The sequence below is a fragment of the Chelmon rostratus genome, chromosome 2 (assembly GCF_017976325.1).
Source record: "Chelmon rostratus isolate fCheRos1 chromosome 2, fCheRos1.pri, whole genome shotgun sequence".
Lineage (NCBI taxonomy): Eukaryota > Metazoa > Chordata > Actinopteri > Chaetodontiformes > Chaetodontidae > Chelmon > Chelmon rostratus.
The window spans coordinates 1474400-1546488 of record NC_055659.1 but is presented as its reverse complement, the minus strand read 5'-3'; positions in this window follow the sequence as shown (position 1 = coordinate 1546488).

The window sequence follows — 72089 nt, the reverse complement described above, 5'->3', positions numbered from 1 at the left end:
GGGACGAATCCACAGCCCCTTCAGTACAATGTTCCCTCTTTTCATTTCGCCGCACAGTGTTTCCTTCTGAGCTGTCGTGGTGGGAATTAACCAACCGGTTCTCACCAGAAGAACAGTCATGACATGTATAATATATAAAATATGGAGGAATAAACAAACACAAGACTTTCATTCAGGAGCCGCTGTTCACGTCCCATGTGACACCCAAAGTCAACGTTGACCCATTTTAGGTTAAACAGCGTACTTAAGTATTACCATGCACTAACCCCTGACCCCGTCATGTGATAACCCTGACCCCCTGACCCTGACCCTGTCACGTGATAACCCTGACCCTCTGACCCTGACCCTGTCATGTGATAACCCTGACTCCACCCTGTCATGTGACAACCCTGACAGCAACATACTTATTTTAACTCAAAGCTCTTTCATGAATCCTAACCGAGTAGTTTTGGTGCCTAAATGTAACCAAACAGCAACAGCTAACATCTTGAACCACATGACGACCGTCTGGTGCGTCTGTCGCTGGGACTCAGTGGTGATACATGTTGTTTAGGACACATTTAGGACAATCGATCTGTTCAGGAAAGAAAAACAGAAGCTCGATGAGTGGAACTCAATTCAGAATGACGGCCGTACATTTTGTCACTCTTGATAAACATGAATCTATCCGTCAGTATGAGTTGAAAGGTAAAGTCAGAGCATGTAGCATTTGAAGTCTGAACTGATGGTCAGTCACGTGTTTGACCTCACAAGTCTTTCTGAAGGACGAGCGCGGGTCCGTCTCGACCCCCGATCGAGCTGAAGTGTTAAATTACTCCCATCAGCACCGACATCCTCCTGTCAGGCCTCCACCTCCCCACTCTCCTCTTTGACTATACATCTTCCTCTCCTCTTTCCTACAAGCCTCTCTGTTTGCCTCACTTGTTTCTCTCCTTCTTGTTTCATCTCCACCCGTCCCGTCTCCTCCCTTCTCCCTCTCTGCTTTTTATCCTTGAAGCTCTTCATACCCTTTCACTCTGTTATACGACCCGACTCTCGGTTCACCATGTCCTTCCTCAACCACTGCGTCGCCTCTGGTGAGTCATATGATCCTCATCTCCCCTCTTCCATCCCTCTGTCTCCATACAGTAATGATTCAGAGAACCCGAGACCACCCCAGAGAGAGAGAGAGAGAGAGAGAGAGAGAGAGAGAGAGAGAGAGAGGACAGCAGAGAGAGGCTGAGATGGGACGGAGGGTGGAGAGAAGGATGGTTGGATCAATACCTTTTAACGGGAAGGTGCTCTCAGTTCACATTATAGATCTCTGATACACAAACTGCTACGTACACTAACACACACACACACAAACACACACACACAAAAGGAAAACATGCAAATGTACACATTTATACACACTTTCAAATGCAAAACGTGCACATTTACATACACACACATCACCCTTTTCTCTGACTTTCTTTTGCTGTCACACACACGCACATGCACACACAAACGCACGCACACACACACACGCACACACACACACACACACACACAGAGCCTGGTGCTTCTGGGAATTTGCTCAGCCTTGTTTCTGTCCAGTAGTATGGAAATGTATTCCTCGCTGTGTGAGCCCACTGTTTCTGCTGTTACCTGGTGTGTGGGTGCACACACACACGCACACGCACACACACACAAAAACACACACACACACACACACACACACACGCACGCGCACACACACACGCTGTGATGTCCGCAGCCAATTGAAGTTCCTTCACTTCCAACATCGCTCCCTTGTTTTCTGTTTTTTGTGGGGGCTTCAGAATAACTCGCTCCCGCATCGTTTCCAAAGGTGAGCTGACGTCCAGACACAGTTCAGAGAAGACAACAATATGAGAACATTAGTCGTAATGTCTCATTAGTTTTTGTCTCTCTTATCTTAAAGAGGCCTGACATGACTAAAAGCTCCACACAGCTCTATCAGCAGCATTCTGGAGGATGCTGAACGTTGTGGATTCATTTCCATTCGTTGAGTGCCAAGCCTGACAAATCTATCTTTATCTTTATGTTTAGCCATGCTAACGGCACGGGGGACGCTAATGTTGGCCTATTGGTCAGTCAGTCCCTCACCTTGTTCCAGAGTGAAAGATCTCAATAACTATTGGCTGGATCCCACAACGAGTCATACAGATAATGATCGTCCCCAGGGGACGAATCTTACTGACTTTGACGATCCTCTGACTCTTCTAGCGCCACCATGAGGTTTACATTTGTGTTTTTTAGTGGAATGTCCCCATTGGACGGATTGCTATCAAAGGTGGTTCATTCGCGGCCCCCCTCAGGAGGATCTGTAACAAATACGGTGATCACTGTGTACTATGTTAGCATGCTGACATTAGCATTTAGGTCAGGTAAAGCTTCACACAGCTGCTATAATGAGTGAAGTCTTAGTCGTGCTATTAGCAAAGAGCTAAAACATCCAACCGGACAGAGAAAACATGGAATCAATGTGGCAAAACATTCGGCTGTAATGTTGTAATTATTGTCAATCTTCTAACTTTTAATGCAAACAGATTCAATTAGAGCAGCTTCAATAGTCCAATGGTCCACCACCGTCCCACCAGTGCTCAGTCCAGACAAACACACACACCTGAAGTCTCACTGGAGTCCCTGGACCCTCATTTCATACAGGTTTTAGAAAACACTGAATGTGATACATGCATGTGATCATCACAGCCTCGTGGGCTGAAGGAAGCAGCTCGTTCAGCTCATTCACTGCCTACATATGATCAGAAGGTGATGGTGATGGTGCAGCCACAGATATCACAATGAAGCAGTTTACTGGTCTGTGAAAATTAAGTCGCCTGTATTATTTTTTTGGAAGCTGCTCTTAAAATGAAAGTCAGCGTATGCTCTGAGGCTGCGAGGAAACAGACAGCAGTTAGTGGACGTGATCTGGCAGCTGAGCAGAGACTCTGCTAAATATCTGTTTTTCACAATCTGCAGGTAAACATTCGATCCTTTTCCAGCTCACTTTGTCCGTATTCGCAGTTTTACCTCCAGCTTTGATTTGTCTTCCAGCGAGCTATCACTTCTGTTAGTTACGGCTCATTATTTTGCAGAGTTGAGGAATTTTGTAAGTCGAGAATGAAAATCAACCAAAGGGCCAATTACTCTGAGCGGTATTGACTTCATGACATGCACGTTATATCGGATTCCTGCTAAATCCTCATCGCCGCGCTTCGTCGAGAGCCTTTTGTCCCGTAATAGATTTGAGTGTTTGTGAGTGACTGTGCAGTAAAGGCTGTTTGCACATTTCTGCAGTTTTCTGCTCATGTCACTGAAGCAGAGAGGAATAAAAGAGTGGGAGGTAAGTGGAGGGCAGAATATGTATGAATTACTGAGACAGATCTGCATCAGGCTTGACTGGTCTGCAGAGGAAAAAACAAGAGGAATGCTAGAGGAATAAAAAGAGGCCAAAGAGGAGACGAACACGAGGAGGAAGAGGAGATGAAGGTAAGAGTGAAAGCAGAGAGATAATGTGCTGACTGGAAACGCAAACAGCCTGCAGGAAACGGAAACGCTGCTCCTTCTCTCGTTTTTTCTTCCTGCACAGCACCGTGGATTTTTATCACACAAAGACGTGACCGACAAAGACCACCGAGCAGAAACCACCTTTTCCCTTTCGGGGAAAGCAGACCGGCATCGACCTTCGGGGCCGCTTCCACAGAGGGGATGAGAAATCCATCGCGCAGGAGTCAATAAGTTTGTCCCAACTGAGCAAACAGAGAGCGTCGTCTTCACAGAGCAAACGCTGAGCCCCCTCAGGCCTTTTCTGCTGCACCGGTGCGTTCTCATCTCTGCGTTTCCAGCGCTCAAACATCCGAACGCACGAGCCGATGCACGGAAACAAACACTGCGAGCTGGCAGACTTTAAAATAAACATCAGTCCCTCGCTCGCGCGTGAAGACGCAAGCACGAGCACAGAAACGCCACAGCGGCCTCGCCTGTTCGCGGCAAATCTGCGCGGCCCGCAGATCAAACAAACACAAACCGCATCGGCTATATCGGTTCTTCCGATCTCATTCATGAGCCTTTCATAATCCTCGTCGTTAAAAGCGAGCGGTAATCGAACAGCCCGGGGCCCCCGCCCACCTAACCCCACCTCCCTGACTGGGCTGTGAGCCTAATACCAGCCAGGATCAAGCGTTCGTGTGGAATGCAAATCGTGACGAAGGGAAGGAGGAATGAGAGGAACGCGACCGAGAGACCGAGAGGGTGACGTGACAAAAAAAAGACAGATGGAAGAAGAGGAGAGCGAGGAAGAGCGACGAGGCTGTGCTCTGAATTTTAATTAGAGACACAAAGACGTGAAGCTGCTGTCTGTCAGCGTGACTGACAGCTGGATCAGCTGCCGTACGCTGACACAAAGACGCCGCTCGCGCCGAGACGTTCTGCTATCTGCCGCCTGCGAGCTCATTTCTGGACACGTTTGTCTCTTTTTCCGTCCTGAAAGAGTCATCTCAGACAGATCCAAAGGAAAAAAATAAACCGCAAACAGCAAACAGCCGAACGGGGACGAGGCTCGGCTCGGCAGACCGAGGTTCGCTGCACACATAATTTACGGCCTCCTGAATCACTCTGGTCAACCGCAGCGATCATAGCCGAGAGGTTTCCTGAAACGAGACGCGCTTCTTAAATTCATGCTGCTCGCTGCTGGAGGAGCTTTTAAAAGCATCATACTTTGTGTTCGCTCCTGAACGGCAGCAGGAGACACAGTGTCTGTCTGAATCGTTGACGTTTTTAATGACCAACACGAGTTTGGTTGACTGTGGACCCCCCCACCTGAATTCATCTGCAGCCTGAGGAGTCAAAACCAGCTTCCGGTCATTCATGACCAACTTCTACGTGTTGCTCCAAAAGGCTCGAACCAGGAGAGACTTCCTGTGCAGTTTAATCACGTTTATTAGCTACTTATTTGTAAAACACAGTTAACACACTTCATGTTTTCTCATGAACTGAATTGGACATTTCTCAAAATGTTTTATCTCACTTTCTACCTTTCAAAATCTTTGCGGGGTCGCTGGAGGCAGTCGGTCAACGGACAAACGACTGAATCAAGGAACAAATGGATCAAACGAACGACGGCCTGCAGTCAAAAGTATTTTGATGAACGTCCAGGAGTAATTGAGCAGCACCTCGTTCCTCCTGCACGCTCTGAATGTTGAAGCATTACTCATCAAGCTGCAGCTGACGTGACTGAACGCGTCTCGAGACCGTAATCTTATTTACATCAGTGCATCATATTCATCTTTATGTCACATCATTTATCTCGTGACCACATTTAATCCACTAATGCCGAGGCTGTGGATTTATTAAGCTGTTTACAATGCTTATGCTAATAACTTTCGAAGTGAGTATCCACTCATTTGTTTCATTTTCATGACATAATATGCCGGATGTGGCATTAGCAAAACTGATGAGTCATGCTACTCAGTCAGCGCTGTGACTCATCAGTTGTAATCCTGCTCTATATTTCCTCTCAGCTCACATCAGGACAGCGTTAGATAATATTTGAACATTCAGGTTATGTCAACAGAAAAACATGTAGATTTTTCTTTTAAATAGTTTTTATTCGATCGTGTCTGCGTCGAGCAGCGCTGAGAAACGACATTTGCATCGTGGTGTTGGATTTATTTCCCTGACAGCGAGATTATTCTTCAAAGCTCGAGCGTGAAACAAACAGTTAAACTCCAGCACACATACACAGAGCGACTGACACGTTACGGCGAAACGAGCAGCCGAATCAAGAACGTGATCGACCGCAGAGCATCGCTGCCTGATTTGATTAAACCGAGATATTGATTCAATACAAGACTTTAATATGAGACGATAACCAGGAAGTTCTGATGTGATCCTTCGGATACGAAGCTTTTATTCGCCTAAATGTTGAGGAGGCTCCGCTTGAGTTTTACAAGCTTTGATTATTGATATGTGAATGATGTTGAACTGGAAGAGTTCGACTCCTGAAGCTGACTGACAGAAGACGTCTCACTCTGTTGGAGAAGTTGGGAACTACAGGGACTACAGAGGTGTTGCAGAGTGAGACTTCTTCCCTCACAAATGATCTTTGGCTGCAGAGAGAGCACAAACCCAACAACGGGTTCATTTTACTCCGTCATCAGGTTACTCTCAGAAATTATTAGCATTTATTAGCGACAGCTGATTTGAAAGTGACGCTCAGCTAAAAATAAGAAGCAGCTTAAACACGTTCAAGCGGCCGAAGTTTAAAAAGTGTCCCTTCAGTCTGGTGTGACGTCGAGATGTGAAGCAAAGCTAAGATCTGTCATCATGTTAAAAACATAACAGAGGTTATTAGAATCTGTCTAAGCTGCTTTATTTTGAAGGACTTTTCTACTCACACACACATCTACAAGTTTAGCTGCTGACAGGCTGAACAACACAACACAATATTATAACCATCTCTTTAATTAATAAGATAATGAAGCAACTGAAATAAAAGCTGAGCAACTGTTAATGCTGGAAACAGAACAGGAAGCCAGAATCGCATTGAGACGCATTTTAGGATTTTTATAATGGGAGGAAACTAATCAGCGTGCAAATAAACTAGGATTACTGCCTCGTGGTTGGACGTCTGCACCAACCGGTCAAGTCACCAGTTGAGGCTTCAGTGACCTTTGACCTCTGACCACCAAAGTTTAATCACTTCATCCTTGAGTCCAAGAGAACGTTTGTTCCTGACTTCAGTTCCTACTTTTACTGCAAAGAAGCGCCTGCTGCTCACATCTGTTCAGATTATATTTGCATTTGTTCATGAAGGATCTATAGATTATCAGATGGTTTGACGTAATCTCACCGACCGTGACTTCACCAAAACTAACCAAGAGACGTGAAACTTAAACGTGGACCTGTCTGTCCTTACTGTCCTTCCACAGACGCACTCAGAAAGTGTGATTCATGAGGACTAGAACTAGAACACTTGACCTTTTGGACCTGAAAATTTGGGGATTTCACGAAATGCATGAGCGCAGCGTGCGTGCGCTCAGTCAGTCCTCGGGTCCAGAGCCATTAGGCTGCGATTCTAAGCTACAGAGGGAACGGCAGACGTTCCCAAAATAGCTCGGGCCTTGTTAAATATTTCAGTAGCTCAGATGGTAGCATAAGGAGGAGGAGGAGCAGCAGAGGGAGGGAGAGAGGAAGAGGAATAAAACATCAAAATAAACCCCAAACAAAAACAGAAGTGCAGGATGATCACGAGGTAAAGCAGCACAGAAGCCTGGCTCTTATTGTGTCCCGTCATGACTTTTTCTTCATCTTCACTCCTGGTCAGAACAATGCTGCAACAGTTCCCAGTGATTCTGCTAAAGAAACACTTTTCTCTGAGTCGACACCGCCTTCACAGAGAGGAAGGAGGGGGGGCGTGGAGACCCAGACGGAGGTTCGGGCTCTGAGATGGAGGCCGAACAAGAAAATAACAGAGAGAAAGTCTTAAAACCATACAGCCAAGCTGCCAAAGCCACAGTCGCCATGTTTTAGACACAAACACACACACACACACACACACACACACACACACACACTCTCTCTCTCTCTAAACTGCACGTGCACTGAGCTCATTCAATTCCCAACCACATTCTCCGCCTCATCAAATCTAATGGAGGCCTGGGTTCCTGCTGGTTTTGGGCTGGAAATGGATTTTGTATCTGGAGCTGCAGGAAGCTGTGCGGTCCGAACGTACGGAGGCTTTGCGTTGGCGTCACACATCGAGCGAGACTGTCTGACTCCGTCGTCGGAGCTCAGAGGACATGCAGCACGCATCCTTTGTTTGCAGCCTCTCTGCCACTGAACGCTGTCACGGGATTGGCTCGGCGGAGCTCGACGACAGGAGACGCCTTCAAAACAACTGCCGAGGAAAAAAGTCACTATTTTTAGACTTTTTGGCAGCGCGTGATATTCTGATATGTGTCCGATCTCAGTGAAATCTCTTTGATCCAGATGTTTGACAGAGGAAACCAGAACCAGTGATGTGCACTGGATGTCCATCAGCCTGCATTCAGCAAAGAAACAGATGTTTTCAGGTGGAGGACGGATTCCACTGCAGCTCATTACAGACCATTCACACTGAGGATGTTTCAGTGTTTCAGCCATGTTTGTTCCTGTTCGGCTGCTTCTGTAGCTCATGTAATCGCCCACTTTATATTTGGGTAAATACTGTATATTTAATTTGACATTTGTACTGTTATGGTTATTGAGAACAACACTCACTCCTTCACTCACTTCTAGACGGTCGCTGCAGTCCGTCTCGACTACACTGACCATCGCACGACAAGCCGGGCGAGCCGCCATCCAAAAAGATCATTTAACTTGAATTAAGAACGTTACATACATGTTCGGTACACGACTCCACTTACAACAGAAATCAAACTTCAGTCGTGGTTTCATACAGGACGTCTTGTGCTTCCTCCCTCCACACACCACCTTTACTCTCTTCATGCTGCGTGGTACGAGGAGTCAGCCAGACTCCGGTGCACGTAGAAATAATGACGTTAAAGAGGTTTCTGAGGTATGATCTTTGACATAAATCAGAAAATAATCATAACTACAAACTATGAAAAACAAGAGTAATAAAATAAAATTCCTAAATCAAAGATCTGCTGGGAGACGCTCAGTTTTGACATTTCATGCACCTGCACCCCTGATGGCTGCTACACTAGCAGCAGCTAATGCATCATGTAGCCTGCAGCAGGTCTGCTGCTCGGCTCGCTGCTCGCCGACTCCTCGAGTCTTTAACGCTGACTCGCGTCAAGTCATGTGACATCACTGACATCATCGGTGCTCACACCTGTTCCAGTTTCCACTGGAAAGCAGTTCCACATCTGCAGTGCTGGAACGTCATGCCGCTATGTTCGATTTTACTTCTTTGCTTTTCTTTTTGTTTAAATTTGTGTTTTTTGGTGATTTGGGTGAATCAGGACACTTCGGGAGATTTTAAATAAACTGAGTGATTTTCTTTCTGTCATGGATATAAAGATAAAGACACGAGATTTCTCTTTGTGAGTTTGGGAAACAGTCCATTCTGTTTCTCACTGCTGCTCAACAGTTTCACAGCTTCTCACAGGCCAGTTTGTTGCAATGAATGAACAGAAAACACCTGCTGCTCCTGCTTTGGCTTTTCATTTAAAAAGAAATCAAATAAATACCAGGTCAGTAACTAAAAGATATAAACTACAGCAGAGACAAACGCTGATCAGCGACGGTTTAACGAAGCTCGTTGACCTGATTCTGATGACGCTGCTTAACGCAGGAAAATAAAAAGCACAACGTCTGCAGGATGAAACAGAAACGATGGTTTCATAACAGATCGATGAAGCTGCTTCACGCCGTGAAAAATACGCCTTTCAGTCCATATGTTTGTGCATTCTTGCTGCTTCGCTCGTAAATGAGCCAATCGTATATGTGCTTTATGCAGGAAATGTGTGATTGCATGTGTTAGAGAAGAAGGGTGTGTGTGTGTGTGTGTGTGTGTGTGCGTGTGTGCGCATTCTCACATCTTAAGTTTACAAGGATGTGTTAAAACTAGGTCAGCATAAGCAATTTCCCAACACGAACATTCTCTCAGATCTAATAATAGAACTACAAGAGTTTATCAAGAATAATAGAAGCAGTGAGACGTGGAGAGAAGGGAAGAGGAAGAAAAAGGGAAGGAGGAAAAGGAGGAATAATGGAATGATGGAGGAAGAGGAGGGCACAGGAAGCAGACTGAAGAGGAGAGACAACGAGAGAAACGAAAGACAGAAGGGACGAGTGTGATTTTATCTGAAAAACAGAAGCTCCAGGCCACCATGTACGCCCAGTGTAGCATGACACACACACACACACACACACACACACACACACACACACACACACACACACAGCTGGAGGCAGGTTAGTATTGATCTGTTCTAGGAAGTGCACGCTGCGGTCAGTCTGTCGGCCGCTCAGCTATTTATGACCGGCTCTAATTCTCTCTCCGTCCATCCATCAGCTGTCCATCCGTCCCTCCTCTCATCCCTCCTTCTTGCACATTCAGCTGCATTATTCAGCCTGCCACGGCCCCGTTAATCTGTCAGTTCATCCGTCCTTCCACAGAAATCTTCTCACTACTGTTTGTACAGTAGCAACATAGACTTTAAACTATACACTCGAGTAGCGATGGCAGACACCAGAAATCTGTCACCAAGTGTGTCTCCATTAACACCGTCCTCAGCAGCTTAAACACACCCAGAAACACCAAAGATCGTGTAGGCGTCTGCTAACGTTACAGGTTGCTCACAATTGGTTCTGATTAAATCTTCATGTGCAAAATCTGAATCAAAAATTAAAGCAGCTGTAATCAGTGTTTATTGCATTAACAGTGGATCTAATGGTGATGTGAAAAGTGGCACAGAGAATTAGCCTCGTAGCTCTACAGAGCCTGTTCGTCACTTCCTTTTGTTCTGGTTTTCTAGACTATTCTGCTGTCATCAACATCATCATCATCATCAGCACCATCATCTCCATCATCAGCACCATCATCAGCAGCAGGTAGACGATGAGCTCACTGTACACGACCTGCTGAGCAGCAAACAGCAGACAGAGTCCAGCTGATGAACACGGTGAAGCATTTAGCAGCTAAAGAGAAGCATTGTTTTCTCTGGAGTCGGTGGAGACTCAACTCTCAGAACTCTTCGGCCATCATCTGATGAAGATTTAACCTCTGGGGGAAACAGCCGATGTGTGTCGGCCGTTGCTTACGGTCCAACGAGCGAGTTGTTTTAGGCCCAGACGACCTTTTGGCCGAACTCGATAAACAGAAATGTGCAGATGAATGCAGATTTTTTTTTGAAAAGCTAAATTGCCGTCAGATGACAGCTGATGGGTTCTGAAACTGCTTTTAATGACGTCACAAAACATTTCATGTTGTCCTCAACCGCAACGATGCAGCAGAGCAGCACCACTCAGTATTTCCTGTATTGTTTATATCTGTTTTGATCCATCCATGGAAATAGAAGGAGATAAGAACGTGCACTTTTTGAACAGACCCTCCTCAGAACCGGAAAGCAGATTTTCCTCTCAACCTGCTCTTTGGCTCACAGTGTAAATGCACGTTGCCAGAAATCGCCTGTTTATTCATAGCAATTACGCTAATGTCGCTAAATGTACGCGCTAATGATTTATTGATGTTAAAATGCTGCACGTGCCACCATTAAATCCATCAAGCCTTTCTAAATAATCCTCGCTCCGCCTTGTTTGCAGGCAGGGCTGACCCAGCTCCGTCCAGCCATTAACCCCCCGTGTCATTAGTTCACTCATCCATCCATCCACCCATCGGCCGTCCGTCATCCCTCTGCCTCCTTTATGAGGCCCGATGTCTAGCTCTCATTAGCCGACCATCCTTCTCCTTCTCCTCCTTCTTCTCCCTCGCCCCCACCACCTTTGCAGGATCCAGGGAGTGCATTAGCAGATTAAACAGAGAGGTAGAGATGAAGCACCTCCTGCCTGCGTGCCAACTCCCTCCAGCTACAGCTCCTTCCTCCTTCCATCCTCTCACTGCTTTTCATTTTTATCGCAGCGCCTCGCTCTTAATTTCTCTTTTAAGTGTCGGCTAGATTTCAGTGGGAATGCATTTTCTCTTTTAACGCACCTCCAAAGCTTACAGCGTCTTTTATCATCCTCCATCTCTGCGTTTCTACTGCAGACTCTCTTTCCATTCCTCTGCTTTCCTGCTCCTGTTTATCTGTTTCCATCCTCCTCACTGCTGATTTCTCAGAAGCGTTTGCTGTCCGTACCCCTGCTGTTCTGTTTATCTGTTCTCATCCCTCTTTCACTCGGTCTCTCTTGCCTCCTCTCTTACTTTGGCTCTCTGTGACTGAATCCCATCCTCTTGTTGTCTGTTTTTATTTCTGTATTCTCCTCTTTGTTGGGGGAAAGCTGGTTTGTAGCTGCACTCACAAGCTAGCTAAGTTATGTGGACACACACCGACATGAAGATTGAATATCATGAATACATTTTCACATTTTTGGGTGAACTTTCACCCAAAAAAAATGCCTCTGCAAGCAGCGAGAGAACCCACCGACGTGGATTCGTTTTCCACGTCTCGGCTCCAGTGACCCCCGTTTTCTCAATTTTGAAATCTTGACTCTAGTTGACGTTTCCACGGACTTGACGACTCAGCAAGTTGTAATACCAGCGAGGCTGAAGTGAGCAATCAGCAAGCTCAACTTGTCAAATGCGTAGTGACTCAGCAACGGTTCTTAGTGGTCTTAAACTGGAGTTAGCAGTCACAGGAGGAAAAGCACTCAGCTGTCTATAATACGTCCATGTGGTGTTAGAGGGACACTGAGAGACGGAAATAAAAGACAAATGCTTCAAAAAATACATCAGGTAGGATTAATTCATGTTGCTGTCAGTCACTGAGCCTTTTCCTCTTTTAATCATTGCTGCAGATGCAGAGGAAGATAAACAGGAATAAACCTATTAATCTCAACATGGCCGAAAGTATTCGGACACCAGAACATTTGTGCTTCTATAAACAACATTTCTCGAGAAAGTCGGGCATTAAGAGATTTAGTCTTAACTGGAACTGAGGGGCCATGAATGACAGCCCCTGACCAAAAGTACATACATCCACGTGTCCACATACTTTTGGCCACATTGTTTAAATATAACACAATATAAATCAATGCTCGACTTTACCGTCAGTCAGGAAGAACTGATGGAAGTTAAATGTTTTTTGAGGGAAATGAAACAGATTTTTGTTTGTTTTGTTGTCGTTTGTCACTGAAAGAAGTGAAAGAGACACGAATGGAGTCACATTTCAGGACGCAGAGAGACAGATGGAGACAGAGACCGAGTGAAAGAGAGGACAACCAAAAGAGAGAAGCAGGAGAGAGAGAAGACGACAAGACAGAGAAGCACAGAGAGGAACAGACAAAGCTCGGCCTTGTGACAGCGAAGGCATCAGGACACAGTGGAGCTCTGTGTGTGTGTGTGTGTGTGTGTGTGTGCGTGCGCGCGCATGCTGCAGTGACGCATCAACACACTGCCTTCAAAAAAGTATTAAGTGTGTCTGTGTGTGTGTGTCTGCTTGTGCGTGTAAATGCATGAATTCCACTGACACATTAGTAAGTAACGTGTGTGTGTGTGTGTGTGTGTGTGTGTGGGTGTGTGTGTTGTATGCCTCATCCTTTACATTCACACACACACACACACACAGAGACATTCTTTCCGACATGTGAGCATGTATTGTGCTGCAGTCATTTTATAAACTGTGTGTGTGTGTGTGTGTGTGACTGTGTGTGTGTGTGCGTGCGCGTGTATTTTCCTGTTGATAATTCGTCTAACAGGCCAACAGTTGGCGCTCAGGTCATCGCTGCTCACCAACAGGATTATTTTAATAACTAATATGACCTATTACTCAATGTGAACTCATGATATTTGCACAACATCAGCAACCATCATTACAGAGCTCCTATCTTTGAATAGATCTCTGTGCTGAAATACACACACACACACACACACACACACACACACACACACACACACACACACACACACACACACACACACAGCTCTGTCACTGGTCCAGCTGAATATTCCTGCACTCCAGAGGACGTTTAATTAAAACACTGAATCAATGGCTGTTTCTCATCTCAGCTGTGGAGGCTCGTTGTGTCGGCGCACTGACCTGTTTCCCACACACACACGCGCACACACACACACACACACACACACACACACACACACACACACACACACACACACACACACGTCACCTCAAAGTCCGGAGATTGGTACAAGCATGATAGATGGCATCTGCAGAGGTTGTGTGTCAACCACAGGTCAGGCACATCACTCACACACACACACACACACACACACACGCATCACTCACACACACACACACACACACACACACACACAGACACACACACACACACACACAGACAGACACACACACACAGAGACAGACAGACACACACACACACACACACACACACACACACACACACACACACACACACACAGCTTCCTTTGATTGAAAACAGCCATTCCCAGACACTTGGTAAATAAAAGGCCGGGTGCTTCACACAGTGGAGAGAACAGGTGCAGATTTGATTCAGGCGTTGTGTTGATGCAGCTGATGGCCATAAGGCACACAGTGTCATTTGCTTTACTTTTTAACTCACGGAGATAAGCCTGTATGTGTTTGTTGACACAAGGACAGTTCTTCCCTGAGTTTGTCACTGTTGGGATAAAACAATGAATAGACTGTATATTCCTCAAATCCACTTTAACCAGCCGCTGGTCCACGTTCCAAACATCACATGACCCAAAACTAGGAGTCAGACTATGCCTCGACACACCACAGGTCAGAGTCAAGGTGAGTTCTGAGTGAAAGCAACAGAGTGAAAGTCTCAGCTGATGATATATGATATAAGTTCATTAAAAGAAGTACTTATTATATAGAATGGGACATTTTAGAATAATGTATTATATTATTGGATTATAATAAGGAGGAGATTTGTTAAGTTTTAACTACATCTGTGTCATGTTTCCCCTGAGAGTTACAGTCACAGAGGAGGATTGATCTGTGGGTGTGTTCTCCTGAAGTTTAGGAGTTTAGGCCTGTAGCACAGTGTGTCTCTATGATCCTCGCACTTGTCCACGACTACATGTTGCTACTCGTCGCTTCGATCATGACACTGAGCTACAGAGTATACAGGCTCATACAGAGTAAAACTGAGTATTTATAGGATTTATAGTAAATAGTGTGGAGAATATTATAGATTCAAGATGAAACTGACAGAAGAGAAAAAGTACATAATGACTAAGCAACTCCCCGCTCCTGAACGCTTTCAACCAGGGGATGGAGGGGGGATGGCAGCTGAACAAGGGGGATGCAGTTTGGTCATTCTGCTAACACGGGGGATGGAATCCCTCCTCATCCTCCCTTCATATGACCCTGATATAGCAGGTTAACAGCTTTTTTTTCTAATAAATAATATTTAAAGATGTTTTTATGCTAACTTTCAATTATAAATCAATTATAAATTTAATTATTATCATTGATTACAAAACTGATCATATGAAAAAAATTATTTGTGGCTGTTTAACATCAGCAAAACAGTTCAACCTCACAGGAGGATCAGAGCAAACACCTTACAGTTCACCCTGTATGTTCACATCACTGTAAAACTATATAGACTTTCACTCCTTAATGCAATTAACTGTGTTCAATTCCTATTTGAACTATTCAACATTTCAACACGTGCTACCTCTCACATGTCTCCTATTTCAGAACATGGAAGCCTTAAAAATGTCTTGCTTTAGAGCCAAGATTTGTTGTCTGTTTCCATGGCGACGATGCTCCAGGTGCAACAACGCACATCTATTTCTGAGTCGTGTACATCACCGACTGTGCGTTGTTCTTGGCACACGATGGACGACGATGCTGCAGCGATTCTCGTCCGTCAGCGCATCCAGTGGTGAAAATGTGGTTTTTACTTCTTGATGAATTTTCATTCTCGTTCTGTTTAACAGTTGATTATCGGAACGGCGGACAGGGCTATTTCCTGCTCTGCTCTCTCACCACCTTTCGCTTTTCTATTCTTGTTATATTGATCGGACAAAACAAGGGGGCGAAGGAAGGCTCCTTCAGTTTAACTGTCACAAAGCCAGCCGCCATCTCTGACACAGCTGTTCTGCCGGGGCTGCCGGTCACAGCCAAGATCTTTCTTTACGCTTCTTTTCCTCGGCCCGTTCAGAGAGCCTCCCACTGTCCTGGTGCTTTACATTTCTTGGAGGAAGAGGTGTTTATGGGGAAATTAAACAAATTAAACATTTCAGAATAGCACACTGAGAATGAACTGAACGTTAAGTGATGTGATATATGCTGCAGCATCTTTATTCTAGAATAAACATTGAGAAAAACATATATATATATATATATATATAGCCTCAGCTTATGATTCAGTATCACACAGAGGATCCAGTACGTGTTGTTTCCTCTTCTTTATTTTTATTGTAAGACAATCAGGCGTCGCCCTCCTCTCTGTCGCAGCTTCACAGTCCAAACAGACTGCAGGCGAGAAAAACTCAACATAAAACTGTTGGGAGATGCTGGATTGATCGGCGCAGTGCGGTAACACGCTTCGACGTTATTGATGTTTTCTGTTACTCGCGTTAACTTCAAAAAGGCAACGACGACAGCAGCGCGAGCCGTCCCCTTCCGTCTTATTGCCGGAGCTCTTTGACCCAGATCTCCTGGCTGTGTGAGCGCCTGAGCGGCTGCCTGGTCCTACATTAGATATGAGAAAGCCATGCTAGTGTTCAACTCGATTATGCGGATGACAGGAGAGCACGGCTGGCTTTATAGGCCAAGCAGCGGGGACTCGAGAGCCTCGAATAAACTGGAGTCCTGTTTGATGTTTGCTTACAGAGATAACACAAGTGGGAAGAGCGTGTGATTTCTTTAAATCGAAATGTAAATCCACTTCGGCAAACAGCTGTGATGCTTTACACCGACTCGTAGTGTTTCTGTTTCCCTATGAGCACGTCTGCTGTAAGAAGTGATGATCTTAGAGCTCAGTCGCTTTTCAGGAACCAGAAAGCAGCCACTCAGCTGTTAACATCCTCAGTAAAGTGGAACCTTGTTTGAAGCTCACCGACAGACCCGAACACGAAAGCTTTTCCTGCAACATACAGAACGTCGACATGCCGCAAAGAGCAGCTCGGCCGAACAAACATGACATCCGCTTGCTTATTATGCAGCTCTTTAAGAAAACAAAGCAGATTGCACACAGAAATAGGAGTGAAATCGTATTCTTTCCTGACAAAAAGGCAGCACTAAAGGAGAGGAGAACACAAACGGTCTGTCTTCACCCCTGCTGTGTGACAACCACACAGTGCTTCAAGTGGAAATTTCTCATTTATGCCTCAACATACTACAACACACGAACAAAGATCACTTCAACGCTATTATAACACTGCTGCACTGAGAAGACAGGCACTGTTTGTCTTAAAGGGCAGACAGTGGGGGCTCAGGCTTAATTTGATGCGCTACGCCCTCGTCCTCTGCAGAAAGAAATGCGCTTCTTGCAGCTGAAGCTTCATAACAAGGCTCCATTTCACAAAGCGCCTCAAGAGTCAGCCACAAAACTGCGCTTCAGAATCTGAAAGCTGCTGACGTGAGAAGTAGAGATACGGTAAACTGTGGAGCTCTGATGTAGAATAATGCTGTGAAACAGAACAGAGGAGCTCAAAGTGCTTCACATCCAGCAGATAACACACCAGCTGATTTTCTCTTTTTCCAACACATTGATATCCAACTGCAACCCTGATTCCAGAGAAGAAAACAAAACTGAATGTGATCATTTTCTAATCCTGTCTGACAGAAACTCACCTGAAAACAGCACAAAGTCAATATATTTAATGTTTCACCTCATCAGCTTCATTGATTGTGGTAAATATCTGCTGATCATGAATCTGATGCAGCAACACGTTTCAAACACGTTGGGACAGGAGCAACAAAAGACTGGGAAAGATGTGGAACGCTCCAAAACACCTGTTTGGATCATTCCACAGGTAAACAGGCTGATTGGTAACAGGTGATCAATCAAGATCAAGATCAACATTTCTTTACTGTCATTGAGCATGACATGTCAGTGACATTTGCATTGCAACCCCCCATGTTAGAAACAAGATGATAAGAAAGATTCTAAAATAAAATTAAGATACTAGAATAAAATAAACCAACATGCAATACAAATATTCGTAAATGCAATTAAAAAGATGCCAGAAATGAAAATATACTAAACAATAAACGATAAAATATACCAGTGAAATGTCAAAGTCAAAGTCAAAGTCAGCTTTATTGTCAATTCTGCAGTATGTACAGGACAAACAGAGAATCGAAATTGCGTTACTCTTCAACCTTTTGTGACAGGACATATATTAAAAGAGATAAATAAAAAACTGTACAATTTAAATAAAAACTGTACAATCTACGTAAAAACTATACAATCTAAGTAAAAAAAACTGTGCAATCTAAACAATGAAACATCAAGAAAATGTAATCGTGCAAATGTAAATGGTAGTGCAAAAAGAATTAGCTTCAAAATATACTATACAATATACTAAAATATACTAAAATGTATATAATTTAGTTAAGTGTGTGTGTACTTAAATGTTAAGTACACAGAAGGTGCAGGTGGAGGTGAAGGTGTAAAGTGCGGTGTGCAGTGGCTCATAGCTCCGATAGCATCATGATTGAAAGGCTCAGGGGTTCACAGCGAGGATGGAGCGAGGTTCAACACTTTGTCAGCACGTGATTGGATGAAGGATGTTACTACATGAACACTTCAGGAAACCGCTGTCATGAAACAGTTTGATGGTTTCATTCTGGTTTTGTTCATGTTTTACAGAGTCCAGGAAGTCCAGACTTCTTTGGAATCGAGGTTGTAATTCATGTGGAACTTGCACAGCTTTGACTGTCAACGTCCACGAAATTAAAAGACAAAATATGTTGTCGTCATCCTCCACTTGTGGTCGAGATAATCAGCACTTGGTTAAAGTCAGGGAAGTGAACAGTGGTCCGCTGTGTCAGAGTCTACGCTTTGTTCATGACGTCTGCTGACGGTCAGGAGTCAGCCTCCTCCTCCGCTGCAGGCCTCTGAAACATGGCTGAAACAGCAGAGGAGTCCTGAATACGTCTGTTGTTACTGAGGTGGAATGAAAAATGTCGACGTAATATTTGGTGCCAAAAAGAAACAAAGTGATTCTCACTGTGGAGCGACAATAATTACGATTTCACTTCCATCTTATCAATCGGCTCCTGAGCAGCGTGGAGGAGAAGCAGCAGCCACGGAGGAGCTTTTATCACGGTCGCATCGTCAGAGCGCTCCGACTTTCGCTCCCAGATAGTGATCACGCTGCTTTTAGATACAAAGAGAAGAACATTTTTAGCTCGCTTTGACCGCCGCGATCAATTCTCAGTCTCCGCCTTCGACCACGAGCGGCCGAGGGACGAGTTTCCAAACAGTTTGTCTTATTTTCCTCCAGACTTTTTCCTGTCTGCTAGCCCGTCTGTACATTCATTCGACTCAGAAGAACCACAGATATCCGACTGAAGCATTTTCAGCTGAAGCAGATCTGTGTCTGCCTCAATTTACGGCTCACAGAGCAAATCTGCTTCTGTTCACATCTTTCCTTTCACTCGATTCATGATGTGAAATGTGACTGAAAGCCGAAAGTGGGGTTTGTTGGCAGCGTGGGTAAAAAGGCGTTTTCACACGTATTAGATAACAAAGTGTAGAGACAGACAGGAAACACACGGCGGTTACGTGTTTATGTGACGTCACCACAAATAAGTTCATACATCTTCATGAGGGCAGTCTTCCTCACAGCGTTTCCTCTCTTCAGTTCAGGTTTATGGAGAAACGACTTTAAAACACGACAAGTTATTTATTCTCTTTGAAACGCGTCTACCTGCAGCCGACATCACCTGTGAGGAGCTCCCGCTCACCTGATGTCTTCATTTCCTGTCATGTCAAGTTTGACATTGAGCCGATTCAAAAATAAAGCGGAAGGACGAGCAGCTCGTCAGACGCCCAAAAGACGTCTAAACATGTATTTAAGTGACGGGGGGGGCAGCCAGTTCACAGGAAAGCAGGAGGGTAATTATGCTAATTATTACTGTGGGGGGGTGGCCCACATGTACGGTCCAGAGGGGATTAAAATCACTGACCAGCATGATGCTAAAATAACTCCACCTCCCCCAGAGAAATGCGTCCTGATCAGTCTGTCTTAAAACACGTCTGCAGGGATCTGAAGAGAGAACCAGGATGAGAAACACAAACTCTCACTTTATTTTCTCCGTCTACAGCTGAATGTTTAGTGTGGAGGGTGCACGGCGTCCCCCGTCACAGTGCATCCACCCGGACCCTCCTCCCTTCAAGTGGATTACATCTTCTCTCTCCTCCTCTGAGACTCGAGTTATTAACCTCCAACCTTCACTATCTGATGGCTCACCACCACCTCCACTCATTCCTCCGCCTCACATCTCATCTCTCTCATCCTCCCCAGCTGTTTCCTCATCTCCCCCCCACACACACACTTCAATACAAAAAGAGGTCGCCGCTCTTTCTTTTGTCGTCCGTCTCCCTTCCTCCCCCCGGCGTCTCTCTCCTCTCCGCCCCTCTCAGCCTCTTCTCTCTGGCTTCCTCTGGAGACTTTAAGTGCATTAGGATAAGAGGCTCTCTTCCACTCTCATGGCCTTCCTTCAGGCTCTGCAGCTCACAGGTTCAGCTCCCTCGCTTACACTCGAACACTCGTCAGAGGACGGTCGTTTCAGAGCTGCACATTTCCTAAGTGTGTTTTTATGAAGCTGCTATTGTCCACGGCAGACTGCCATCGAGTCTCCACATCCATTAGTGACCAAACATCCAGTCAATACCGTGAAAAGTTTCTTTGTCGAGACCGAGGCAGGTGGTTTACTCGTAGCACAACTGGACCGAGGACTGCAACCAATGGAGCTCAGAGAGGGCAGGAAAATATCGACAAAAGCTTTTCAGGAAATACGATACTTCAAAAGCTTCTGTCACGCTTTCCTTTCACCGGAAAAAAGGAAGAATGAAGAGATGATGACATGTTTGTCAACTATATCAAGCCAAGATTCACATACTCCATTTAAACAAAAAGCAATAAAGCAGGAAAAGCTGTGGGGAAGCTTGTCCACAGGGCAGCATCACACGCAGCAGCCAATCATGAGATATTTAAGGCTATCTGCAGACAGTCATGCACAGCATGCCGAGGAGCCTGAAGCCAGCTCACAGCTCACATCTTGTTGTTTTTATGTACTCAACAACTTCTTTGAGTTTCCCCACAAACAGCTGACATGCAGCTGTTGTTTTGTAGGATGTTTTCTACAGTTACAAGCTGCTGATGGGAGTTAAATTGTATATTTTTAAGTTTTGCATTGCTGGTCGGACAAAAGAAGACATCTGTTAGAAGGTTTGAGGAAAATTTGCTATCACAGAAAAATGCTGCAGGAAATTAACGGCTGCTTATAAACTTCATCATGTACTTTTTTACAAACTCAAATAAATTAGCAGATGCTAAAATGTGCCTTTTGAACATTGTCTTCACTTTCACAGCCTCCATTTGTACCTAATTATGGTCGTGCTTTACAGGATATTTTCTCTGCAACAAACATACGTTTATTATTTCGGAAACTATTCGGAAATTAAGGGAAAAGTTAAAGAAAAGTAAAACAGGCTGTCAGTGAGTGGACCGTCAGTAGATCAGAGCTGATGGAACACAGTATTTACATCTTGTTCCTCAGAAACTGCATCCAAAAGTAAAGTATGAACACACAAATCCTATCAGCGACCCCACGCAGTGACCAAACTCGTTCTGTCCTCGTGTTTAACAGCCAGCAGAGAGACAGAGGGACGAGCTCCTGATCCGATCAGCTGTTTCATGCTGCTCGGCGTCCCAGCAGCTGCAGGCGTACATTATGCAGCACGTATATATCACCGTCATCTCACAATTAATCTGTAAAAAAAAGTGGCCCACAGCTGAGCTCCATAAACCCTCAACGACAGAGCGTCCACAGATCTGCTGAAACTCACCTGGAAGAGTCCTGCACAGTTCACAGGTAGTGATGTCACCTCCTGTCAACTCTAATTAGACAAGATTAATGACTGTCAATCAAACGGGACGCCCAGCAGGAGCAGTGCTCCCTACGTGGACCCGAACAGGCTCAAAACCAGGAACCAGGAAATATGAATGACACAGTTTTGCTGAAGAAACAACACAGAAGCAGAAGCAGCATTAAACCCTCCTGACTTCTGAATCTTGAGCTTCCTGCAGCTTTAAGACAACAGCAACACAAACAGGAAGTGAACGTGGATACAGGTTACACAGCTCAACCTGCAGAGCCAACAAAACCATCAATACTTCCTGTTACTTGCCTGTAATCATCAGTCCACCCAAGTTCCTTTAATTAACAAATTGCCTGACAGCGAGCTGACTGGCTGTCTAATAAATAATCAGCAGATCGCAGCTTGAGAACGTGGAGCCGTGCACGGCTGGATTCATCTGCAGCCAACTCCATCTCCGAGGAGGACGACATGAGGACGTCCCTGAAGAGAGCCGCCACTCAAAGCTGCATGCGCGTCAAGCAAAGCAGCTCGATCGAGCAGCATCGAGAGGCGCTCCGATGGGAGGGAAAGAAAGGACGGAGGGAAGGTACGAGGCGGTCAAAAGAGAGAGAGAGAGAGAGAGCTATGAAACCATACGAAGAGTCAGAAAAGAAAACAGAAAGAGAGACAGACGACAAGAAAAGAGACAGAGGGAGAACGAGATCCTCTCACTAATTAATAGGTGTCTGAATTTCAATTAACACTGACCTCAATTTCTGTGAGGAGGAGAGAGAACAAGAGGGAGAACATGAGGATGGTAAAAAAAGGACAGCTTATGTAAGCAGACATCTCGTGGAAAATATTTTGTTTTTCCCGTTGCTCTGCTGACGTGAACAATGCTTCCATTCTTCACCAGGAGGCTGGATGTTAGCTTCAGGTCTGAGCTGCGGTGCATCCATGCTACAGTATTCTGCATTATTTCATAGCTCCTCTGTTCCACCACACCGTGTGACAGAATGACCTGAGATCCTGACCTTCTGAGATCCTGCATGTGCTCTTATGAGTGGGCGTGGGTGTAGAAGAAGCCGATGTCACAAACCGCACAGTCCTGATGAAGATGATGATCCTGATGAAGCAGATTAGCTGACGCTTTGACTGTAAACTAGTCTTTCGTAATATCTGTTTTTTTCCTTTGTTGCTTATTCAGTCATGAACATTTACAATAATATAAAGTTTTTATATTCATGTAAAATGCCAGCTGGACTCTGAGAGACCGACATGAAAACATGTTTCTGCTTTAACTCGACTGCAGCTACTGTAAATAGTTTAATGTCAGATTGTCTTCATTCAGCCAGTGATTGAAAAATGCACCCGGACAGGACAATGAGGCCATTAATGCTTAATACCAAGCAGCTGTTCTAAAGCTCCCTGAAGCACAATCTTCATAATAACACTGAGTAAAATGACGCCGTGTATCGTGAAACAAGTGCTAGCACCGCGGAGCTCATTAAGAATCAATACCTCAGTCTGCAGCCATTTGATCTATTTTCAGCTCATTGTTTCGAGTCTGTACGATGAGACGCTTCATAATGACTTTTGGCAAACTTCCAAACACACAGAAGAAGGCTCGGTGCAACCTGTGCAACACGACAGACAGCGAAGGCAAAGGAGAAGCTGCTGTGAGGCATCGTTCACCGGCGCAGCGGCACGGCTCTGCGAGCAGCCGAATTATTGGATAGATCGTTGTGAACATGCGTACAGACAAAATGATGCTGACTGACTTTGGTCAAAAGCAGCAGGTCAAAGCTGTAATTTATCAAGAGAAACAGCTCAACATCTGGACGGGCACAAGATTTTCTACAGGCCGTCATGGTTCCCAGAGGATGAATCTCAATGACTGCTGGGCCTCTGAGCCAGCGTGAGGTTCACAGGTTGGTGGTTTTGAGTGAAATGCCTCAACAACTATCAGACGGATTGCCATGAAATGTGGTTCGGACATTTCTGATCCGCTTAGGATGTTAGCACGCTGACTTTCGCATTTACCTTAAAAAACTGCTGTAGCTAAGCATGACCTCACAGAGCCGTGAGCAAAAAAAAAAACAGCCAAAATGTGACTCAACATACAACTCTGACCCCAAACAGATGAGACGTCGTGTAAATCCAACAGAATGGGGTCATTTTCTAATCCTTCCTGACATACGCTCAACTAAAAACAGCACGAAGACAATATATGTAATGTCTGACCTCATCAGCTTCATTGATTTAGATAAATACATATGTTCACAAGCAAGGATGAACACACACACACACACACACACACACACACACACACACACACACACATATATAGCTGCACATACTGTCCGTCATCAATCTTTCAATCAAAGTTTACAGACATCAAGCTCGGCTGCTACGCTAATTTATCGGCGTAATTATTCACCCTCATAACTGCGGATAAAGTTGATATGAACAACTCAAAGCTGTTCTCCTGTTTCTTGATGGGTTTTTTGTATTTTGAAATGTTCGTATTTGTGGTTAATCTTGCATTAAAATACTGACAGCACAGGCTGCGGCATCAAACTGGAACTAAGCTAGCAGCCTTTACAGAGAGGAACACAACACAGAGGAAGTGACGTCGTCACTGAAGCCCCGCCTTGATGAGAGGACGGACAGATTACATTTGAATTCATTTGCATTCTTCTTCACAGCGTCATGTAAATGTAAATGCAATAGACTGGGGTGTGGTTTCCCTTATTGCATTTGAATATTGTCCACTTTAGAGCAGGTTAAATCTAAAATTACATGCCAAACAGCTTTTCCATTTTCATTTTAATATTAGTCTTTGAAAGCCTGTGTCAGCATGTGAAAATGAACATGTAAATTAGATGACCGCATTTTCATTTTTACCCAAATTACACAGACATTAATGGAAAATTTGAATGCTATGTGGAATTGGATTTTCATTTTCAAGTTTACATGATCATGTTAATATAGACCCCTATGGGCTTCTGTACCATGGCCATGGCTTTGAATACAGCCAGCTGCAAGAAAGGTGCACAAACAATTCTGTGATATTTTCTAGCTTTTCAGAGGAGAAACAGCAGAGAAAGCCATTAAAGTCTGCAGCAACAGAGGATTTCCAAGTCACAACAGAGTTTGCAGGGTTCAGACATGAAGCTAGATGTTAGAGATGAACTGAGAGATGGAATAAAAGACTGAAAATAAAGCTAAATAAAATGTCAAGCACCCAAACATGGAGCTTTGTTGGTCCAAAGGAAGTTGGTGTTGTCAGACAACAAATAGATCTGTGTTTGATTTGAAAGCTGGATTTCAACGTATTTCTTTCAGTGGCGATGAGATAAAAATTAGGAAGCATTTCCTCCTGCGGTGCCACCGGCCTCATTAAAAATGCCAGCAAAAACATCTGAGCTCGTCTGAGTTTGAGAGTTTTTCTGTTGGCCTGGAAACCAGAACCGATGCTGAAAATAAAACCTAATTTAACGACACGTCTCAAAAACTAATCTTTATCAAAACACCTCGTTATTTTGAATTAGCATTCTGTAATGAAGCATTATGAAGAATCGTGAAATATTACGGGGGCTGGCAGAACGCAAGAAAAAAGTAATGAGCAAAGTATAAATGTAGATGAAATATGACACTTTTCCTGTTCTGAAAACATGTTTCACACTGTGACGGTGAAAACCGGCTGAAACGATTCTCTGACAGTGAACCTGGACAGTAAAGTTCAGGCCGGACGAAGAAGACCACGAGGTGAAAGACATGATAACTGCTCTCATGTGATTCTCGCATAGTGAAATTATTGTTGTTAGTTTTGGTTCCTACAGGACGAGGCTGCACACCAGCATCGTCTGAGACTCTGTTACTCTTAAACGCCGTCGTCCTCGGAGCTTTCCTCTCCGTCTCCCTCAAGGCTTAAGTGGACTTAATCAGTGAAATCAATGGTGGGATCGCAGGCTTTCATGTGGATCCTCCTGGGCCATCGTCTTCATGGACCCAGCAGGTGTCCCTGACATTTCACACATGCAGCAGATCTGAGTTCACCCAGTTTCCTTCACATTTAACAGACAAAACAGGCAGAGCTAATTTGTTTAGCATCTCAGAAGTCACACTGTTAGCCTCGGGCCGCTGCTGCATGCACGTAAAGCTACGATCGATATCTGAGCCTTTGATGATCACACTCACACATACATGAGCGTGAACACGCACACTAAACAAGTTTCTAACCAGGAGCCCGCTGTCTACGATTGGTTACACACACTCACACACACACTGAGGCAAACAGGTATACGTGAAATGACGCATCTGCGATTAGCCACACGCTCACACAGCCGGGCAGCTGCAGGGCTGAGAGCGAGCATCATCTTTGAACGAAGGGTTGATGCAAACAGCACGAAGCAGCATCAACCCCAGAGTGTGTGAGTGTTGCCGTACCGTGGACGTGTTTGCACTCAGCCTCTTGTATGCATGTATGTGTGTGTGTGTGTGTGTGTGTGTGTGTGTGTGTGTGTGTGTATTGGCATGTGCATGTTGTGTGTTTCATCCTCATCACAGCGACCGCTGGCACGTTCCTCGATGCGAACGACAACAGGCCGTCGGCACTGGACGCTTTTTTTCTCGCTCTCTCGCTGTTCGTCCGCACTATAAATAGACCATTACTTTGAAATGTAAGTATGCTTCCTAAAATTCCCACCCCTTCAGCCGAGCTCTCTCTCTCTCTCTCTCACACACACACACACACACGTGTGGTCGTCCCCGTGCTGCTATCAGCCCACCAACCCGACAACAGAGCCCAGATTAAACTCTTCTTTTTAAAGCTCGTCTCGGGGAGAGCGGAGGGGGCGGCATCACTGGCCTGTTTGATGTGGCGGGTTGATACGCAGCTTGTGATGTTTCGTCGAGTTACTGGTTGAGTGGATGCGGCACGCCAACGTTTAGGGCTGCAACTAACCAGTAATCGATCAGTCGTTTGGTCTATAAAACGGTGAGAAACGTCGATCGGTGTTTCCCAAAGGTCGTGACGATGCCCTCAAATGTTTTGATTTGTCCACAACCCAAAGATATCCAGTTCACTGTTCAAGAGGAGTGAAGAAACCAGAAAATATTCACATTTAAGCAGCTGGAATCAAAGAATTTTGACTTATTTTCTTCAAAATTAACCAATTATCAAAATAGTTGATGAATTTAATAGCTGAGAACAAACTGATTCATGGTTGCAGCTTCAGTTTATTCCTTGAAAATGTGTCATTGATGCAACTGTCATACGAAACATGCAGCTCAGTGGAAACACAAGCAGCTTTAATAATAATTGATTAATCATTTCGGTCATTTAGCCAAAATTCTCTGCTTCCAGCTGCTGATTATGAGCTGAATATCTTTGGCATTGGACTCTTGGTCAGGTGAAACGAGACGTCAGAAGACACAAAATGTGCTCTGAGAAACTAGGACACGGCTCTCTGACATTATATCAGTCGATCAAGAAAATGCAGCAAGTGGCTGATTAATCTGGAATGAAAAGAATCGTTAGCTGCATTTCTTTTATCGTTAAAGGAAAAGAATCAAACAGTACATCTAATGGCACCGCACTGAAATATTTCTGGAAAAAAACAAACAGTATTTGTCTGTTTTTAGTGAATTTAAAGGAAAGAGTTCAGTTTTCTAGTTTAGTTCAGGAGGGAGTTTAGCTCGATGGCAGATACCCTCGTCCTCTGTCAGCAGGAACAGTTACACAGAGCAGAAAGTGTTTGGATGCTCGTCTGAGTACTGTCTTCAGACAGACTTGACAAAATGTGAAGCAGTCCTTTAGGCTTTAATGAGCCCCGGAGTGACTTGGTTCCGGGGGTTTCTTGTGTCCGTTAACTGGTTTGCACCAGCAGCGTTTTTAATGGACTCTGAGATGTTGAAAAGTTTCTGCTCAGTTTATATAAACTGTGAACGACTTCATTAGCAGACATGAGCTCTGCTCAATCAATACCAGCACTCGTGTGAATGTGAAGCCACGTTTTAAGGCCCCTGCCATCATGAAGAGTTTCAGTCACATCGACTGTGTGACCTGGAAGCTCCTGAATGCAGCAGTGAAATAAGATGATTTCACTGGAGGTCAGAGTTTTCAGGATCAGCCACATCGGTCCTGGTTTTACTTCACTACAACACTGTTTTCAGGTGTGAGCAGCGGTCGTCTGTGTCTGTGGTAACACTGAGGTTAGGGCTGCGGTTCCCAACCTGAGGCTCGGGCCTCATAAAGGCCTCACAAGAACTCAGAAACAGGTTTCTTCGTCTTCCCTCTGGTCTCACTATGCACACTACACATTGTGTCTGTTTTGACTCTGAATGAGTCACAGTTTACCTCAGGAAGGTCTGCAGAGCAGCGCTGCTGAACTACTTCTGCTCATATTTGCACAGCCGCCTACACGAGTCAGATCACGTGGCCCCCGTGTTGTGATGTGTATAATAGCTTTTGAATGGCGTCGACTTCGATAATGTAGAACAGCTGAAGTCATTTTTTTTCTGCTGCTTTTCTTTGACGTCACCTGTGATGGTAACTCTTCACCACTGTGACATTTTACAGACCCAATGATTGATTGGTGGCCTGGCCATGAAAACCAGTGCTGCTTGCAGATGTTATTTGGTCTGATAGTTTCACTTCTACAGGTATCTGAAAGTTACACAACCTGTGAAATCATTGTGGGTTTTTTGATCAAACTGCCTGAGATTCACGGACATGAAACCTGTGACGATGATTCATCTCACCGGCTCACACACAGGAAAGGTGAGGAGCTACCGGAGAACCTCGTTGGCTCTTTAAGACTCCTGCTGAAACGCACCACAGGATTACATTCAGCGTTATAGTGTTATAGCCCTCCAGTGAGAACACGAGTCGATCAGACCTTCCCAATTACTGAGCCACACTTTGCCGTAAAGACACCAACACCCCCACCCTGCGCGCACACACACACACACACACACACACAGCCAGAGGGTAGACTGTGGGTTGAGTGTCTTCTGTCTCCAAACTAGGCTGCTGATGTAAGGAGTGAACATCTGTGAGCGTTGGGGACCACCGAGCCATATGCCACACAGATTCTGGCTGCTGGGGGGAGTTAATGCTGCGGGTGGTGGTGGTGGGGGGGCAGAAGTGCCTTAGGTCCGGGCAGCCTGCGGGGGTCAGGAGGGGCTCGAGTTACTCCACTGAGAGGAATTAGTGGAGAGTGGAGAGTCATTTCTGCGTGACTCAATTTCCAATTAGAATAAAAAATCTCAGTGAGTCTGTTTGATCTTCACACCGCGCGCCTCCTCCTGCCGCTCCGGGACAGAAGTGAGCGTTTACCGCGCGTCTGCCGCCGGTCCAGCCGGCGCTGGGGCGGCAGCGGCAGCGCAGCGCACACGTCGCGGCTTTAATCACGAGCATTCGGTCATTGTGATCGGGAGCACACAGCCAGTGATCCAGCGCTTCACAGCCAGCGATCCAGCGCAGATCCGGCTGCGGCCGCAGAGAGCTCAGTTCACGGGAAGTTCCGCTCGGACTGTCGCCCTTCAGCAGCCTTCAGTCACCGCGTTCACAGTCGCTGCTTCCCGCTGCACACTTTCCAACACAGCTCCCCAACAACCCTGCGCTTCATCTGACGTGCACATGGCTGAGGCGCGCACACACACACACACACACACTCAGCACAAAAACATGTAAGAGCGGACACGATGTGATCGCAGCAGAGATTCTCTTACCGTGAGGAAGAGGAGTAAACGGTGCACAGCGGATGAAGAAATTATAAATCCTTAGTTGGTGCCCGCATTGTCGGACGGAGAGAGGGAGGATGAGAGGGAGCAGGCTGCTACTGTGCGGGAATAATCCGACTGTCAGTGACAATAACCCGGAGAGGAGAGGAGGAGGAGGGGTGCCACCCCATCCAATTAGAAACAGTGGGATTGATTGTCACAGGAAATAAGGCAGTTAGTGTTTAAAGCGGCTTCAGTCCGTCCGGATGGAAACTGTTTGATTAGAGGACGTTTGCTTTTCTTCTCTTTTCTTTTTTTGGATGGAAGAATAATTTTAAACTACAAAAAATAAAGCAGGAAATAAAAAGCAGCGCGTGAATCTGAGTCCTGTGATTAAAGCCGGTCTAGTGATGCTGGCAGCTCTTATTTAGGGTGACTGCACATAAAGCTTCAGCATGCTGTGCAGATTTGCTCCACTATTGCCAAGTCCAGTGTGCGAAAGGCAGAGCTGAGATTAGTCGAGCATATTTCCATATTCAAAGCCGAAGCTGCCAGCCTTCACCGTCCCTCCTCACCTGCTGCCATCTACTGTGGATACGAGGTAATTAAAGGCAGGAGGTGGGAGTTTTTATTTTAAACCATGATGCAGCTGGCACCTATCATACGGAAGAATCTACTGGATCTGTAACATGCAGCAGATTCAGCCTGAATAATCAGACGCTTCATTCAGACACTGTTCTGACTGAAGCTGAAAGTCATGTTTGAGAAATAAAGTCGACTCGGTCCCGAAGCCCCTGCGTGTCTGCAACACCTCTCTCTACCTGTCCACCAGATGACCTCACATTTCTCCACCTGCTCACCTGTCAGTGCCAGATTGTTGGTGTTGTATAAACCTTCACTTCCCAGCCATCTGCAGCTGACCTGACCTGTTCCTGACCTGCTCACCTGTTGTGCCCAGCCACAACCTGTGAGCCTGTTCCTGACCATCACCTTGAGTTTAGTTCCCTTTATCCTACCTGCCTGCCTGGTGCTGATCTGTCTGCATTTGAATCCTCCTTCATTTTGGTGCCTGGAAGTTCATCATCCATTCCCACTCAGAAAAGTTCAGTAAATCTTTGCATCATATATTTATTAAACTTCTATCAGAGGTGCTGAAGTCAACCGTACTCTTCAGTTTGTGTCATTTTAACACATCGACATCAACATTTCATCACCACTGATCTAATATGAGCTTCTTTTAAATCAATAAAACTGTCTTGACATATAGCTGCTACTAAACAGCACCTTATGTTTTCCAGCACTGGTGGAATCATTGCTGCCAAAAATACTCTGGGACCTGTGTTTGTAAGTGGAGAGGGTCTTATTCTAGCTGCTCTCTTCACCATTTTTAGGGCACTGTCACAATACCAGGCTACAAACCGTCACACCGCTCTAATGCACTGTTAAAGGCTGTTTATTATCTGCATCAGAAGTGTGACATCATGTCTGTCTGAGGGCAGAGTGCGAGGACGTCTCGCTGAACAGAAATGGAATGTGACCACACCTTTGGACATCACCATCAGCAGCCAACACCTGACCGCAGCTCAACAAGGTCAAACAAAGTAGGTTCATGATTGTTGGTGGTTAAAAAACATGCAAAACAGGTAAAGTCATGCAGAGAGGGGGTCAGGCAGAGAGTCAGGCCGGGGGTTAGACTGGCAGAGGAAAAGGTGGGAGCGCTGTGCTGTGATAGTCTTAAAGGGAATCAGTGGAAATGGGCCAGTGTTCGACTTGCAGGGCTGATGAACAGGTGAGCAGGTGAGCAGGTGGGCGGGGAGGTGATGGGGAGCGGGTGGATCTGAAATGGTGCTATTGTTACATTTTAGTAAATATAAATGTAAGCCTGTAAACGGATCTCATGACCAGATCCTTCTAATGTTAAATTAATGCTGCCGGGTTCATGCTTTCCTGAAACATGAGCTCACAATGACTGAGTGCTCTAACAGGCGGCGGGTGTGGAGGCTGAAACATGATTTACACAAGCAGAGACATCCAGTCTGAACCCGCTTTAATGAATGTGAAGAAAACAAGACGTCACTGTAACAGTTCACTGGATGCACCTGTCTGTCTGTCAGGAGCTCCATCACTGTAGTCCAGACTGAAATCTCTCAACAACGACTGGATGGACGGTCATGAAATCATGTGAAGACATTCACGGAATGCTAAAGACGTTAGCTCCACCATTAGATCAAAGCTTTCCCTCATTGACTGAAATATGTCATTCGACCACATGGATCATTGTTCAGAAGATGATGGATCCTGCTGGCTTTGGTGATCAACTGGATTATCAGGAACCACCACGAGGTTTGTGGTTCGGAGTGAGACCTCCATGGGGCCAGGTCTACTCGTTAGTTTATGTTTGATGGGCACTGCCGGGCCGCAGGACGGTGTTAAACAACTGCAACTGAATAAACAGGTACAGCTATTGTTTCTGAGTTGTCCCAGAATGCTCTGCTCTGGTCTGGTTAGTAATGATGTCTAGATCTGGGTGTTGTGATACCGTCCCACTCGCTTGTCTGTGGCAGGAAAAAACGTCCACCTCTAATTACCCACTGGTTCACAGTGGAAATGTCAAGTTGTTCTGCCTCCACATTCTATTGTATTTCTTTTAAATACGTGTTACTGAACCACGAGCGGCACACGAACGTCCCTTTGAGCCATGATCAGAGGCGGGAGCAAAGAGAATTATCTGGGTACGCGTGTTTTTACCGACATTTGAACTGTTAATGATGATGTCAGTGTAATTTCAGCTTTCGCGACCTTCTGACTGCACTTCTGTTACGCTTCATTTCACTTAAAGTTTAAATTTGAAATGAACACGCTCACGGTAACATTTCACAAACAGCGTCTGGTCACGTCCATGTTTCTGATTCTGAATGATTTTACAACAAAGGTGCATTTGATAAGAATGTGACAGGTTTACTGTGGATTCACCAGGCCCACACACACAAACTGGTCCTTACCAACAGAATACTGCATTCATGACCCCCCTGCTGCCGACGGTTTGTCAAGGCTTAACCAGCTCCGAGTGCAAGAAGAGCCAACACTCAGTAGCCATCTCTGCTATGTGCTCTGCTATGAGTGTGTTTGTGTGTGTTTGTGTACAGCTATTGTTAACATAGTTATATTAGGAGCAGCCCCCCCTGTGAGTGTGTGTGGGTGGGTGAGTGTGATGAGGAGCAGTGACATATTGAAGAGGCCCTAAAGAGGTAGGAAAGAAATGGCTAAACAGGTGTATGACACACACACACACACACACACACACACACACACACACACACACACACACACACACACAGGAATGTTCCTAATATAACTATGCTGACAATAAGTGCAAGGAGATACGGAGGTGAAATGCGTCTGTCTTTGTGTGTGTTGGTAATTGTGTGTGTGAGCTTGTTCCTGCATGTCTTAGATATTCAGATAGAATGACAGACGAATAAACAGACAGATAGACAGACAGACAGATGGATAGAGGGACAGAAGGACAGATGGACAGATGGACAGATGGACAGATGGATAGGAACAGTAAAAGACACAAAGGAAGAAAGAGAAGCTAAAAACTGTTGGAGGTGTTTTGTTGGGAAAGACTGCCCTCTACAGTCCACTGCTGTCAGAAACAGCTGTTTTGGCCACATGTGTAAAAAGATAAGTGAAAAACAAACCATAAAACTAATATGTACATGCAAGTAGATGAAAAAACAGGTATGTACAGTTTATATATATATTTATATAATGCAGCAATGAAAAAAATGTGTATATAGACATAAAATGTGTGTAAACAAGTGAAGTGTTTGTACATGCATGTATACATGTCACAGTATTTAGGTGACAGGTTGACGTGTGCACTGTCTGACTGATTGACCTGTCCAGCAGAGTGATGTCTGTGGGAGGAAACTCTTCTTGTGTCTGGTTGTTCTGGTGTACAGAGCCCTGTAGCGCCTCCCAGAGGGGAGACGCTGAACAGGTTGTGTGCAGGGTGTGATGGTCTGTAGTCATGTTTCCTGACTCTGAACACGTATAAGTCTGCAGCCCTGACTGTCTGTTGCAGTCTGTTCCTGTCCTGTGACAGGTGAGACCGGATTACTGCACAGTAGAACTGGATCAGCAGCTCCTGAACCTTGAACCTCCAGAGCTGGGACAGGAAGTCCATCCTCTGCTGGGTATTTTCCCTGATGGAGTAGAGCTATGTAATAAAACATGTGTCCGTGCTGTACATTCACTTTACATCACACATTTATCCAACAGTTAATCCCACATCCAAAATTCAGTGATGCAGCTAAAACTCTTTCAGGCTCTCAGGCTCAGCTCTCAGAAAACTCTCTCACCATGTCCCACAAAAACACCAACAGCGGGTAGAATTACACCGTGCATCACGTTTTGTCAGCTCTTCACCTCGACCAGCATCAAAATGCTGCAGTTTATTTTCCTGAAAGAAAGTAATTACTTCTTCTGTCTTATGTCTTCAGTGTTCTTTGACCCTGTTAGTGTGTTAGCTAGTTTGTGTTGCAGACTATAAGAAACTGAAGACTAATTTACAGTCATTTTGTTTAAACCGACTATAAACCCACAGACACATCGACTGCTGTTGTTCTGACTGGGCGACGAGTAAAGACAAAGTGCAACCAGTTACACAGTGACTGAGATTAAAATGCAGACTCTGAACTTTTATTGTGCTAATTGTCCATATTTGGTTAACGGTGCAGGAACAGCAGCTCAGTTTTACACAGTTTCTCAATTTGAGCCATTAGATGATTTTAAACATTCAGCTGTTTCTTCTGAGCCAGCAGTGCTCTGTTGTTGGTCTGACCTAAATTTAAGAGCCGGTGTCGCTGAGTAAAGAGCTTTCTGAATAATGTGTGGGGTTTTAATAGGACCCATTCTGTCCCTCTGATTATTTAACTGCAGTATTACATATATGGCCAGACACGAGGAAAGTATGCTTCCGGGTCTGTTTGCTCACACCACCACACAACAGCACACCTTCTTCACCTGCACAACCTGAGGACACACCAGCACTCAGGCCTGGCAGGGCGTAGAGGTGTGAAGTGCAGGATCAGAAAACCAGAGTTACACTAAAGTTATCATCTCACTAAGACTTCTGTTTGGTACAAACTGTTCTGTTGTAGTGCAGAGCTTCCAGAGGACCAGACGAGCTGTGCCTGAGGACAGCTGCTCGCCTCTGCTGCTGTGTGTCGGAGAGGAACACCTGACAGCTTCCTGAGTCTCTACCTCTAACAGAAGGCCTGTGAGTCACATACAGCACGAACAGGCCTGACCGGACATGGACTTCATACATTTATACATGCTGCATTTGGATTTGTGGCAGAGTATCACTGGTGTCACTTCATCAGGTTAGAGTTAATTTTTTTGTTTTGTGCTTGTTCTTATTGTTGGAGATTTATTTTTTGACAAAACAGTGACTACTGATGGAGGACTGTCTCTGCAGAGAAACACAATATCTGCCTAATTGAACAACTAATGGCAGCAGCCATGAATGAGTAAATGTCTGCACATCCTGATGACTTTGCCATTCTGTACTCTCCTTCACTCATTGTCATGAGTCTAAACAATTAAAGATCAATAATGACTATACACTGAACTCAGACCAGTGAAAGGTCTGTAAAATGTCCTAAAATAAAGATTATATGGATGAGGATGATATGGAAACTCAGCATTGAGTTTAAGACTGTGAGTTCCCTGAGCTGCCAGCAGAGGGCGCTCTCTGACAACAAAACACCTTCCAAATTTCCTCAGGCGTGGAGAGGCGGAGGAAGCCGAGGTGAGGTGAAGGGTAAATGATATGCACCCTCCAGTCAGGACCCAAAATAGAGGTAATCTACACGCGGATCTTAATCAAGACGCAGACAGTCTGTGACGTGAGCCACTGCATCACTGCTATTTAGTCCCGGCTGGAAACTTGCAGCACAAGAGTGAGACGAGATGTGGTTAAATACAAAGTGGATCCACATGTATTTACAGAAAGAGACGAAAAAGGAGGAGCAGGAGGAAGATCATCAAAGCATCGGTCTGGGTGCACTTGTTTCGAGCCTCCGGATGAGGAGGACACATTTAAACTGGGTGGAGTTTTATCTTGTTTTTTAAGTGGGAATCTTAGTGAAGTGCCAACTGTTTATCAGTGGACATGAGGTCAGGTGAGAAACAGGCACGTCAGCTAAAACTCTGATTTCCACAGATGATATGACAGAAGAGCTTGAAGGTGTAAATAACTTCTCTTAGAAATAATGTTCACATACAGTGAAAATGTCTTTGAGGAAATGTAATACTGCCCGGATCACAGACATTTAAATCAGCAGGATGAGGACTTAATTATCTTAATCTGCCACATCTCAAAATGCTGACACTGAACACATCAGTAAAAAGTTCACTGACGACACACAGCGTTTCTTTTGTTTCCTACGTTTCCAACCTTTGGCAGGGCAATATCTACAACAGCTGCAGTATAATGAACCTTTAATGATCATGTTTAGGAAGCTTCACTGGAAGAAATGCTTCCTGTGAACATTATCCAGGCTGACTGCTAACGTCTGTGGATCCATTTCAACACGACTCAAGAGTGTTGTCATTCGACTGATGCAAACCATCTCAAGATACAATCCCAACAGCAGGTACGGTCAACAGCCGCAACAAACAAACAAACGATTATAAAACTGGGAAAACTCACAGATGAAGTCTCATAGTAATCCAACAATCACTCCAACAAAAAACAGTCTTATTACATTAGAAAAGGTCCACGTGATCCAGTAAAATATTTCATCCAAATCACTAAAATAACTCACAGAAAACTGTTTTATCAATCGACAGATGTGTTACTCCATTAAAGTTGCACAAATAGGCGACATGTTGGTCTCTAGATGGCCAATTCGTACAGCCAATGAAACTCTGAAAACAAGGATATGCTGCTTCAGTGGGTCATTTACAGCCAAATCAAGGAACACGCGGCGAACGGGGGTATTACACAGGGTTTGGGATGATAAACTGCTCGAGATAAAATGTGAGTGTCACATTTCAAAAGAGACCAAATCCATGCATGTACTCCAAATGGTTCAACCAGCCTTCAGTTTACTTTGGATGTGACTTGGATAGCTGCTTTAGGCTAACTTTACAGGAAGGGGGGAGGGGGGATAGCACAAAAACAATTTATTTGTTTGTGCAGGTGAAACAAAGACAATATTCAGGCCTTAGAAAAACATATCACCTTCAAACCAAACAGGAAGAAAAACAAATAACAAAAATGTCAAGATGTCAGCGAACGATTGAATGTGAAGAAAGAATCCAGAATCTAAACGACAGAACAAACAGAGTGAAAACACAGAGACCGAAACGAGCCGGAGGACGGCTCAGTGTCACTGGTGACGAGGCCCAAATGCTTCAAAGTGGAGCCCCCTCTCAGGTGCTCACACTGTGTCATTCAGCTCGGCCCCTCCTGTTGAACTGCCGACACGCCGTTCGGATTTCAGACTATTTACCCAACAATTAGTCATCAGACTGGAGCACTAAGCAGAGTACAGTTGGCTGAGTCAAATCCCTCCAGTCCCTCCATGAAAGACCTCGCAGTCAGTGAAGCGAGCAGAGCTCAAAGGAAGACGCGACGGCCGCCTGATCGCCAGATGACTGCAGAGTGAAACAGCTGGAATGAAGTTTGGCTGGATTTATTCATCAGTTTAGACGCTACTCTTCCTCTGTTTCAAGAGTCAGCTGTTGAATTAGCTCGACTGGTGAGGCGGCTGTCGATCATGCTCGAAAGAACAGGACTCGCCAGCTCAAGGGGAAATGAGGCTTAGTGGGAGCAGTGGCCCTTGCTGGAATGAATGACTCTCTTTAAGTATGCACATCCACTCTGAGGTGCTCGACTGAGAGCAACAAATGAATAAAAATAGAGATCCCACACTCAGCAAGGCTTACAGATGTAAGACAGTAGAAATCCCACTTCACACACTTGCTGCTCAGCTTCCTTTTCTGTCGCACAGGACGAAGCGTTCTGCTCTCTTTGCACACACTGAAAGGATATCTGAATTAGCTACTTAATAATTTACGGTATTTGTTAATGCTTCCCTGTGTTTGTTTTAACTGCATGGAGCACCAAGTGGATGAGAATTAACAAAGAGGTCAATGCAGCTGTTCCTATTATCTAGTGCGATAAGAAGGATATAACAGAATTTATAAAACCTATTTTAATTAATATCTCACCTGGCATGATTTGATTTGATTTAAACCTTGAGCCATGTGTTGTCAAGGTGCTACAGGAACAAGCCGTTGGCAGTGTTGGTGGATGACATGTTGCCTGTGCAGAGCTGCAGGGTCGAGACAGGTGTGCCCTCCAGAGCGTATTGGTTTCAGGTTAGTGTTTAAAGTTCTTCAGTACTTTTATATTAAGAATGGAGCCCAAGACTACTTGTATGTGATTGGGGTTGTTTGTAGAGATGAAACCACAGAGAATTATCACCCAAATCTGCACTTCACCTCAGCTCCACAGAGCATTTAAGCATCTTTACTTTGGATTTTCCCGTCTATCTCCTCTCTTATCATGTTTCTTGTTTTACATATTTTCTACTTTTGCACATTAGCTGAAGATGCCTGGATTGTGTCCACAGACAGCGTTTCCTCGGGTGAAGGAAGCTGTATTTTGTACCTGACAGAAGTCATAGAGAGGACCATGATTATTCCTTCATCTTAAATGAACTCTAATCAATATTTTCATAATAACAATGTCTTTTATGAAGCTACCGAGAATTACCAGTTCAATTTGCAGCTCGTTGAGTTTTAGCTTGTTGTTTAGCTGTCCGGCCTTTGTTTTCAGGCCCAGCAGGCAGCTGCCTTCAGAGGAAGACCTGTGAAAAGCCACCGATCACTACCTGCTCAGCAGCAAACAGCAGACAGACACAGTTAGAGACCACCTGTTAAAGATAGAGGATCATTTAGCATCTGAAACGCTAGATATTTCCCTCAGGAGCTGGTGGAGACCAAAAACAGAGCTAAAAGAGAGAGAACACTGGACTGACAGTCATCAGATGACACAGTGATCACAGCTTGTTTCTCCCGAGTGGTAAAAAAAATCCAGGTTGTTGCAGGTTAAAGACCCCACATGCATCAGAAGTTCAACACAGTGTCCTCACTCTGCACGCCAATGACACACATTTACACTTTCAAATTGCGTGATGGTGCATACGGCAAAGTCTGACTTTACAAGAAAAGAAACGAAACGAAAAACCAAAGTGTCTAAGCTGTGTTATTTTTATGCAGATTGAAGAGACTGTAGTCATTTACATTCACACTAACTATGAGATAGATTAATTTAAGCCAATACTAATCAACAACCAAGACCAGAAAAATCTATGGAAATGTTCGTTTCTTAGGTGGTCGCTCATTCTGACGCCTGCTGCCAAACACCTCACTGCTGCAGGAGGATCTCCTGGCTGCAACACCTGAGACGGTTTACTGTCACACTCAAAGCAAACAACATAAAGCAAACATCTGAACGAGGGAATGAAGTAAAACGTTTGCTAAAAGTGACATCATAAAAGATAAGAGCCTTTTTATAGTTGATTTGAGATGGAAGAGAAATGCCTCCTCATCCACAGGCTCTGACTGCTCTGACACTCGTTAACTCCCTTGTAGACTTTAACTCATTATTTCCCCTTCAGAGATGTGAGGTTGATGGAAACGGCCTCTCTCGCTTTCTCTCATCATGTTTACCTTCTGCTAATCCTATCAGATGTCTGAACGACCGAGAACAAGGTGCCACATGAGACAGATTAACTCTTTAAGGGTCTGTATTGAGCTGAAGGCAACACGTGGAAGGATTAAAAGGCTAAATAAGATCTCCTTTTATCTTCGACAAAGTGCAGAAGGTACCACAAATCAATCCTCAAGAGGCTGCAGACGCGTTTTCCAACAACACAACAGCAGCTTATGGACTGAAAGTCCACAAATGAAAAGTCAGCACATTTGTCTTTGTGAAGAACATCTGTTTGTAGTTACCATGGAAACAGTCAGCACATCTTCATAGTTTGGGATCACAGTTTGATTTGAAAGCTGGTGAGCAGGGAGAAGGTTTTTCAACCAGCACAGCGGACCTGGCTCCAGGAGCACTGCTGTGGCCGACGGGGTCAATAAACAAGGATCCTTCAGCGGATCGATTCAGCATCGCAGCAGTCGGAGCGTGCACACGGCAAGAAAAGCTAATTGTTCAACACATCAGTGTCACAGCGTCCAGCGTTCGGCGCTGCAGAGCTGACTTCCGTTGGTATTTATGTTTAGAACGTCACAATCATTTGCACTGTGAAATTGCTGAATTTAATGTGAAAATCCTTCATGTGCTTTTCCTCAAGTTGTTCCCTCGAGTGTGCATTTGTCGTTTCAGCTGCACTGTTCTCTGAACACCGGAGGCCTTCTGTTAACACTCAGGTGGAAAGTATGAGGATTTATAATGGATTTGTTCTAATAAATTGTTATAATGACTTCTGGTGTTATATTTTAATGCTCCTCTGAGCTGCTCTCTACATATTTCCAGGTACTTCACAAAGATATATTATTGAGAGTACTACACTAAGTCTCATTATCATTAAAGTTATTATTTCCAGTGTGCCATGTCCTCTGTGCTCAGCACCCTGAGCCAGCTGTAATTTCTTTTGACTTGAATTTCTTTTAGTTTTCGGTTCAGTTCCAATGTGTCCACCATTTGAAAATTAACTCAAACACGGACGAAGCTGATGAGATCTATTCTGATCGAATCATAATCTGTCTGACTGTAAAGCATCTACACCTCTAGATTTCAAAACATGAAGACAGGATTGAGACATTAAAGGATAACTTTAGTTTTTTACAACCTGGACCTTATTTGTAGCATTAAATACACCCATTTACTCACCCAGACAACTTTGGTGGCATTTGGAGTCGTTTTGAAGAAATTAGCCCCAGAGGAGCGGCGCGTATATCCGTATAATGCGAGTACTCGGGGCATCCATGCAGCCTCTATATAACGCATAATCTGCAGAAACTCGTTCATATTCCAATATTTTGTCATGATATCTGGTGCTATTCCTCTCTGAGCCCGTGGGGGCATGTTATCAACATCAGGCGTCTCTAGACAACTACCTCTGACGGGGATGACGTCATTACTGAACGCCGGGCGCTGCGAGCAGCCGGCCACAACACGGCTGACTCTGCGGCGGTCGGCTACGAATACGCAATAACGAACCACAGCTGTGCCAAACTACAGCTAAACTAGCCGACCGCCGGCTCAGAGGGGAATAGCACCAGCATATCATATGTGATGTGACTGTTGTATCTCTATAGCAAAGTTAGAAATATAATCATACACTGTTAAACAGCTGGGTTGTGTCACTTCACACCTGCAGCACTAACAGAACGACACGAGACCTCGACACGTCCTGAGATAAATCCTGAGGCATTCAGGGGACCTTGTTCAGGCATCTTGAAGACGTGGACTTTGCTGATGACCTCGGATGAGCCGTCCTTGTCACCAACTACCACAACAGGTCTCAACATCAACACCTCCAGAACACAGATGATCTGTATTAACACACCTCCAGCAGCAGGTTTAATAAACGGGGGCACAATCATGAAAAAACAGCACTTTTGGATAAAACTTGTGAAATTTATCACAGTGACGTTAGCTTTGAAGTTGGCATTACGTTCCGGTAACTGCTCTCTAAAACACACCCTTAACAAAGTCAAACAGACCACAGACTACCTGATGAGTTAATGTGATGATCATAACGTCAGAGATTAATGCTACACATGGAACATTAACACAGCTAACGTGAGCTAGCGAACAGTAGGATGTGCTTGTTGTCTTTGTTAGATTTTGCTATAAAAGTGAGGCCAGATGAGGTCAGGGATTGTTGCTGGTAGCTGCACCTTGTTCTGGGTTTTACTCCACAGTCCATTGTGCATTTAGAGCAATAAATGAGACTAGCTTCATGAAGGCATTAATGGCGAATGCAGCCAAGTACAAAGTAGATGACTGGCTCAAAAATATACTCAAGTGAATTGTAGAAATGTAGTTTAAAAAAAAAAGATGAAAAGGACTTGTTACCAAAAAAAAAGTCGTTTTTTACTCATGTGCTTTATGTGTAATGTGTTACTACACATCCCTGCACCACAGCAACATCTGAAGTCTACTACGAAATGAAGGTCCATTCATATAACAACACCATCAAGTCTTAATAAACGCTTGTTGGCGGCAAACCAGAGCCGATAAGAAAAGGATTCAGGCATCTTCCAGCCAAGAACATCATGAGTGAAACAAGCCAGTGACACTGAAATGTTCTGAATGCAGCCACTGAGATGGACTCCTCCAGGCTAAAGAAAACCTGGACGAGGAAAAACGATCTGGAACAGAACGGTTACAGGTGAGCTAGCCAAGATGAAGCTAACAATGAAGCGAGCTCACTGTGGCCTCATGTCCCAGAGGGGATGAAGAGGATTAAAGCTGCCCTGTGGAGGTTTCCGGTAAACAAACAGCTTGTGTTTCCGTTCATTCGCCCACCAGGACACACTGAGTGAATCTAACAGACATGTTGAATGTATTTCAGTCCTTGCAAAACATTTGCAAAGACAATTTTTTCTTTGCTTTGTTTACATCCACGTGTACTAGGTTGCATATTAAACGCATATTAAATCAGTGACCAATGACTGAATGAGCCTCACAGGAGTCGACACAACAACACTGTTACATTACACCCTGATGTTTATAACTGAATGGACATCCTTTGGTGCTTTCTACTTAATTTGATTCTGATCTCACCTGAGGAGAAGAGCGAACATCTGAGTGGATAAAGGAGCATCTGACGTATCCTGTCACCTCACATCTGGAAGAGGAAGGAAAAGAAAAAGAACAGACATCAAACTATGAAGTTCAATAAAAGTTTGTCTCATGCAAAACATCATCCTCTTCTCCTTTGAAGCTGTTAAGTGTTAAGTCTGTTCAACCTAAAGCACTTTGAAGTGTGTGCTCGCGTGGCGTTGTGTGTGTATGAGGTCACTTTTGCTTACAGGTGTGTATGCGGCTTGCATAAGGGTGAGTGCGCGTGCATGGAAGCGTTAAGAGAACGTACAGACACGAGGAAGCGGCGGTGCTTCTGTGTGTGAGATCAGCCAACGATGCATTAAATCAAAGAGTCAAGGTTGGTCACCACATCAAGGCCACAGTGGCTCCACAGCAGTCTTTAATATGAGGATAACAGCTCGTGAGATGTGTGGAAGGGGGTTGGGCGGAGAGTTGCTTCAAAGACATCGCTAATGCCGCACGCCCCCAGAGGGAATCCAAATTACTGCTCAAGGCCGAACCGAAATCCCCAGTTAGACGAGAAGAGGTGGAGGCAGAGGGAGGACGAACGCAGGGAGAGGGGTGATATGAAGAGGAAGAGAAAGTTCACAGACGTTTGGAATTCTAACTGTTGCATAGAAACACAAAAACAAACTGCTGATATTCTGCTAAGTAGATCACCATCTTATTCTAGTGCGCCAGCATGCTAACTTTTGCTAATTAGCACAAAGTGCAGCAAAGGCTGATGGGAATGTCACTGGTTTATGACCAAACACCTGCAAAACTAAAGAAAGTTAAGACCTGATGGTGACACTGAAGGAAATGTCAGGGGATGGATGTCAGTCCAATATTTCAACAAACAGCTGTTCATGTATTTCCACGGGGCTAGCATAGCATAGCTACTCTCCCAACACAATAATGATTTTCTCCTCGAGAGCCACAGATGATGATTATACAACAGTTTTCACAGGCTGAGTCGTTCTTCCTATGACTGCTAAATGGATCTTTCTGTGTATAATCTTGTTTATTGCTCAAATGATATCATCACTGATCCTTAATACGAGTATGCTGTGCTCACTCGAAGCTCGCGGCAGAAAGTGGTTTCCAGTAGTTACACTGGGGCGTCACGCAAGAGCGTTTTTGTATTTTCATGGGATGATTTTGCTCAAACATATCATAAATTGCTTATTTCAACCTGATGAATTGCACCTGTGCAGGTGTAGGTGCTTGCTGATGAGATGTGCAATCATTTCCGATATGACTCAAAAATATTACCAAAGCAGTTTCAGTAGTGATAGCAGGGAAAATATTCATACAACTGCCAACGATGTGTCATCAGGTCTGGGCTGCACCCTGCCAGAAATAAATTAATGATCAGCTGATCATAAAAATTATTAAAAACAGTTGCTGAAGTCGGGCTTGGTTTCATTCGTCTGACGCGCTTCCAAAAAGATTTGCTGAGGTCCAAAAAATACATTAAAAAGCTTTTATTTATGAAAAAGGTCAACTTATTATAACGAGCCAAACTCATAATCAATAGATAACAGTGGTCAAAAGACAGTGGCAGTCAACAAACACCCCCTCCCCCTGCACACAGCTGAACAGGTGCTGATATCACCTGAGTGTCAGCACCCGAACCCATGTGACCCAACTCTCTCCATAATCACCACAGTCACACACTAATGAATACCAGCATCACAAAGACAAAATGTAAACCATCACACACCTCATCAGAAATCATCATGGCTGCCTCTGAAAGCCTCGCTGTGGAAACACGCTGCGCTGCCTTACACTTCAACAGTGTTTCACATTTACAGCACATTGTGTCATGAAGTGGTGCTGGTTGTTAAATATCCCGTGCCGATGAACAAACTCAATGCATCTTGTGCCGGGTGCAGCCCTCCCGCCTTCGTGTCAGATTAGGCCGAACATCAGCAGGAAATTGTGTTTCCTGCTCCAGGTTGAAAAGGTGTTTGCTCCTAAGAACTGCGGCGGAGAAACGAGATGTTTCATTCATTTTTATTCATTCATTTCCTTTCCACAGCCATCAGAAACTCTCCTCTGCAGATTCCCTCTTTCATGCTCTTACTATCCACTGTCATACCATTATTGCCTTCTTCATCATAATCACTGTCATAGTCGACATTATCGTCGTCATGATTACCGTCATCGCCATCGACGCCGCCCCTACAATCACCACCATGAAATGAATAATAAGGAACGATTTGCCACTGATTGAATCTTAAAATAAAAGTGTCATTTTGAACACATCTGTGCGTGTCACTGTAGACGACACACATTTGTCTTGTGTTAGATCGTCACACGGCACGGTGTGATGCGTTCGCTCTCTTCTGGAAACAAAATTCAGCCAGAATTTGTTTTCTCTTGTGGCCTTTCGGTTCATTATTATTATTGTTGCCGCATCATGAGCATAGACGTTCTTCATCACCATAATCACTGTCATGATCATCAGCGCAATTGTCATCACTATCAGCAACAAAAGGCTCGCCAGCGTCATTATGACCATCAACAACAGCAACAAGAACCGCATCACATCACATGACGTGGTCAACTTTCTGCTGCGAGGAGGATCATCTGAGTGCAGCAGGAGTAACAGACACTTGTGTTTATACATATATATATATATATGTATATATATGTATATATATGTATATATATATATATGTATATATATGTATATATATGTATATATATATATATGTATATATATGTATGTATATATGTATATATATACATATATATATATATATAAAATCTCCTTCTGCCCCCGGTGGGGTGGTATCTGTGTCATCCTCAAGCTCAGGTCCTCTACCAGAGGCCTGGGAGTTCTGGGTTCTGCACAGTGTCTTGGCTGTTCCTGGGTCTGTGCTCTTCTGGAGTGAGGCTTCAGATGTTGTTCCTGGTATCTGCTGGAGCCACTCTCCCAGTTTGGAGGTCACTGCCCCGAGTGCCCCCACTACCACAGGGACCACGCTAGCCTTGACCTTCCACATCCGTTCCAGCTGCTCTTTCAATCCTTGGTATTTTCTCGTGTTCGTTCGTCCCGATGTTGGCGTCAGCTGGGATCGCCACATCTGGCATCTTTTAAAACTGTACGATTTTAAAAACGGTTCTCGATCCATCTGCACGCCGAATCCCTGCGTGCAGCAAGCAAGCCTGCTGCCTTCACTGCCGTATGACTTTGATGCATTTTTATGATTACTGAGAATAATTACACTCTCATATATGCACTATAAACGGCACACGCTGTAAATCCATTTCATTAAATCACATTTTGGATGTGAAATAGAAATACACACTGAATTCACTGGCAGCTATCTATCTGTCCTTGACCCTGGAGGTGTGTGAGTGTGTGTTCGTGTGTGTGTGTGTGTGTGTGTGTGTGTGTGTGTGTGTGTGTGTGCATGTGTGTACCTTTATTGGCTAGAAGTGGGCAGCCTGCTTTTGTTTCCTCACTGGGTGGTAAAGCTGCCACCGTTATTATTGTAAAGGAGATCAGGAGATCGGACAGCGCTACACGTCTATCAGCTGCAGCGTTATTGTTACTGCTGCTACGTCACACAACTTCCTGCAGTCACGACGGTGTCTGTTAGCCTCATTTCAACCCAAACAACAAATATACGCCATTTAACTCCAGAAGGGCTGCTAATTGCTCAGCTGTGATTGGAGCGTTGAAGTTCAGGGGCTGGGCTTCAGTTGTGATGTTAGATTAATTAAAGGAATGTGTTTCTCATTTATTTCTCATTGTAAATATTTTTATACAATCTGATGTGAATGTTGTTCTGTTTCCTGTTGAGGCCGAAGATTTTTTTTCTCTCGTGATAGTACTGAACAGGAGAAGAGACCTTCACACAGGGTTCAAAGCACTGAGTGACTCATGCTCACAACACACACACACACACACACGCACACACACTCACACACATCAGTGGGTCATTATTCAAGTTCATAGCACCAAGAATCACACTCCCACATCCACATCAGTAAATGCGCACTCACACACAGATACACAGACACAGACAGACAGACAGACAGACAGACAGACAGACAGACAGACAGACAGACAGACAGACAGACAGACACACACACACGCACGCACGCACGCACGCACGCACGCACGCACACACAGTACTAGGTCAGGTAGTCACGTTCTTCTTGTTTTGTTCTTCCTGGGGATTCACTGTTCTGGAAGACGGCCTGTTTATAATCTTGTGAATAATGTTCAGTAGGTCAGATAAAAGCAGCCCAGAGGGCAAAAAAAGTCTCACATTTATTTAATTATTTAACCTTCATTAAACCAGAAGAGGTCATTTCGGGACAATCTTTATTCAGAGTAAATAATTCATTAAACACACAGTGTAGTATGTAGTGTTCTATCGTACCGAAACTTTGATTATTTTACAGGCAGTATGTCCCACCAGTGTGTTTGCTTCTTTTAATATTCTTTTCATTTTATTTTCGTCTGTTTTTACTCTGGTATTTATTTCTGGAAGATCTCCAGTTTTAATCTCAGACAAGAGAAACTTCGACGTGAGAAGTAAATTAAAAAAAGCTCCTCGTCCCTCGACAGCGACCGTCAGAGTCCCGTTCATCTGCCGTCTCAGTGAAAAGATGCACAGGAAGTGGCTGCACGGAGCAGCTCAGCGGTGTTAATACAGTGGATATGACAACACCACCGTGAAGATGGATAGTGCTGCAAAAGAACACACATGCTCAGCAGAATAAGGTTGTATAAATAAATAAAGAGGTGCCAAAGGGATTGTTGAGCAGTGTGTCTGGACAGTGTGCACGGTTGGATCAGGGTTACATGGACGTTTGTGTGTTCTGGTTCACTCTGAAAGTGCGACACATCTCCTGCCAAACTGCGCTCTGACCAGCTGACTGCTACAGCTAACCCAACAAAGTCAGTCCAGATTATTAGACTGCACACCACCACCCAAATACAGACATTCAAAGGGCTGAAGGTGGGGTCTGCTGCATCTCCGTGGCCTTTAAGAGGCTTAAGTGCTGTCCTCACCTCAGGGGGTCTGAACAGGGACAGGACTGAGTTCAAAGAGGGACACTATCACTCAGCCATAGCACTTAATTCTTATTGGAATAATATTCCATGTTATTATTCATGTAAACTGCTGCCCCAGTTAACAAAGGAATATATACCCCGACATGTTTGAGGGATTTCAAATGGATTGCAGGAGGACATTCTGGGCTCAGGAAAAGCAGGAGGGTTTGTTTAGTTGGACAGGACTGCTGTGTTGGACAGCCTTACCACTGGACATGAGCAGAGGACTGGAAGGGCCTGGGCGCTGGAGGTGGAGACTGGACTGCCTGGGAAGGCTGCCACAGAGCTGGGGGACAGGCCTGGGAGAGATCGGCCAGAAGGCCCCTGAGAGACGGAGAGATGAAGGTTTGGGCTGGCGAATAACAGGAAAGACCAACAAGTCCCCCAAATAAAGCAGCAGGATACACTTTTTGCTCATGTGTTCTAGAAACGACACCTGGAGGCGTTTGAGGATCAGCTTGATCCGCTATCGACAGGTTGATTGTTCATAAATGACTTCCAAGACTGTTACAAATCACAAGATCCGTTTGATGATCTCGCGTCGGTTAAAGGTCAGTAACTGCCTGGTTTAGCTCAGGGAAAGATCTGGTCCTTTGTTAAAGTCAGGGCACCTTCACCATCATGGCTGCAGTAACAATCACTTGGCCGAGGTTCAGGAACAACCGTGGTCATGGTTAGAAGAAACCAAAGCTGACTGTCTGTAGCTAACAGGAGACAAAGCGGGCACGGCCTCTGGCTCAGGAAACTGGGCAGCCTAGAAACAGTAAGGCTACAGCCTACCCATAATGCAACGCTCTCTGTAGAGCCGGTGTTACGCTGGTATTCTCTCCATTCAGAGGAATACCTGCTGCAGTGAATACTTCAGTGTCTTTGAAATGTAATTTCCTGAAAATAAAACATTTTGTGTCACGTTCAGGTTGGACCACTGAGGAACTAAAAGATCAGGAGGCAGAAGGAGAAGGAACAGGTCTGGAGAAAGAAGGGCAGAGGGCGAACTAGCCGACAGGGAGGCAGGAAGTGAGAATTTTAAAAACAGAAACTACTTTAGAGTTGGGTGAACAGCAGTTTGGTGACAAGCTAAGAGCCCACAAATGATGCCTGCTGGTACTCAGGGTGGCTTTCAAACTTATTAGCTGGAGGCTTGGCAGGCTGACACTGTGGGACTGGGGTAAACGTTGGGCTCAGGAGGCTGACACACCTGGGTTTTAGGCACCAGGGACCAGGTCTGCAGAGTCTGCAGGGAAACAGAGGCAGGGGGCTAGCCGATGAGGACGCTGCCGTCATTCAACAGAACAAGTTTTGAAATGTGGGAAGAAAGTTGAATGAGAGCAGAAACATTAACTGTGTAACATGTTCTGCACCAGTTTGTTCTTACTAACTGAAATTATACGATGTTTAATAGAGCAAAATACTCACAGAACGTTTGAAATGGTTGCATCACTCCATAAACCTCAACTCTGAAATCTCCACAGGCACTGACTATGCAGGTAAAGTTTCTGTGAATGTTTACCTGCTTCACTGGAAAGTCCATCCAGTGCTTTTGTACTGGAGGCTTCACACTTCACCTTCAGTCCATGTGACGATATTATATAACAAGTCAGTTTGAGGCTCGTTGAAAGGGTGCAGTGAATACGTGCTGAGCTGTGAACAGGAGAGCGTCATCAGTCATGTTCCCCAGATATACATGCCACATATTAGGAACACAAATGGTGTTCTGCTGCCCAGCTCTGGGGTTGAGTCAGGTGACCCGAACACAGCCTTTCATCACCTGTTCTGATTGGCTGGTTTGCAGATGTGGGTGGCGGCAGCAGTCACATTGAGACATTTTGATCCTAAATTTCTGACAGTGTCAGAATTTCGCCGGAGGCCATCTTTGGTTGCCAAAGCTCCAAACCAGTCGATTTGTGACAACCAAAGGTTTACCACACTTCTGTCATGACTGTCAACTCACATCATCCCAAATCGCACAGACTAAAGGCCCCTTTAGTAAGAGTGACTGGGACTGGCGTCCAATCACAGAGAAGCAGAAGAAAACAGCCGTCTAGTGTCAAACTCCTCGAGCTCATCTGACGTTCTGCACAGAGGAGCTCTGACATCCACGTGGCCCCGTCTGACGGGCGGCTGTTTGTTAAGTCTCGTTAATGGAAAACGATTCTTGATTAGAAATTCACCTGAGCGACGTGGATCGTGACGGATGAGATTTTCCTCGCTGCACGCTTTCACTGAGCCTCGTGAGGAAAGTTGACCTTCGCAGTTAAAATGAGGCCTGGACGATGGCTGCGACACACTGAGAGGATTTGATCTCTGTAAGCCAGTTAGTGGGTCTGTCCTGGTCTCTGTGCCTTCCGGTCTCCACTGGGACTCTCTTGTTGTCTTCCTATTCCCCAATGACTTCCTGCTCCCTCTTGTAGTCTTTCTCTCCCTCCCCCTGTCCCATTTTCACATCTTTTTCTCTGATCTTTGCTCTTCCTGCATTTCTACCTCTTGAGTCATTCCTGTCTGCTATCACCCAGACTCCCCTGCTCTCTTTCCTCTCCTCAGCTAAACCTGTCTTGTCCTCCCTGAGTCCCTCGTGAGCCGCTAGTCCTTCACCTCAATCCCTGCCCTGCTTCTCCCTCCTCTCCTGCTCTAAGCCTGTATCATTTCCTTCCTGTCAACCTTCCTCCTCTCTCCTCTCAGCTCTCCCTCCTGTTGCCCACTGGGCCTGTCCTCTCTCCTCCATTCCCCATCACTCCATTGTTTTACCCCCCCCCAGCTTCTCTCCATCCCCTACTAAAGCATTATCATCCTGTGTCTGTCTACTCTCCCCTTCGCTCTTCTTCACCCTTTCTTTTCTTCATTCTCCCATGAGCATCCCTTTTCTCCACCCCCCCACCCCCATTTCTGTGTGTCCCAGCAGTGAGTGCCACGTTAATAATTCATGCCGTCTCTAATCTTAACTTGTAAATAGTTAATCAGGAGCAGAGCTGGGTGACACCTCCTTTTTGCCCATCGCTGCACTCTGGATCTACTGGCTCTGTAATCTCTCTCCCAGTTCAGCGACACACCTGTTTCTCTCTGCCTCGGTCATTTTCTCCACGGTTTCCTCAATTTCATGATCATTTTGTGTTCTGCATTAGTTAACTGTCTCTCACTCTGCATTTGTCTCGTTAACCTTACTTCCACCACCTGCTTTAAAGTTATGACCTGATGTAATGATGAATTTTGCACTTACTGAGAGATTCATACAGCTGTTTCCTCTGGTGCATCTGTGACTGATCCTGAATCATAGATCACGGTCAAGATAAGAATAATTACTTGTTAATGTTAAGGGACCTTTGTTGTCATGGCTACAATAATAAGCATGTAGTTCAGGTTAAGGGAGCTGTCAGAAATGATAGCAAATAAACCAACAGCAGTCTCAGAAAGGACCCTGAAGGTCTCCTGTTATGTATATACACGTGATTTTACTGCACATATACAACATTTACATTCCTCTGAAACCTCCACTCTCTGACCAGCGGGGTCATTTTTGAGGACAGCAGACTGCAGCTGTGGTTACATCAAGTGTTTGAAGAGAACTTTAAAAATGCCACAAACATGAAAAAAAAAAAGAAATAGTGAATCATCATCAACTGGTTTGACGCAAAGGGTAGTTCCGTCAGAAGGTGGCGGTATCGTCTACGTTGAGCACGGCAGCGCTAAACAGAGCAGAAGAAGAAGAGGTCATGAAACAGAAATAAAACCAGTTGTTTGTCTGCCACCAATAAACCTCGAAGAAGAAGAAACAAAAGCTCCACTTTGACCGTCTGTGAGATAAAAAACAGGAAGTGACGTTCAGGAAAACGTTTTTGTCGTGTGCTTTGGGAATACAGCAGCAACTTCTTCTTCTTCTTCTTCTTCAGCTGATCAGTCATCTGATTTTAATGTTTGCTACATCAGAACTTATTTGGAAAAGGTGTTTTCCGTCTCACATTAAAGGATAACTTTCATTTTTTACAACCTGGACCTTATTTGTTGCATTAAATACGCCCATTTACTCCCCCAGACAACTTTGGTGGCATTTGGAGTCGTTTTGAAGAAATTAGCCCCAGAGGAGCGGCGCGTATATCCGTATAATGCGAGTACTCGGGGCATCCATGCGCAGCCTCTATATAACGCATAATCTGCGGCGAAACGTTCATATTCTAATATTTTGTAATGATATGCTGGTGCTATTCCCCTCTGAGCCCGTGGTGGCATGTTATCAACATCCGGCGTCTCAAGGCAACTACCTCTGACGTGGATGATGTCATTACCGAACGCCGGGACGCAACAACGAACCATAGCTGTGCCAAACTACAGCTAAACTAGCTGACCGCCGGCTCAGAGGGGAATAGCACCAGCATATCAGAACTAAATATTGGAATATGAACGAGTTTCATTGTAAAAAACGAAAGTTATCCTTTAAGTGCATTAAATCCTCTTTGAAAAAGAACAATCACCTCAAGCGAGCATCAAAACATTTTAGCAAAACTGAGTTGTTTTTTTTAAATTCTTGCTTGAAAATGTGTCTCTGGAAACATGGCCGGTGAGGTCAGACGGGCCTGACCAGCTGCTGCCACGTCATCCTTTCATCATTTTGCTCTTTTGATGAATTAGTGCTGCTCTGTAGCTCTGCAGCCAAACTATTCTAAAAGGATCGTTAATAATTTCCCTGCAGGTTTTATGTTTTCTCCAGGATAAAATATTCTTCCAAAATGACACACAATCACACAACCACATCGTGATCACAGACACAAACCTGCTCAGATAATTAGTTGTTACTTCTGTCTGTTTTCCTCACACAGAATTAGTTAGCCAGTCAGCAGACGTTAGTGCAGGAGGCGACCTGCACCTGAATTTAACCTGCACTGCTTACAGCCATGTCAGACTCACAGGAAATCACAGAACCGCTCTTATCGCTTGTTTTTCGCCGTTTGAATGTCAGCGCCGGCTGAATCATCCATTTGTTCAATATCTCGGTTACATCTATAAATCTATTTGTCTCAATCTCGCTCCGTTCTCACCTCTCACTCCTCAAATCCAAATATATTTTACTGCCACCAGAGGATAGAAAACCTGCTGCCAAAGTGATGCACTCTATCGACTGAGGCGATGTTTCCCCCAGACGCTCTGACATTTACATTTTAGAGCACGTCCCCGTCTGCCATGACAGCAGTGAGTTAAAGTGAGCAGCAGTGGAATCTATGACTCAACATACTGACGAAACATTCAATATCAGACATTATGAGATAAATTCCAACACCAGCAAATAGAAATTCAGATTGTTTCCTCATTAATTTCAGCCTCACAGCAGCTCGGCTCGAGGGCAGGCGACGCCGGCCCAGTGCTGGACCGACCAATCAAAATGCCTCAACAACTATTGGACGGATAGCCATAAAAGGTTGTGCAGCCGTTCCTGGTGCCCAGAGGGAAATCCCAGTGACTCATGATCTCATGACTTTCTTTAGCGCCACCAGCAGGTAAGAGTTTCCATTTATTCAGACTGACTTTGCTTTCAGCGCCACCATGTGGCATTTGTGGTTTCTGGTGAAATGTCTCAACAACCGTCAGATGGATTCTGATAAAAATCGGTTCACACATTCATGGTCTGCTCAGGAAGATTTCTAATAACTCTAATGATTGTCTGACCTTTCCTCTAGCGCCACCACCAGGTTACATTTTGAATGCATCCAATACTTTGGCTCATGACCAAATACCTGCAGCACGAATGACATTCCATAATTGTTAACACGATAAACTGAGACCACAGGAAACATCACACCTGTTAAATATCAACACTTTAGCATTGTCCTTGTGTTAGCATGTTAGCATGCTGACATTAGCATCTGTACCACTGCACCTGAGACAGCCTCACAGAGCTGCTCGCATGGCTGCAGACTGAAACAAATGATTAAATGAGGAAGGAAAAAAGCTGGCATGGCAGAGTTTGTGCTTGTGTATCACTGTCAGAAATGTCAGAAACAGCAATTAATTAATTAATTAGTCTACATGTCACTATAATTGTAATGTAATTATACATGTAGTATCTTTATGCTCTCTTTCAGTCATCCCACTGGCTTTATATGTGTCTGCTGCTTTAAATCTATATCAGTTTTACATAAATATCCCTCCTGCTCATTTCTTTATGTCTCATGTTTTCGTGTCTCTCTCTCTTCTTTGTTCCATTGCCTCCAGTTCTTTCTTTCTACCCTGTTTTTCTTCATCTCGTCCTTCATCTTACCCCCCTCTCCACCCTCTGATCTCTTCTTCCTCCCGTCCTCATGCACTTGAGACGTATTGTGATCAACGCAGCAACGTGATAATAAGTTACCTTCCTATATTTGCTGATGTCAGGTGAAAACCTTGTATCTCCAGAGAGTTGGTTTGTATCAGGAAACGGTATTTAGCATTTTGCAAGAGGCAACATTGCTAATCAGTTCCAGATTAGGTGAGAAATGGGGGCTGCTGCAGGAGTACCAGCAGTTACAGATGCACATATCTGACTCGTCTGATCTGATACTAGTGACCTTCTCTCAAACCTGTAAGCAGCCAGTGTGGCTTCTGGACTGGCACTAGAGCTGAGATGGTCCTCTGTGGGAAACACTTCATTCTATAACGACAGTGATAAATGCATTGCATTTAATTTCAGTCACTTCTGGCTGATGCACGATCCTGAGCTGAAATACTGTTTTTCTGCCTTGAAATTATGTTGCACGTCTACAGGGACGAGTCTCTGACAGTAAAAAGATCATTTTTGTGTGATATATCACTTTTCTCAGAGTAGGCGTATGTTTGCAGTCGATGGTCAACCCACTATTTGATCAAACTCTAGAAAAGATGCTTAAAATGTTCTGTCTGTTATTTTTCTCTGTTGTGCTGCTCAGCGGCTGTCGTGCAATGCACCTTTCCAGGAAAGCCCACAGTGGAAGAGAGCGGCTGTCTGTAGCTACCGGGGGCAGCGAAGCCATAAAGGTTTTATGGGTTTTATTTTCTGCCTTTACTGCATCAACATTAGAGTGGAGAAAGATCAGATAATATGGTGGTCTTGACCCGGAGGGGACAGACAGGAGATAAAGAAAGATGAGGAGGAAGATGTGGAAGTGAAAGAGAGATGGAAGGACAGGCCGGAAAGAGAAGAAAAAAGGATCCTGAGCTGCTTGTAGGTGCTGCTGCATTTAATTAAATGAAGCGTCTTTAATGGGAATCACAAGTTTAACGACCTCAATGATGCGCACACGCTCACTCACGGCTTTTATCATCCAGGGCAGCGTCCTCCGTCGAGCGTACAGTAAATTTGTATTTAGAGCATAAAAGGCAGTGATACATAAAAGCAGATTAAGTCTCTATTAAAAGGCAAATTCCACCAATCTCACCTCAGCCAACAAAACAAAGACAATAATAATTAAAAATCTGTGAAATCATGACCCTGTCCTGATGAGCACACATCAACGGGGATCTGATTTCACACTGTTTATACTATAAGTCTATACCTATCAGAATTAATTAGAAATAGACAGTCTGAAAGACTCACTTCAGAACTGTGTAACGAGTTCGAATAGTCCAACCAGCACGTTAGCTCAAAATACTTCCACCAGATTTGCACTGTCCAAACATCCACATGCACTAAAGTACACAACCACACCGGATTAACACTCACAGAAGCTTGTGTACACGACTGATGCACAAACACTCTTGAACTTGCACAAAAATACGCAGACATGCATGAACACACTGCAGAAATCAGAATGAATGAAACTCCAAAATGTCTCTCAGAGTCAAAGGCCTGAGTCAGCGACTGAGTCACAGCAGCATCAGCCATCAGTCGAGCTGTAATGATGCCGGCTTAACCGGGGGGGGGGGGGTAAACTGGGTTAACCAGGGAGGGGTTAAACAAGCGGTTGTTTCCAGACCCTCAGCATTAGTCAGGAAGTGACTGTGTTGTCAGGTAATGTGTAAAAAACAAAAAGTTTGTCACGATGAGTCCATGTTGTCCGTCCCTCGTGCTTCATTTGAGGGCACATTTCAACAAGTCTTTCTAATTAAACAATAAAATAGGCTGTCGGCTCTGTCCTGAACAAAACACAGATAATACTAGAGCTCCGAGCTCCTTTCTGATCTTGTCAGGTTTGGTTTGGTTTAAGCACAAAAGCAGCTTGGTTAGTTCCTTCTGATTGGACAAAAGTCATATCTGCTTCAGATGTCAGAGGGATTTACTGCTCGAGTGCAAACATATGTCTTTTTTTTGCTCTTGTTTTCTAAATGTACATTTGTAGATTTTTAAATATTTGAATAAATAAATTAAATAATCCAAATAAATTGAAGATATTTTTAATGAATGAATGAATATAAGCTTTCATTTGATATTTAGAAACAGAGAGAAGGGCAGTGGTGCTCTTTGTGATAAAAAGACAGCACAAATAAACCAGTTCTCACCACTAGTGTTTTCTAACCTTAAAACTAATCACCTGCCAAAACAAACTGAAGCTGCACTGAGCACACAGAAGCTGAGATCTTCTCCCACCAAAATTAAAGCGGTACACATTTCTACCACAACAGAGCAGAGCACATTAACCATGTGCACCAGCCTGCTGCCTGCCCCTTAAATGTGACTGTGCTAAAATACACACACACACACACACACACACACACACACGCACACGCTGTATAAGCCACAGGGCTGCGACCACTCTCACTGACTGCACAGGTGAGCTGTAATTACATTAATCACCTGTAGGTGGAGATGTGTCATTGACAGATCAGAGTCGTACCTATGTGACACGTGGGTTCACTCCTTCTCTTTTCCCACATCCACAGCTCACTCTCTCAGTCAGACCTCTGCACACAAATGCTTTTCTACCGTTGGGGGGACAGTCGTGTCGTGGTACGATTAATGTTAATGGATTTAATGTGATATTTTTAGACGTGGTACAGCCCAGCAGGTTAAACTAAATCAAATATAATTTTGTTATTTGCAGTACTGTGAGTCCTTGGTTGATATTAATGTGCTGCAATGCAGCTAAATTCACAAACTCTCACTGAAATCATCGTCGACATATCAGAAGGAATCAGCTCTGTCTCTTCAACTCTGTGTTAATTTCACACTTTCCTGCCCTGTTGTTCAGTTGCAGATGTATTGCGCTCACATGCAAGTGTTGCATCATGGTAATTGGACTCATTATGTGCTGTTAGTTATGCTTAATCCAAACCAAATGTTGTCTGAGATGATTGCTTTTACCTAATTACATCTACTTTTTTTTAATTTTAAGTAAACATATCTCTGCACAAATCTCTGTGCACAATTCACAGGAACAAAAAAACGTGCCTCACAGCCTGATAATCACATGTTGAGCCTGCTGAACACTCATCTAACACAGAATACTGTAAAGTTTGATAAAGGAAAGGCTGCCATGGTAACTGTAACACTATTGGAGGATAGATGAACGAACTGGAGCTTCAGAAATGAGCTTGTTTATGTTTTAACAACATATTTTGGTGACAGTAAGGACGTTCTGACTGGAAATTATTACTGGATCTGATTGTTTTTTGATGCAGTCTGCGCTGCTTTGTGTGTAAGTTAGCAGGTTTTCCCTATGCTATGCTAGCTAGCTAAAACAACACCTGTTCTTATTATGCATGAAACAACCAGGTGTGAGCTGGACCACACAGAGCAGCACAGCAACAGTCTGGTGAGTCAGTCAGTTTTGCAGTGAGATACAACAACTCTCAAAAACGAATCACTAAATTCCTGAATTGTTAATTGTTCATATCATGTTTTTCATTCTGCTTCAACACGCTATTAAAATAGATGAAAATATGTCAGCTGCTTATCGGCGTGGCCCCCTTTATCTCTCAAGTGTTTAAGTTTCTCTGAGTACATTCTATGCATGTTGGTCTGGCACAACAAAGAGCCTTCACCTGGCACTTCATCTGATGTGGATCAGTGTACGGCCTGGTGGTTTTAGTCGGTTTATTTTTTGTCCTTCCAGCTGACACAGGGGGTCTCAGTGCTGCTGCTGATCAGGATCCAGAACACTGCTCGTTTTCTTTCTAGCTCCTTGATATGCACCTGGGATGTCAGGTGAATGCAGTGTACTCGGTTCTGAGGAACAAGACCCGAGTCTGAAGGCTTTTCTCAGAGGGTGTAAACCTGACCTGCAGTCACAGGACGGCCTCTTTAACCAGTTGTCCAAACACTGTAAGTCATTTCAGAAATTATTCAGCTGCATTATTAAAGCAATAATTTATTCTGGATCGTTACCCCTGTGCAGCTTTGAGACATGCTCCGAAGGACCTATGACTGATTCTGGGGAATTCATAACACTCCTGTGTCCCACGTGTTACAGCAGAGTAAACCATACAGGAGTAATGGTGATCTAAAATTCACTTTGCATTAATAATGTGTGTGGGAAGTGAAGAGGGTCTTGAGGATGAGCGCTTGGGTCAGCAAGGTGTGTCTGCCCTCAATTACCCCCTCGCTATATCTGCCTCATTCTCAGACTGTGCAGGTAAACGAGGCCGGGGGCTCTGTGAGCTGAGGAGAGATCAGCATCACATATAACCAAATGATGCTGCAGCTCCAGACTCTGTTACTAACTGTCTGCTGGCAACAAATCAAAGGAGTTTCAATTTAAGACAAAAAAGGACAAAACCAGAACAACTCCTACTAAAACAAAAAGAGAAATGCTAATCTGTAGAAATTAACCCCCTGGATTAAATCTGAGGTTACAGTCTTGGTGTTGATTCAGATCTAAGATTCAAATCCCACATCAACAAGGTGACGAAAACTTTATTTTTCCACCTTAAAAACAGCTAAAGCACCATTTATAAATCAAACATGCTGATAAACTGATTCACGCCTTTATTTCAAGACGACTCGATCACTGTGACACATGATTTACTGACCTGCAGAAGAAAAACACTGAGAGACTTCAGATCAGTCAAAACTCTGCAGCCCCCCCATGAACCAGAACCACGAGGAGAGACCACGTTAGTCCAGTTTTAGCTGCTCTGCACTGGCTTCCTGTAACACTCAGGACTAATTTTAAGAAGTGCGAAAAGGTGAAAGCTGTGACTCCTTACATGTTGTGCACAGAGTCACAGTGAAGCAGGAAGGACTCACAGCGTTCTGTACAGGAACATCACCCTCGTTTCCCAGCAACAAGTAGACAGACATGTAACGACACTGCGGGATTTGCAGCTCATTTAAATAAATAAATAAAGAATGAAGGAGATCAAGTTCATCTGAATCTGTGTGAGCTGAACTTGAAGCGTGAACTTGTATAACACAGCAGCACACTAGCAAGCTGGTTCTTCTTTGAAAATATCAGTCATGTTTGATTATTAGCAATGCTTAGCAATCCAGCGTGCTTCCCAGACCAGGTCAATGTGGGGGGGGGGGGGGGGGGGGGGCAGATAAACTTGCTGAAAACACGGGTTATAGACGACATGCAAATCCCTGCAGATGTCTCTTGCGGTTTCCTGAGCAGTGGTTTGAGAATGTGTTGTTATCTTGGCAAAGAACTGGAAATGACAGGAAACTGCCCACCTGTTAGCGTTGTGATATAATACTGAACATTTATGTTGCACGTAAATGATTCTACTCATATTTACTAAACAAACTGTTTTTTTTAGAAATAATAAATAATAATAATAATAATAAAGCATTTCCTTTTGTTAGTTTCTCAGAGTCATAAATGTCCACAGATTTGAGTTCGAGAGCAAAGCAAAAGTGAAGTTTTGAGGATTTTAAACAGAAGAAAATAAGCATCTGAACCATGAAAACGCTTGCTGTTTACCTTCTTTTATGAACTGTTTGTTTGTGATGACCTGTTGTCTGTTGTCTGTGGAAGATTCAGAAAATAGCGCACAGTACCTCACAGTGAAAGAGTGGAAAAGCACAAGGTCAGGGGAGGCAAAGCAGGCAGGATTTACTGTGTTCAGTGGGCAAAATTCACTCAGAAAAACGTCCAAATACAGTTTGCTGTTCACTTTCTTCTCTGCAGACATAGTTTATGAAAGCAAACAACATGTGAGGTCAGAAAAGATTAAAAACAAAAGAGCCAAAGATAGATTTGGCATGATGTGGAGGATTTTTGCAGGAGGTTGGACCTAAAATGTGTTTACGAGTCGTGTTGAGTCGGCAGGCCGTCTGCGCGCTATTTTTCATCTCTGCAGTAATGCAAATAAAGTGAAACAGCTTCCCTCAGCAGAGGGGAGGAAAACAGTGGCAGACAAAGGTTACATCTACGGTGCACATTTTGGTCGTGTCTTCAGAAACACTCACACACACATCATACACCGCCTAGATGCAAAGAAACACGGAAGCAGAGTGAGGAAGATGTATTTAACACGGCGGCAAAACACGGGCACACATTTGCTTCTCTGAGGATAAATCCACACTCACACTCTGCCATGAACACACACAAAAGCTTGCACATACACACGCCGATGCACACACAACATGTGCAAAGCAAAGATGCTTCTGACTGTGTTAAACAAGCTCTTAAATCATCTTTGCCAAATGGAGGGATTGGAGAAAAGAGAGCGAGGGGAGAGGAGGAAGCGATTTCCCTCGCAGGCAAAATGCCATAATAAGTGTATTGTTTTTCAAAGTAAAAACCTTGAATCCAAGTCTCATCTCCCCCGAGACGCAGGAGGCTTACCCTTCTTAGCTATTTGCAATTTCTAATGTATTTCTATGGGTGTGTGTGCGTGCACGCATCTGCGTAAAATATGCATGTGAGAGACAGATTCTTGGAGAAAAAGAAATAGAGAGAGATGGAAGCAAGGGACCATTGAGGAGAAGGATATGGAAAAAAGACGCAATTATATTCTCTGCTTCATTTTAATGAAGTGCAAAAGTAATTCCCTCATGAAAGCTGTGGTAATTGCCCAAACAGTCTTATTATGTGACAATCATACTTAGAACAAAATGCAGTATGAAATTGCAAGGGATTTTAAATCAGGGGGAGTAATTTTATGCAAGAAGCCTGACAAGTTAAGATAATTAAAATATATTTTGTTTTTATTTTTGGAACAGAATGACTTTTTTCTGTGTCTGCATGTCAGGATGTCAAGCTGTCCTGTCTCCTCGCCGTCTGTCTGAACATAACAGGCAATTATACGGCGAGAGATTTGGCTCATGTTCCCAAACGGTCGACATCAGAGGAGAGCAGACTGCACTGCACACAATGTAATCTCCCTGTCCCAACTCTAATCTGGACATTAAGACCACAATCTATTATTTACACAGTTTTATGTAACATTTTTGATCTTAAAAGGCTAAAATTAGGCTGTTGTGGATAATGAGACTCTTCGGATGGGTTTAACTTTAATGATTGGAATACAGTCACAGCATTTGAATGGATGAGACGAACCCCAATTCAAACAGGCCTAATATTCAAAACTAGTCGTGTTCCTGAGACACTTGAAGGAATAAGCCACCCTTGAACACTCATAAACTGTTACGCTTCGCCAATTTCCAACGCAGTCCAGAGCTCTTTCATAAGTGACGTTTTTAGTGTAGTTTGTGATTTCCTCCATTTGTCAGAATGACTCCCAGAAGTCCTCATCGGAGATGACTGGACCTGTTGCGTTTCAACTAGGTTGAGAGAGCAATTAGTGATTAATCGTGACAGACAGATTATTCCAGTGGCCCTCACTTAAAATTCAGCATCTTGTTGCAGCGCTGCTTTCCACTCCACTGAGGAGAAATGATTTCCTACTTCTCTGAGATGGATTTCTCTCCCTGCATTATTGTTGAACGCTGATTGAGAGTGATGGCGCTAAAAGGAAGTTCTCACTCTTTGACTGATGCCAAAAGCATCTATCATTGATATGTGAGTTGGCTGAAGGATTTCATGCAATCAGACCTCATTTGAACAGCTCGGGGAAGAGAGAAAAACACACAACAAAACAACAAAATGGATCCAGATGTGCAAGGTTCACTGCTTATCAGTGATTTATCAAAACAACAAAAGTATGAGGGGCATACTTACCATGAAATGCTAAGTATGCCCTCACCCCACCCTCCTCGGATAGTTATTCCAGAGCTCATGCTAATGCTCAGACATGATCCGATCTTCACCTTGAATTCATAGAAGCATCTTTCTCATCGGCTGAAATTGAAATTGACAGTGAATTCTTTCCCCTCTGAGCGTCCACCGTCACTGGCAGACAGGTGGCGGTCCAGATTACACCAGTTTTTTCATCGGCTCCTTATCCATGTCAGACCAGACACCCTTCTGATGACTTACTACGTTGCAAATGGGCACGCCCCTTCACACCTGATCTCCTTAAACCTTCTATTCAGTCCCGAGCTTTCTGCCCGGCAGGCTGCAGAGTCCTGTAGACAGGTGAACAGAAGTCAGCTGGCTGCAGGGCCTTTTCCTGCCGTGCCCCCTTCCTCTGGAATAACCGCCCTGCTGACATCTCACAGTCTCTGTCGAGGGCTTTAAATGCAATAATTTCAAAATCCTATGATTTTGTCATCCTTATTGTCGTTACTGTAAGTTTACATGTTGGTCTATTCTGTACAAATGACATCTACTTCCTGTCTGTCCTGGGAATGAGCCAAATTTATGATATTGGGCTGTATAAATAAAATTGACTTGACATCACAGAGTGGTTGAAAAAATAGAAAAGAAGAAGCAAGAATCTAAAATGAAGACTGACACGATGTCAAAGGTCAATGCCATCACAGAAAATGCAGCGTTTCCTGTTTGCAATAACCCCTCAGTCAAAAGTCTTAAGTCACTCTGTGATGTCATGCAGTGAAAGAAAAAAAACAATATTCTATATGAAGGAGCTTTATGCAGTCGGCGATCTGGGATTTAAAAGCTACCATTGCAGTGAAGCCAGTGTCAGAGGAATATGATCCCTGCATGGGGTCTTTGTGCTGCATTTTGAAACTGTGACTGGCTGGAGTGGCTGATGCATTATCCAGATAGGAGGAGATGGAAACGCGGTTCTTTTATTTTATTCCAAACACTGATGAAAACCATTTACCACAGATTATAGTAGCACGTCATATGTTTTTAGATGTTGATATATAAAATCAGCAAAGCAGAACATTCTCTCTGATTAAGTCTGCTGTATGAAAACAGATATGGAGAGAACATTTTATCAGAGTTGAGAAATGAAAATTCAGAGTTATGTTTTGATAAACTTTATGCTCCTTAGTGGATTTTATTATCTTTACGATACAATTATTTTTTTCATACAACAATAAGATAAAAAATACAAACAAAATGCAAATAATGTGGCAAAGGGGAAGCAAACACAAAGGGCCAAGATGTGAGCCTTGAGGCACACCACACATCAGCAGGGCACAAGCATAAACAATATTCCTGATGGAGATAATTACAGATTACTGCAATAATAGATAGCAGATCTATTATCTGTCAAACAAAGAGGAAGTCAGTCGAGGCCTCATTGAGCTACCAGCCCGGTACTTCTGTCATTCATAATGGCATATTTAATGGTATCAAGAGTAGCTACTTTAAATTTCACAAACATTGAAATCATAGCTCTTATCATCATAACATGACTTTGCAAAAAATCTGAATGATCTATATATTTACTGTACCTTTATTTTGTGGGGAAGGACACGTTAAGGTCATGTGTCTTTGGGTGAGGTCGAACAATTACAACATTAACAGTTGAGGACATGCGAGACGCGAGATATTTATTTACAAAACTGGAAACTGGGGTGTAGAGCATCAACAACATCCATGGATTATATCCAGATAGCCAGAGGACATGAGCTGCTGTAGGGAGGCTGAGACAAAGTGATTCAGCAATGAAAGGAAAACACAACGAAGAGTCATGGACGAGCTGGGCTGGGCTGTACGTTGTCTCACAGAGCTACTTCACTCTGAAGGGTCACAGCGTTAACATGCCTGATACTGAAGAGGCAACACCATTCATAAGTGATTTACAGGTAAGGCTACAGAAAGCTGCATCATTACAGGGGCAACAGGGCCTCCTCTTCAAAGACAATACTGCAACTGCACTAACGTTTACTAATGTCTACAGAGCATCCAGGTCAGTCAGTGAATTTAGATGAGGCTAAGTCTTGTTCTATATTAGCTGCTTAATTTCAAGAGCTCACGTGGTGCAGCACACAGGAGGAGAAAGAGAAAACACCCACAGCTCAGCTGATAATGAAGGTTTATCAGACAAGCTGCACAGGGCGACTAAATGAGCTGATTAATTAATTAATTGTTTCCCACTCGTTAATCGTTAACTGAACACTGGTTGCAGGTGATTTGTCCGTCAAACCATAAGTGTGAGTTTAACGTTTTGCAGAGGAAGGCCGTTGTTTTCTATGAAGGGAGCCACAGCAGTGAGCTCTACACTGATTTTACACCCATCATCAAAACTCTGAACTCCGGGGATCATTTTACTGCACAGAAGACAGTGTAAAAGTGAATTTTATATATGCATGAAATATCAGAACAACTCTATTCCAGTCAGATCTGCACTTGAATACTGTAAATATATTCAAAGTCTGTTGGAAAATATTAGAGAGGACAAAGAATCAAGGTCAGAAAACGAACATTAACGTTGTGTTTGTTCGTCCTCCTTCAGTCATCAGCCTGAGGAAGATCAGAGGGACAGAAATGTTGCTGTGACTAAATCTGTTTGTTTGCAAAGACCAAGCAGCAGTTTGTCTCTCAGTCTCTCCCCAGTCTGTTACCTGAACCGACAACTGGTCAAAAGATTTTGTCTCATTAAACTCTTAACTGGACGGTTTTGTTGTGTATAATGAGCTTGTGTGATTCAACAGGAAGAACGACTTTAGGTCCTTCATACCAGCAGCAATCAGACTGTTTAACTGCAACATTAACATTTCATTATCAGCATCAATTATATAAATATAATTGATTTTTATTTTGTATCGCTTTTTATTGTCTATTTGTTCTTCTCCTTTTATTATAAAGAAATAAATCATATACTTATTAAAATAATTTCCCCAGCGTGGAATCAATAAAGTTATATCTTCATAATCTAATAAGAGTTGTAGTTGAGGCTACAAAGAGTAGAAAAAATTAGGACACCCCAGTAAATATTCAGTTATTCATGAAGAAATGTTACATATCGATGTCTAATCTTGTTTTTATTAATCTCTGGAAAAGAAGGTGATCTAATTACAGGTAAACAACAAAAAATAATACTGTTTTTCTCATTAAGCATAAGACATCACCATGAATCCAGAATCTAACTGTGGAAAAAGTTAGGACACCCTACCCCCAAATCCTCGTGTTACCCCCCCTTTGGGTGAAATAACTTCAGTGAGACGCTTCTTGTAACCCTCTACCTGTCTCTGACATCAGTCTGAGGAAAGTTTTCCCCACTCCTCAATGCAGAATGCTTCAACCTGTGTGATGTTTGAGGGGTTTCTTGAATGCACAGCCCGTTTCAGGCCCCCCCACAGCATCTCAATGGGATTAAGATCTGGTCTTTGTCTGGGCCATTCCAGGAATCTCCAGTTCTTAGTGTTCAGCTGGTCCTTGGTGGATTTACTGGTATGTTTAGGGTCATTGTCATGTTGCAGGGTCCTGTTTCAGTTTCAGTTTTCTTACTGATGGTCTCACATGTTCTTCGGCCCCCCTCTGACACACTGTAGAGGTCATGGTAGATTCTCTGATGGTGATCTGGCCAGGTCCTGTTGCAGCAAAGCATCCCCAAACCACGACCCTTCCACCTCCATGCTTCACAGTTGGTGTGAGGGTCATTTCCTGTAACGCAGTATTTGGTGTGTGTCAAACATGTCCTCTGTTCTGGTGTCGTTATTCCAGAAGTCCTGGGAATCCTTTACCAGACTCATACACTGCAACACTCTTCTTTCTGAAGCCTCAGACAGGTGTTCTGATCTCACCATGGAGTTCACTCTCACGTCAGCAGTCAGGAGTACACCAAACTGTGACGATGATGTGATACACCTGTGTGTGATTTCACCCAACTGAAGCAAGGAAAAATGTGGGGGTGTCCTAATCTATTCCTCAACAGAAATAGCATTTTTATTTTATTACATTTTACAGGTTTTAAAAATATTTTCTTCAGTTTTACTTGTTTAGTTATATTACTTGAATCTCTCAGTATTGTTAAAATAGATATTAAATATCCATATGTTTAAACTTGTCAAAAAACACACATTTTTTTCATAGGATGTCCTAATTTTGTCACGACTGAATACATAGGAGCAACATTTCAAAATTATCTGTTTTATCCACATAATTGTTCCAGCCAAAGTATTAAAACAACGCGAACATGACTCCCAGTTTTAAGCATTACACAGGATGCTGTCAGGTTAGAGCGCTGCAGTATTTCTGGGATGAGATTTGAACACGTGTCAAAGTCTGCTCAATTAGCTGCACAGAAAATGTTTCAACACTAAACACATCCACAGATCCTCCCCAATTATTCTCTGAATTGACTCAGCCAAGCTCTGATTATATAAGCTTCATTTTCAGCCTGCTTGTAATCCACTGGAGAGAGCATTGGCCTGGCAGCAACTTCTCTGTATTTCTTAGTCAGCAAAGACTTTAGTTGTGTGTGTAAAAGGAACTTTACCTCGGTTTGATCTTCCCCCGTGTCCCACATGCCGAAGTCGTTAAGTGGAAATACTAGTTAACATTCATGTGCTCGGTTTGAGCACTTTGGTTTCTTCTGGGTTGAGTGGCAGTCTCGCAGGATGTTGTAAACGAAAATGAGGAGGGATGAGGAGAGGTATGAAGAAAGCCAGGGAGGAGAGGAATGAGAGAGGCATTAAAGAACAAAAAGAATTTCAAGAAAATGCAAAGGGAAGAGGGAGGCTGGCAGAGAAAGAGCAGGAGTGAATTAAAGAGATTAGGGAAAGTGACAGGGAAGTCGAAGCTAAAGCCTACATGTATGAGAATAAGAGAGGGGAGAGCATGTGGGAGAGAGAGCAGCATGGCAGCAAATAAGCCATAAAAAAGACATAACACAGAGGAGACGGCTGACAGTGAGCAGAATCTGAAAACTCGTGCATGTGAGACAAAGAAACGTTAAAAGGGAAAGGATGAGTGAGAAGGAAGTGAAAGAGGAAACGGGGGATTGAGAGTTTTTGTGGTACGATGACGGAAGGAAGGCAGGACGAGGAGAGAAAAGGAGCATGAGCAGAATTTGGTAAAGACAAGTCAAACAAATACAGAAGACAGACGACGAAAATAAAAGGAGGGGAGGGGAGAAGAGATGAGGAGGGAGGTGGGGAGACAAGTGATGAAAAATGAGCAGATGTGAGAGCAGAGGGAGAACAGAAGATGTAGATGTCAGATGAAGCAATGAAAGAGGAATAACAATGTGGGGAAGGACAACGTGAAGTACGCGAGAGAGATAAAGAAGAAACAAAGTGAGATGAGAATGAAATAACAAAGCAGAAAGGTATTACAAGGAGACAAGGACACGAGGAGACGAGAGGGTCCTCCTCCTCTCTGATATATAGACAAGAAAAGGAGACGGTGGAGGCAGAGCTGTGAGGAGACGCTGCAGGCCAGAGGAGGAGACGAGGGGAGGTGAAATGAGAGAGGAGGAGAGAATAGAGGAGGACAAGGAGTGGTGGAGAATCTATAATAGGACAGTATTGAAGGAGAGGACTGAATTGGAGAACAGTGGAGGTGACAAAATGAAACGCGAGGTGAGCAGACAGCTGCGAGGAGAACAGGGAGGCGTCGACGAGAGAGGAAGCACAAAGACTTTTCTTTACATTCTGCAGAAAGTCCAGTCGGCCTCCTAATCAGCAGATCCACCAGGGATTAGCCTCGGTCCAAAAAGCCCTCCCATGACCAATGTGCTTCACTCAGGCTTTGTTAAAGACTTAAACTCTGACAGAGGGGGAGGCAGAGAGGGGGCGGAGGAGACAACAGGTCCTCCAACCTAAGCCACAAAATACAGCGTGGTGTTTGTCATCGGTTTCCAGAGTAATGCCCACATCAACAGCATGACATCATTTATCAGGGCCTTCCAAAACTCTTCAAAATGACTCTGAACAATAAAAGATGAGAGGATCCACACCACTCACAGCTCTCTTACATAATAATAATAATAATAATAATAATAATAATAATTTTATTATAATAATAAACTTAATTAAACTTATTATAATAATAAACTCAAAGTGCTTCACAAGAAAGAAATCACAGGCACCAAGTGAGACAGATAAAGAACAGATAAAAAATAAGGTGGAGAGTAAAACCCACTTGATAATGATAATAAGGATGAAAATAAAAATAAGGGTAAAGCATCAGGTTTAGGATAATGACTGGAAACAGGGGTAAACAGCTAGCTTAGCTCTGTCCAAAGAGAAAAACGTCCACCGACCTGCCCCTCCCTGATTAACATGTTATATTTTGTTTGTTTAATCCATAGAAAAAACATATTGCAAAAACGACAATTCATTGTTGTCCAGGGCTTATATTCTGGGCTATTTTCTGGCTCCGAGCAGTTGCCAGGCAACCAGGGGAGACTCCAGGAAGTTACTGGTTCCAGCCAAACATTTGTCATTGAAGTGTCCTTTCACACGATGCTGGAACATGTGACTGAGTGAGCTTCAGAGGCGCTGGGAGGCATGACCAGGTGTTTTTCTCATGTAACTCTAACCATGCCTCAGTTTCTCTGCCTTGCTTTGATAATGTAGAACGTGAAAAATAAAATTAAAGCGTTGGTACTGACTGTCCTTAATTCCTGCCCGACGGGAGCCATTTTTCGCATTGGCCATGACGATGCCATCGAAGATCACCTGAACAAACTGTTGTATTTCTGTCCAGCACAGTCTCAAAGACAAGAAGAGAGAGAGGGAGGGAAGGGGACAGGGCAAGAAATAAGAGAGGGATCATAGAAGAGATAGAGACAGAGAAATGAAAAGATGAAATGGACGACAGAAGAGGAGAATACAGGGAACAGTCACATGACACATGAAGGAGTCAGAGGTCGAGTTCATATCACCGTCTGATATTCTAATGGTCAGGGTCGTTAAGATTTTGTTAAAATCTATTATGACCCTTATTTTAACTTTCATTTGTTAATGGTAACACTCAAAAACAGCTTGATCACATTGAAATTTGATTTACATGAGAAACTTACAGGTTCTGCATGAAGAGAAAAGGTGAACAGTCACTGTTGGAAGCAGAAGATTTTTCCCCACAGTGACAGCAGAGGGCACTAAAACACCACCAAATGCTAACAACGAAAATTTACAGAAATAGACAACTATAATGAAAATGAACTCCTGCTCCCACTGAACCCAGAAAACACTCTCGACCTCCTAGCTGCCACTTATTTGGCCCATAGCATTAGCTGCTGCTGGCTAAAAAACATTATGCTTGTCCTTCACCCTCCACTGCACCAGTCCCTCTTTTCCCTCCTCGTTTATCAGCCACAACACAACTGTTGGGTTTTCTACAGAAACTCTGGACACTCTGCTGCTGCGACATTCTGTCATAGCTAGACTATGCAGCGATACAGCTGACCAGTGTGATGGCTAAAGCCAGCGATACAATGAGGCCATGCATGTGAGATCAAAGACTGGATAATAGATCATTATTAGACAGGAGGTCTCCTGCAGCTGGCTTTCTGTGGTTAATGACAGTGTTGGGTGTGAACAACCTGTTCTCATTCCCAGGGCGTCAAATACTGACGATTTTCACACCCCTCAAAAACTCATACAAATGCGCAAGGAACTCTTCAGCACCTGCATGAGACGGTCGGGCTCTCAACTAGGTCCAATGTAAACTCATCCACAGCAGCATTAGACGCCCAAAGCAACTGCTCCCACCATCCAACACGTTCTCGTCTCAGCTACGCAAAGCCTTCCTGCCACGCAGCCTTTCTAACATGTGGTTAGGTCTGTTCTAACAGTTCGGTTAGGTTTAGGTACCAAAACTACTTGTCTAGGTTTGGGTGAAAGTCATGTGTTGGGTTGACCCATCCATCCACCTCACCCTCCTCGATTTACGGACTTTCCTGCTCTTGATACTACGTCACCTTGCTCTGAGCATTTAAAAGTGCCGCCGATGGGTTTCCAGGTGAATTAGCTGAAACCTGGTGTGTCTCGTACAGATGCTAAAGGGTATTATGTGTGTCTGTATGATACACAGAGGGGTGTGATAAACCGTATGAGACCAGGTTTGTTACTGTAGACTCTCACTGTTCAGATCTGACAAAAGGACAGACGTCAATGTTAAAAAACTTTAGTCAATGATGGGAAATATTCGGCTAACGTGAGCCCTGCAGGCACTGTGAGACAGATAAACTCAGCGTGTGTAGTTTCCATTCATCCCTTCTGTGTTTACTGTGTTTGTGTTTCGTTAATATTAACAATAAAACTGATGTCTGTAATGGAATTACTTTTTCTTTTCACACCTTCCATCTCTACATTATGTTGTGCCGATATGCTTCTGTTTCCTTCTCGTCCTCCTTCATCTCTGTCTGCTTTTCTTCTCTTTATAGACCTCATATAATGCTGCTTCTTGTCTCTGTCCTTTAGCTCTGTTCCTCTGTCATTTGTCACTTCTCTTCCATCTTTAAATAAAACCCCCTTTAATGCCATGCTCGCTCGCTCTCTCTCCCTTAATAAAGCTCTTATTTTTCCCTTCTGTCCTCCTGTTTACCCTCCATTATCAGCATTGTCCTCTCTCTCTCTCTCCCTGACTGGACATCAATTATTCAGCAGGGGATCAGGTGGCCTACTTACCCCTGATTGACACACACACACACACGCACACGCACACACACACACACACACTAGAGACATATGTGTATGCACCAACATGAGGTCAAAGAGAGGTCAGCATGCACAGATAACGTATCATCACTTGTACATACACACTTAGATTTTCACAAATACAACATTGATATTCAAACACACAAGTTCAAGAAGAAAATCACAGACATCAAGTACAGACTACAAACGTATAAACATGTATAACATAAATATATTCATAGATGAAAGCGAACATGAATGTAAAGAAAGTGAAGGAGCACACACTTTATATGCATCCAGAGAGAGAGAGAGAGAGAGAGAGAGAGAGAGACAGAGAGAGAGAGAGAGACAGAGAGACAGAGAGACAGAGATACAGAGAGAGAGAGACAGAGAGAGAGAGAGAGACAGAGAGAGAGACAGAGATACAGAGAGAGAGAGACAGAGAGAGAGAGAGAGCTGCTCTCTTATTGGCTGAGAAACTTCAAACTTCAGAGGAGCTGACGTGGTCAGCACTGACCCCACCTCATTTACTCCATAGAGCTCAAAGTGAACTCTCACAGGCTCTCTGACTGACTCTCATTTAGAGAATACTTTGGGTAGTGATGGTTTCTATCGTTGCACAGGGCAAGGACAAACACTAAGGGCAAGGACACACACTGAGGGTAAGGACAAACACTGAGGGTAAGGACAAACACTGAAGTTAAGGACAAACACTGAGGGCAAGGACAAACACTGAGGGTGAGGACACACACTGAGGGTAAGGACACACACTGAGGGTGAGGACACACACTGAGGGTAAGGACAAACACTGAGGGTAAGGACAAACACTGAGGGTAAGGACACACACTGAGGGTGAGGACATCACTGAGGGTAAGGACACACACTGAGGGTGAGGACATCACTGAGGGTAAGGACACACACTGAGGGTAAGGACACACACTGAGGGTGAGGACATCACTGAGGGTAAGGACAAACACTGAGGGCAAGGACACACACTGAGGGTGAGGACATCACTGAGGGTAAGGACAAACACTGAGGGCAAGGATAAACACTGAGGGTGAGGACAAACACAGAGGGTAAGGACAAACGCTGAGGGTAAGGACAAACACTAAGGGCAAGGACAAACACTGAGGTTAAAGACAAACAATGAGGGTAAGGACAAACACTGAGGGTGAGGACATCATTGAGGGTAAGGACAAACACTGAGGGCAAGGACAAACACTGAGGGCGAGGACAAACACTGAGGGTGAGCACAAACATTGAGGTTAAGGACAAACACTGAGGGCAAGGACAAACACTGAAGGTAAGGACAAACACTGAGGGCAAGGACAAACACTGAGGGTGAGGACAAACACTGAGGTTAAGGACAAACACTGAGGGTAAGGACAAACACTGAGGGTGAGGACATCACTGAGGGTAAGGACAAACACTGAGGGCGAGGACAAACACTGAGGGTGAGGACAAACATTGAGGTTAAGGACAAACACTGAGGGCAAGGACAAACACTGAAGGTAAGGACAAACACTGAGGGTGAGGACAAACACTGGAGGGGCAAGGACAAACACAGAGGGTAAGGACACACACTGAGGGTAAGGGCACACACAGAGGGTAAGGACAAACACTGAGGGTAAGGACAAACACTGAAGTTAAGGACAAACACTGAGGGCAAGGACACACACCGAGGGTGAGGACAAACACTGAGGGTGAGGACATCACTGAGGGTGAGGACATCACTGAGGGTAAGGACAAACACTGAGGATGAGGACAAACACTGAGGGTGAGGACATCACTGAGGGTAAGGACAAACACTGAGGGCAAGGACACACACTGAGGGCAAGGACAAACACTGAGGGTGAGGACAAACACTGAGGGTGAGGACATCACTGAGGGTAAGGACAAACACTGCGGGCAAGGACAAACACTGAGGGTAAGGACAAACACTAAGGGCAAGGGCAAACACTGAGGGTAAGGACACACACTGAGGGCAAGGACAAACACTGAGGGTAAGGACAAACACTAAGGGCAAGGACAAA